This window comes from Salvelinus fontinalis, unplaced genomic scaffold (genome assembly GCF_029448725.1).
Source record: "Salvelinus fontinalis isolate EN_2023a unplaced genomic scaffold, ASM2944872v1 scaffold_0041, whole genome shotgun sequence".
NCBI lineage: Eukaryota > Metazoa > Chordata > Actinopteri > Salmoniformes > Salmonidae > Salvelinus > Salvelinus fontinalis.
Window position 1 is genome coordinate 696,370 of NW_026600250.1, and position 65,932 is coordinate 762,301.

General features: G+C 42.2%; 2 protein-coding genes across 2 annotated transcripts; both read right to left on the minus strand.

The window, feature by feature from the left end:
* Nucleotides 1-33,018: 33,018 nt before the first annotated feature.
* Nucleotides 33,019-50,717, minus strand: LOC129842443 (zinc finger protein 501-like). The gene is made up of 2 exons (XM_055911009.1): nt 50,167-50,717; nt 33,019-38,398 (listed from the first exon to the last, which is right to left on the minus strand). The coding sequence occupies exons 1-2, from the start codon at nt 50,465-50,467 to the stop codon at nt 37,326-37,328; spliced, it is 1,374 nt and encodes a 457-aa protein (XP_055766984.1). The 5' UTR covers nt 50,468-50,717; the 3' UTR covers nt 33,019-37,325.
* Nucleotides 50,718-58,572: 7,855 nt separating this feature from the next.
* Nucleotides 58,573-60,562, minus strand: LOC129842467 (zinc finger protein 135-like; the record flags this gene model as incomplete). The annotated part of the gene is made up of 1 exon (XM_055911034.1): nt 58,573-60,562. A coding segment is annotated over one exon (1,401 nt), but the record flags the coding sequence as incomplete, so codon positions are not given.
* Nucleotides 60,563-65,932: the final 5,370 nt, after the last annotated feature.

A 65,932-nucleotide genomic window follows, 5' to 3' on the forward strand; every position in this document is an offset into this window, starting at 1 on the left:
TGGGCACATTTATAGATCTACATTAGTGCTCGGTCCTACTTCTATGTGTGTATATATATATATATATATATATATATATATATATATATATATCTATCTACATTTGTGCTCAGGACAGGTAGACTTGTCCTACTTCTATATGTGTAACCAGGTAGACTAGTCCTAGTTCTATATGTGTAACCAGGTAGACTAGTCCTAGTTCTATATGTGTAACCAGGTAGACTAGTCCTACTTCTATATGTGTAACCAGGGAGACTAGTCCTACTTCTATATGTGTAACCAGGTAGACTAGTTCTACTTCTATATGTGTTGTCGGGTAGACTAGTCCTACTTCTATTTGTGTTGTCGGGTAGACTAGCCCTACTTCTACAGGGGGGAGAACAAGTATTTGATACACTGCCGATTTTGCAAGTTTTCCTACTTACAAAGCATGTAGAGGTCTGTAATTTTTTATCATAGGTACACTTCAACTGTGAGAGACGGAATCTAAAACAAAAATCCAGAAAATCACATTGTAATTTGCATTTTATTGCATGACATAAGTATTTGATACATGAGAAAAGCAGAACTTAATATTTGGTACAGAAACCTTTATTTGCAATTACAGAGATCATGTGTTTCCTGTAGTTCTTGACCAGGTTTGCACACACTGCAGCAGGGATTTTGGCCCACTCCTCCTTACAGACCTCCTCCAGATCCTTCAGTTTTCGGGGCTGTCGCTGGGCAATATGAACTTTCAGCTCCCTCCAAAGATTTTCTATTGGGTCCAGGTCTGGAGACTGGCTAGGTCACTACAGGACCTTGAGATGCTTCTTACGGAGCCACTCCTTAGTTGCCCTGGCTTTGTGTTTCGGGTCGTTGTCATGCTGGAAGACCCAGCCACGACCCATCTTCAATGCTCTTACTGAGGGAAGGAGGTTGTTGGCCAAGATCTCGCGATACATGGCCCCATCCATCCTCCCCTCAATACGGTGCAGTCGTCCTGTCCCCTTTGCAGAAAAGCATCCCCAAAGAATGATGTTTCCACCTCCATGCTTCACGGTTGGGATGGTGTTCTTGGGGTTGTACTCATCCTTCTTCTTCCTCCAAACATGGCGAGTGGAGTTTAGACCAAAAAGCTCTATTTTTGTCTCATCAGACCACATGACCTTCTCCCATTCCTCCTCTGGATCATCCAGATGGTCATTGGCAAACTTCAGACGGGCCTGGACATGCGCTGGCTTGAGCAGGGGGACCTTGCGTGCGCTGCAGGATTTTAATCCATGACGGCGTAGTGTGTTACTAATGGTTTTCTTTGAGACTGTGGTCCCAGCTCTCTTCAGGTCATTGACCAGGTCCTGCCGTGTAGTTCTGAGCTGATCCCTCACCTTCCTCATGATCATTGATGCCCCACGAGGTGAGATCTTGCATGGAGCCCCAGACAGAGGGTGATTGACCATCATCTTGAACTTCTTCCATTTTCTAATAATTGCGCCAACAGTTGTTGCCTTCTCACCAAGCTGCTTGCCTATTGTCCTGTAGCCCATCCCAGCCTTGTGCAGGTCTACAATTTTATCACTGATGTCCTTACACAGCTCTCTGGTCCTGGCCATTGTGGAGAGGTTGGAGTCTGTTTGATTGAGTGTGTGGACAGGTGTCTTTTTGTACAGGTAACGAGTTCAAACAGGTGCAGTTAATACAGGTAATGAGTGGAGAACAGGAGGGCTTCTTAAAGAAAAACTAACAGGTCTGTGAGAGACAGAATTCTTACTGGTTGGTAGGTGATCAAATACTTATGTCATGCAATAAAATGCAAATTAATTACTTAATCATACAACGTGATTTTCTGGATTTTTGTTTTAGATTCCTTCACTCACAGTTGAAGTGTACCTATGATAAAAATTACAGACCTCTACATGCTTTGTAAGTAGGAAAACCTGCAATATCGGCAGTGTATCAAATACTTGTTCTCCCCACTGTATATATTTTTTTTTAAATGTTGCTGACACCCCTCCCCAGAGGTGTCTCATTATTGGGATTCATTGCTGATTCCTACCTGTAGCTCACTATGAGGTGTCTAGTGATTAAGGTTAAGGCAAGGCTTTCGACTCTGTCAATCACCACATTCTTATCGGCAGACTCAACAACCTTGGTTTCTCAAATGACTGCCTCCCCAGCTTCACCAACTACTTTTCAGAAAGAGTTCAGTGTGTCAAATCGGAGGGCCTGTTGTCCAGACCTCTGGCAGTCTCTATGGGGTACCACAGGGTTCAATTCTCTGGCCGACTCTTTTCTCTGTATATATCAATGATGTCGCTCTTGCTGCGGGTGATTCTCTGATCCACCTCTACGCAGACGACACCATTCTGTATACATCTGGCCCTTCTTTGGACACTGTGTTAACAAACCTCCAAATGAGCTTCAATGTCATACAACTCTCCTTCCTTGGCCTCCAACTGCTCTTAAACGCTAGTAAAACTAAATGCTCTTCAACCGATCGCTGCCCTCATCCGCCCGACTAGCATCACTACTCTGGACGGTTCTGACTTAGAATATGTGGACAACTACAATTACCTAGGTGTCTGGTTAGACTGTAAACTCCTTCCAGACTCACATTAAACATCTCCAATCCCAAATTAAATCTAGAATCTGCTTCCTATTTCGCAACAAAGACTCCTAAACTCACGCTGCCAAACATACCCTCGTAAAACTGACTATCCTGCCGATACTTTACTTCAGTGATGTCATTTACAAAATAGCCTCCAACACTCTACTCAGCAAACTGGATGTAGTCTATCACAGTGCCATCCGTTTTGTCACCAAAACCTCGTTGGCTGGTCCTCGCTACATATTCATCGCTAAACCCACTGGCTCCAGGTCATCTATAAGTCTTTGCTAGGTAACGCTCCGCCTTAACTCAGCTCACTGGTCACCATAGCAACACCCACCCATAGCATGGCCTGTTTATTGCCTTACCTCCTTACTCCATCACACTGTATATAGATTTTTCTATTGTGTTATTGACTGTACTTTTGTTTATCCCATGTGTAACTCTGTGTTGTTTTTTTGTTGCACTGCTTTGATTTTTCTTGGCCAGGTCGCAGTTGTGAATGAGAACTTGTTCTCAACTGGCCACCTGGTTAAATAAAGGTGGGGGAAAAATGTAATTAAAAATACATTTTAAAAAATCATAACTTTATTGACTATGAAAAGCCAATTGACATTTATTCCTGATTATTATTTTACCATGCTTGTCACTTATGAACATTTTGAACATCTTGGCCATGTTCTGTTATAATCTCCACCCTGCACAGCCAGAAGAGGACTGGCCACCCCTCATAGCCTGGTTCCTCTCTAGGTTTCTTCCTAGGTTTTGGCCTTTCTAGGGAGTTTTTCCTAGCCACCGTGCTTCTACACCTGCATTGCTTGCTGTTTGGGGTTTTAGGCTGGGTTTCTGTACAGCACTTCGAGACATTAGCTGATGTACGAAGGGCTATATAAAATAAACTTGATTGATTGATTGACAACACCCAAATAGATACTGTCATTAACGCGATTCTTCAATAATTAAACATATTTCTTAATACTGTAGCAAACATTATATTACACAGGACATTCAAACGAGCCTTACAATTATAATCCAAAGTAGTGTGAAATGCACTCCCCTGAGTTTTCCCCCATTCACATTCAGAATACACTGTGAAAAACTAAAATCTTTGCTCACCATTTAAGATATACTACATCCATAACTAGTGGTTTCCTCATTAGCAGGGAGGAGTTTCTACAACCAAATTGCATGTGCATCGCCCTCGTGCTGCAATTGTATTAAACACAGAAAGGGGCCTATATTAGAGACCAAAAGTCGTCTGGCACACTGCTTAGAGTTTCAACAACATGAATAACTTATTTCTACTCTACAATCATCGATGTTACTACTAAAATATGACTATTCTTGCTCATTTTAAGACAATTGTCAAATAATTTTAACATTCATTACAGATGTCAATTGTTGTACAACATCATGGCTATGCTGTTGGCATCACCTTTTACGGTGGATTTCCACTGTTGTGGGCCTTTAATCATCTGACTTTGTTGTTTGCACAGGAGAGAGACGGGACAGTCGTGGATCCTCTGGGGAGCCTCAACAACCTCATGATGCTGACGAGGCAGAGAAGAGTCTCTCCAGATCAGAACGCCTCAATAAACACCTGCAGAGATCCACAGGGAAGAGAACTCACTGCTGCTCTGACTGTGGGAAGAGATTCACCTCATCAGGCATTACAATTCATCAGAGAATCCACACAGGAGAGAAACCTTATAGCTGTGTTCAATGTGGGAAGAGTTTTAGTACATCTAGCCCTCTGAGAGTGCACCAGAGAAGACACACAGGAGATAAACCTTATAGCTGTGATCAATGTGGGAAGAGTTTTACTACATCTGTCTCTCTGACTTTACACCAAAGAACACACACAGGAGAGAAACCTTATAGCTGTGATCAATGTGGGAAGAGTTTTACTAGATCTGGCCATCTGACATTACACCAGAGAACACACACAGGAGAGAAATCTTATGGCTGTGATCAATGTGGGAAGAGTTTTACTAGATCTAGCTATCTAACTATACACCAGAGAATACACACAGGAGAGAAACCTTATAGTTGTGATCAATGTGGGAAGAGTTTTACTAGCTCTAGCTATCTAACTATACACCAGAGAATACACACAGGAGATAAACCTTATGGCTGTGATCAATGTGGGAAGAGTTTTACTAGATCTGGCCATCTGACATTACACCAGAGAACACACACAGGAGAGAAATCTTATAGCTGTGATCAATGTGGGGAAAGTTTTGTTCAAGCTGGCCATCTGACTCAACACCAGAGAACACACACAGGAGAGAAATCTTTTAGCTGTGATAAATGTGGGAAGAGTTTTACTATATCTGGCAATCTGACTCAACACCAAATAACACACACAGGAGAGAAACCTTATAGCTGTGCTCAATGTGGGAGGGGTTTTACTACATCTAGCTATCTGACAGTTCACCAGAGAATACACACAGGAGAAAAATCTTATAGCTGTGATCAATGTGGGAAGAGTTTTGTTCAAGCGAGCCATCTGACTCAACACCAGAGCACACACACAGAAGAGAAATCATATCTGTGGTAAATGTGGGAAAAGTTTTGCTCAATCTGGCCAGCTGACTCAACACCAGAGAACACACATAGGAGAGAAATCTCATAGCTGTGACCAGAGATAATCTGATAAAAGGTCTCTGATCAAATATTAGAAAATACATACATGAAGGAGTTGTTTCATGATATCAATGAAATAATGTCACAATGTAGAATGTTTTAACATTGTAGAAGGAGTATTTTAATGATGTCACAATGTAGAACCCTAAATGTTTGTCCCCTGTTCTATTGATTTCAACATGATATGGATATTAGCCTCAGGGGGAAAATCCAGGCTCTGAATTGAAAGAGTACTATTTATGTGATTTAACAAAAAGTGACTAACACAAAAAGAGCTGTGTTACACTTACCATGTTGGTGACCCACTTGAATCAAAATGGAACACCTCAAAATGTAGCGAGCTGTTTTCTACAAGTTGTCCTCTAACCAGTGATGTACACATTACTCCCAGATTCCGTGTGGTTTTTCAGCTGTTAGTTTTAACAGGAAGTGCAACCTCATCTCCCTCCTGTCGCACAATTGATTTCAACATGATATCGTTGAGGGATGACAAATAAGTGTTGCGTTCCTTTGTTTTGCAACCCATAAATTTAAATGCATCACTCTAAAATGTAGCTGACTGTCTTCTGCAGGTTGTCCTCTAACCAGTGAGGTGAAAGATATCTCCCATTTCCATGTGTTTTTTAGTTGTGTTAGTTTCAACAGCACGTACAACCTGATGTCCCCCCTAATCGATATCAGTGATTTATTGCTACTTGTCAAAACAACAGCGTTTTTGGTGCTTGTGCAGTTTATAAGGAGCTTGTTTAAGTAATATGATTTTTGTGGCAGATGTTTGTATATATAGTACATTTTTGTTTATGTTTTCAATTTATCACAAAGTGTTTCTGCATTTGGACACGTTTAAACTGTGACATTGGGGCTATGCCACCTCGTAAAATGTTCTTGAAAATAAGACTATGCCCAACTTACAATATAAGTTTGGTTTTAGTTGAAAGTGAAAGTTGGGGGAAAAAACATTGAATTTCAACATACTTGCAGCCTATACACATTAACGCAGTATAATAAATCGGTCTATAATCAATTTTATTAACAATCCTAATAAATTGAGTCATAAATGTAGGATATATTTGTTGTCTTAAGGGGGAAGTGTTACAGTCTTTGGTTTTCCATTTATGTTTGGAGGTTAGCAAGTATGTCTCGTTAGCATGTAGGACGCACTGATTGGTGTCACCTCGTTAGTCAGTATGTGTTACACCTGTGCTGGCTTGTCCATCTCGTTAGTGGGAAGGTGTTTCACCTGAGCTGGTCCAGGTTCTATTTAAGAGTGTCTGGCCCAGTGCTCCAGTTGTCTTGATAGATGTGTAGAGTCAACACCTTTAGTTGCTCCACCTTTTTGGTTTGCTTCCTGTCTTTAAGTTTGGTGTGGGTTTTTCTTTTGTTTGCCTCTTCTTGGGCAGATTTAGTGGGTCTCATGGTGGGTGTCTTTTATGTCCCAGTTGTTGTTACTAATCAACTTTCAGTGGACACCCCCATAGTGTCTTTCAGAGCCCCTCCTAAAAAACAAGCTTATATTTTGGGTTGGATATTTTAACATTTTAATCAATGGCATTTCCTTAGGATGCTCATTAGTCTTTAAGTTGTGATTATAATTTTTTTAATCCTCTTATGTTTGTGTACTAAATATTTCAGTTTTTTTCCTGAGAAGTCATTGTGTTGCATCCATGTCTGAAATGTGCTGTAAAATAAAGCTTGATTTGATTTGAACATATTGCAAAACAAGATTAACCCATTGACTGACCAATCAACAAACTGATCGTCCATCTTAGTATGAAAAACAGTATCAATCTCACATTTCAAGCCTGCTGACTGAGTGGTAAACACCACCATCACTCCAAGCCGCATTAGGTTCAGATCTACCAGGATGGGCCTTTGACATAATCTGGAAGCAGCCAAGCCACTAAAATACATAAGCAATGTCAAAAGATGAGTGGGGAAAAGTACATTTTACACAAGTGACCTTCATAATAAATCAAATGTTATTTGTCACATACAGATGTTATTGCGGGTGTAGCGAAATGCTTCAGTGCAGTAATATCTAACACACACAAATCTAAGTAATGGAATAAGAATATATAAATATATGGAAGAGTGATGTCAGAGCGGCATAGACTGATACAATAGTATAGGATAGAATACAGTATATATATATATGAGATGAGTAATACATAGACTAAGATACAGTAGAATAGGGTAGAATACAGTATATATATATGAGATGAGTAATACATAGACTAAGATACAGTAGAATAGGATAGAATACAGTATATACATATGAGATGAGTAATACATAGACTAAGATACAGTAGAATAGGATAGAATACAGTATATACATATGAGATGAGTAATACATAGACTAAGATACAGTAGAATAGGATAGAATACAGTATATACATATGAGATGAGTAATACATAGACAGATACAGTAGAATAGGATAGAATACAGTATATACATATGAGATGAGTAATACATAGACTAAGATACAGTAAAATAGGATAGAATACAGTATTTACATATGAGATGAGTAATGCATAGACTAAGATACAGTAGAACAGGATAGAATACAGTATATACATATGAGATGAGTAATGGCAGATATGTGAACATTATTAAAGTGACTAGTGTTCCATTCCTTAAAGTGGCCAATGATTTAAAGTCTGTGTATGTAGGCAGCAGCCTCTCTGTGTTAGTGATGGAAAAACAGCTTCTGTCTCTCGGTCCCAGCTTTGATGCACCTGTACTGACCTCGCCTTCTGGATGATAGCAGACTGAACAGGCAGTGGCTCAGGTAATAACAAAGAACAAATGTGTGAGCCTGAGGGGAAATTCACTTACATATGGCCAAAATGGGTGAGAAATTACACCAATATCAGTGGACAATTTGCACTAATGTAAATAAACATAGATGGAACATATTCCATTTTTCTGACGTGATTAACCGCTAATGGGACACAAATATTTACCATCTAAACCACGTGTGACCTCTCACCTCTCTGTAGAAGTGTTCTTCCTAACCAGTCCCTCAACAGCTCTCTGACTGAGCTCCACCCTCACTGGGTCTTCAGAGGAGAGGAAGGCTGAGGAGGGATGGAAGGATGAATGGATCAGTCAGTCAATAAAGTGTAGAGCTGCTGTCTATGCTGTCTGACAAAATCACAATTTTAGTAGTTCATTAAAGTAAATAAGGCTTTATGACTGCTGAATACCAACTATCAATCACTTAGATCATGTATTTTCAGGTAGAGATACATCCTTGGGACGTCCCTAGCACGTTGAAGTTGACATTTAAAATGGTTAAGGTTAGGGTTTAGGGTAGGGATGTCCCAAGGATCCCAGATAGCATTGACCATTGTGCATTCTTCTGTCTCTTTTACATAGCAAGTGATGGGTTCTGACTTCTGAACTTTTAAATATGAAATATCCTTATTATGTGAAATTGAATGAAACAATAATGTATGTTGATGCTAATATGATGTACAATATTCCATCATGTATCTATATGATAACAATAGAGTAATATATTTAATATGATGTACAATATTCCATGATGTTTCTATATGATAACAATAGAGTAATATATTTAATATGATGTACAATATTCCATGATGTTTCTATATGATAACAATAGAGCAATATATTTAATATGATGTACAATATTCCATGATGTTTCTATATGATAACAATAGAGTAATATATTTAATATGTACAATATTCCATAATGTTTCTATATGATAACAATAGAATAATATATTTAATATGCCATATAGTATTTTTTAACAGTTTCACTAATTAACTTATTCATTATGATTCAACGTCAGTTCACCGTCTCACCTCATACTGTATTGGAGCAGCAGCAGCTGACTGCCCGGTTCAACGTCAGTTCACCGTCTCACTTCATACTGTATTGGAGCAGCAGCAGCTGACTGCCCGGTTCAACGTCAGTTCACCGTCTCACTTCATACTGTATTGGAGCAGCAGCAGCTGACTGCCCAGTTCAACGTCAGTTCACCGTCTCACCTCATACTGTATTGGAGCGGCAGCAGCTGACTGCCCGGTTCAACATCAGTTCACCGTCACCTCATACTGTATTGGAGCAGCAGCAGCTGACTGCCCGGTTCAACGTCAGTTCACTGTCTCACCTCATATTGTATTGGAGCAGCAGCAGCTGACTGCTCAGTTCAACGTCAGTTCACCGTCTCACCTCATACTGTATTGGAGCAGCAGCAGCTGACTGCCCGGTTCAACATCAGTTCACTGTCTCACCTCATACTGTATTGGAGCAGCAGCAGCTGACTGCCCGGTTCAACATCAGTTCACCGTCTCACCTCATACTGTATTGGAGCAGCAGCAGCTGACTGCCCGGTTCAACATCAGTTCAACGTCTCACCTCATACTGTATTGGAGCAGCAGCAGCTGACTTGATTGTTGATGCTAACCAGCATGTTTTGAATCTGAGAGTAAATAGAGCTGACTACAACTCTAAAAATGAAGGGTTCAACTGGAGTTGTTCTCAGATCCCCTAAGAACCGTAGGGTTCTTGGTCAATGAAAAACAGCCCCAAAAGGTTCTTCAAAGAACTTGTTAGAAGGTGGGTTCATCGAGGAACCTCCGTTGTTGCTGGACTTCTTCCGGGAACTTCGCAATTACAACTGAAAACGATGGTGACAAGTTTGGATGCGACAACAAGTTTAAAAAGGTTAAGTTGGGTTGATGTTTGGCTCTGAATATGTCTCGAAATAATTTATATATAATAATATTACATACTAATAATGAATAACGAAGACAATGATGGTTTTCTGTGAATACCTTCCATAACGTTACTATAGCTAATTACCGTAAATATTAGAAAGCCGGGTTTGACCGTCGGCGTTGTATGAGCTACAGTACAGTACCGTTATCTAGCTAGCTAACGTTATGTCCTAACTAGGCACAACTAGGTTTGGATTATTTCCCTCAACTACATTCTTTCACATATATTGTATATCGTTTCCATAAAGCTAACATGGCTTTACACTCATTAACATAAGTTTACAATCTAGAGCAGTTCTCACTTTTGTGATAATGAACTAGATAACGTTAACTAACTAACTAAGGACGGTGACCTGTCCAGACGAGATGTTACAACGAACTGAATCGTCAATGGAGGTCTTCCTCTTTATATAGCCTGCTACAGCATGCAATACTATTAACTCACAAGGGGGCATAACGTTACAATACTATCCCATTTTGGAAACGTTACAAGGACAATAAGATCCCATTTTGGAAACGTTACATGGACAATACTATCCCATTTTGGTAACGTTACATGGACAATACTATCCCATTTTGGAAACGTTACAAGGACAATACTATCCCATTTTGGAAACGTTACATGTACAATACTATCCCATTTTGGAAACGTTACATGTACAATACTATCCCATTTTGGAAACGTTACATGTACAATACTATCCCATTTTGGAAACGTTACATGGACAATACTATCCCATTTTGGAAACGTTACATGTCCGCCCCCTTGTGGAGGGAAATTAATATCTTAGATGGTAGCTGTAGATGGGATTCAAATGCATAATGGTATTAATACAGTGTCTAGACTACCTCTTTTGTATAAATGCCCTTCAGAATCCAAACACAGTATTGCCACGCAGCAAAATGTTGTGTATAATCTTTCAAGTCAGCCTGATAAAATATTGAACAATTTGTGTACAAAGATATCTTGAAATGTGATATTAGGCCTGTATGGCAGTACTTTTACTGTATGGCAGTACTGTATTGGCTAGTGCTTTCTCCAATATGTTCTTCTATTTTGCATTACATTGTATGTCGATGCCATTTATCTTTCAATATTTATTTAATATATATATATTTTAATGCTTGTAAGACTATTCTTTGACACATTTTCTCTTCCTTTGAAATTCTTATAGGACAGAACATGGACACAATGCAATTGGGATCAAGAAGAAGGTACAGATCTGTTGTAGGACAGCTGCATTTGAAGTGTACATTTAACCTACATAGCAGTCAATACAAACTGAAATCTATTAGCATACAAATGTGTGCAAATTATCTTTCAGATCTTCTCAGAAATGAATCAAGTCCATGGAATGGATATAGACAAAAAGATAATTCAAGGACTATCAGAGGTAGAGAGGCGAGGCAGGGGTGAGGACATCATCCTGCTATTTTGACAGTCCCTGAAGGACAATACAGAAGAGGGATTTGCTCTTATTCCTTCCCTTTCTCTAATGTATTTTGTAATAAAATGATCAAGTGTAGTAAGATCATTGCTTTACTTTACTAGGACCGGAGACCACAGCAGTGATTCTGCTCTTGCCCTACCTCTTCAATGAGGACCCGAGTGGCCTTTATGTCCGTGACAAGGTATGCCTATGCACCAATCATCTGTTTCTTCATAAACATTGGTGTGCATGCGATATAAAACTACAGCTGAACATTTACGTTCAAGTACGTTGAAATTAAATATTTTTATTTTCAACTAAAACCAAACTTATATTGTACGTCAGGCATAGTCTTATTTTCAACGACATTTTGCTAGGTGGGATATCCCCAATGTCACAGTTTAAACGTGTCCAAATCAATAGTCCAAATGCAGAAACAGTTTGTGATAAATTGAAAACCTAAATGTAAAATGTGCTATATACACAAACATCTGCCACAATAATCATATTACTTAAACAAACACCTTATAAACTGCACAAGCACCAGAAACGCTGTTCTTTTAACAAGTAGCAATAAATCACTGATATCGATTAGGGGGGACATCAGGTTGTACGTGCTGTTGAAACTAACACAACTAAAAAAACACATGGAAATGGGAGATATATTTTACCTCACTGGTTAGAGACAGTCAGCTACATATTGGAGTGATGCATTTAAATGTAGGGGTTGCTAAACAAAGGAACACAACCCTTATTTGTCATAACTCATCGATATTATGTTGAAATCAGTTGATTCTGGGAATAATGTGTACATAACTGGTTAGAGGACAACTCTTTTTTTGTTAGTCACTTTGTGTTAAATCACATAAATAGTACTCTTTCAATTCAGAGCCTGGATTTCCCCCAATGAGCCTAATGTCCATATCATGTTGAAATCAATTCGCAAACGTTTAGGGTTCTACATTGTGACATTCTGACTGACTTACTGCAGAGTATATTAATATACTATATATTAAAACATTCTACATTGAGACATTAAAATACTCTTACTACAATGTTAAAACATTCTACATTGTGACATTAATTCATTGATATCATGAAACAACTCCTTCATATATAAATGTTCTGATATTTGATCAGAGATCTTTTATCAGATTATCTCTGGTCACAGCTAAGACGTTTCTCTCCTGTGTGTGTTCTCTGGTGCACTGTCAGATGGCCAGATCGAACAAAACTCTTCCCACATTGATCACAGCTAAACGGTTTCTCTCCTGTGTGTGTTCTCTGGTGCAGTGTCAGATCTCCAGATTGACTAAAACTCTTCCCACATTGATCACAGCTATAAGGTTTCTCTCCTGTGTGTGTTCTATGGTGTTTAGTTAGACAGCTAGAAGAAGAAAAACTCTTCCCACATTGACCACAGCTATAAGATTTCTCTCCTGTGTGTGTTCTCTGGTGTGATACCAGATGGCAAGATTGACCAAAACTCTTCCCACATTGACCACAGCTAAACGGTTTCTCTCCTGTGTGTGTTCTCTGGTGCACTGTCAGAGAACCAGATTGACTAAAACTCATCGCACATTGATCACAGCTATAAGGTTTCTCTCCTGTGTGTGTTCTATGGTGTTTAGTTAGACTGCTAGAAGAAGAAAAACTCTTCCCACATTGATCACAGATGTAAGGTTTCTCTCCTGTGTGTATTCTCTGGTGTACAGTCAGATGGCCAGATGTAGAACATCTCTTCCCACATTGACCACAGCTATAAGGTTTCTCTCCTGTGTGTGTTCTCTGGTGCAGAGTCAGAGAGCCAGATGTTGAAAAACTCTTTCCACATTGACCACAGCTAAAAGGTTTCTCTCCTGTGTGGATTCTCTGATGAATTTTAATGCCTGATGAGGTGAATCTCTTCCCACAGTCAGAGCAGCGGTGAGATTTCTTCCCTGTGGGTCTCCACTGGTGTTTCTTGAGGTGTTCTGATGTGGAGAGACTCTTCTCTGCCTCTTCAGCATCATGTTGTTGATGAGGCTCCCCAGAGGATCCACGATAGTCCCGTATCTCTCCTGTGTGAACAACAAAGTCAGACGGTTAAAGGCCCACAACAGCATAAATCCACTGTTTATTTGAGGTAAAAGGTGATGCCCAGAGGTCTGTTAAATTACTTTACAATTGTCTTAAGACAGTCAAAACCTAAGCCGTGTGGCAGACGACCTTTGATCTCCAAAAAAGGCCCCTTTCTGTATTTGCTAAAATTGCAGCACGAGGGCGATGCGCACACAATTTGATTGCAGAAACACCTCCCTGCTAATGAGGAAACCGCTAGTTATGGATGTAGTATATCTGGTAATGAGGAAACCACTAGTTTTGGATGTAGTATATCTGGTAATGAGGAAACCACTAGTTATGGATGTAGTATATCTGGTAATGAGGAAACCACTAGTTATGGATGTAGTATATCTGGTAATGAGGAAACCACTAGTTATGGATGTAGTATATCTGGTAATGAGGAAACCACTAGATATGGATGTAGTATATCTGGTAATGAGGAAACCACTAGTTATGGATGTAGTATATCTGTCTGGAACAAAAATGGTGAACAAAGATTTTAGTTTTCCACAATGTATTCTGAATATTACAGCGCAAGATCAGGAGTGCTACTGAAGGAAACTCACATTAAGCTCTGTGTCTATTCACTAATTCACCACTGTGGGGGAAAACACAGGGGAGTTCTCATAAGCTGACAGCAAAAATAGCCGGATAGCAGGTTGCTTATGAGTGCATTTCACATTACTATTGGATTACAACTGTTACGCTCGTTTGAATCTCCTGCTTAATATGTTTGTGTTATTGTCGCAAATCAACTGCTTTATACTTATAAAACATTTCAACCAGTAAAATGCTCTTTAGCTAGCTTTGCCATCAGCGTGAAACTGAGGGTTTGTACATTAAGTGTTTAACAAATTGGCCCACAACTTCACCTAACAACAACATAGACCTACTGTAGGACCCATAACGTCACCTAACAATAACATAGACCTACTGTAGGACCCATAACTTCACCTAACAACAACATAGACCTACTGTAGGACCCATAACTTCACCTAACAATAACATAGACCTACTGTAGGACCCATAACTTCACCTAACAACAACATAGACCTACTGTAGGACCCATAACAACAACATAGACCTACTGTAGGACCCATAACAACAACATAGACCTACTGTAGGACCCAAAACAATAACATAGACCTACTGTAGGACCCAAAACTTCACCTAACAACAACATAGACCTACTGTAGGACCCATAACAACAACATAGACCTACTGTAGGACCCATAACTTCACCTAACAACAACATAGACCTACTGTAGAACCCATAACTTCACCTAACAACAACATAGACCTACTGTAGGACCCATAACAACAATATAGACCTACTTTAGGACCCATAACTTCACCTAACAACAACATAGACCTACTGTAGGACCCATAACTTCACCTAACAACAACATAGACCTACTGTAGGACCCATAACTTCACCTAACAACAGCATAGACCTACTGTAGGACCCATAACAATAACATAGACCTACTGTAGGACCCATAACTTCACCTAACAACAACATAGACCTACTCTAGGACCCATAACAACAACATAGACCTACTGTAGGACCCATAACAACAACATAGACCTACTGTAGGACCCATAACAATAACATAGACCTACTGTAGGACCCATAACAACAACATAGACCTACTGTAGGACCCATAACAACAACATAGACCTACTGTAGGACCCATAACAATAACATAGACCTACTGTAGGACCCATAACTTCACCTAACAATAACATAGACCTACTGTAGGACCCATAACTTCACCTAACAACAACACAGACCTACTGTAGGACCCATAACAACAACATAGACCTACTGTAGGACCCATAACTTCACCTAACAATAACATAGACCTACTGTAGGACCCATAACTTCACCTAACAATAACATAGACCTACTGTAGGACCCATAACTTCACCTAACAATAACATAGACCTACTGTAGGACCCATAACTTCACCTAACAACAACATAGACCTACTGTAGGACCCATAACTTCCCCTAACAACAACATAGACCTACTGTAGGACCCATAACTAACTAACCTAACAACAACACTTAAAAAAAACACTTACGTAAAAAAAAAAGCTTTTAACATATAACTATTTCTCTCAATACCATTTGTATTTAATTAACATTTTTATTTAATATATTTTTGTATCTTTATTTTACTAGGCAAGTCAGTTAAGAACAAATTCGTATTTTCAATGACAGCCTAGGAACAGTGGGTTAACTGCCTGTTTAGGGGTAGAACGACAGATTTGTACCTTATCAGCTTGGGGATTTGAACTTGCAACCTTTCGGTTACTCGTCCAACGCTCGAACCACTAGGCTACCCTGCCACCCCGAATGTTCTCATAGGCACTATAGTATTGCCAGCCTAATCTTGGGAGTTGATAGGCTTGAAGTCATGAACAGAACTGTGCTTCAAGAATTGCGAAGAGCTGCTGGCAAACGCATGAAAGTGCTGTTTGAATGAATGCTTACGAGCCTGCTGCTGCCTACCACCGCTCAGTCAGACTGCTCTATCAAATATCAAATCATAGACTTAATTATAATAAACACAGAAATACGAGCCTTAGGTCATATTCAATTTAATACCGCTCTTCACCGACCCAGGAAGGGGCGGGGACAAACAGGTGTTGTACCTCGTTTCCCTCCTTCAGGGAACAGTAATTATAGTCATAAAGGTACACTCCCTTTCAGTTGATTTCGGTACAACATACTATGGGGAAATACAATCATTCCCCATGCCGACCAAAACGGATACTAAATGAAACGGCCCCTGGCAGACCACCCAGACCTGACCCTGCAAGATGCGTCAGTTTTGTAAATTTATTCATTGTCTTTTGTTTGAAACACTCCTGTCAATGTTGAGTAAGGATGCACACCTGATTACCCATATAGTAGTAGGACTAGTCTACCTGGTTACACATATAGAAGTAGGACTAGTCTACCTGGTTACACATATAGAAGGACTAGTCTACCTTGTTACACATATAGAAGTAGGACTAGTCTACCTGGTTACACATATAGAAGTAGGACTAGTCTACCTGGTTACACATATAGAAGTAGGACTAGTCTACCTGGTTACACATATAGAAGTAGGACTAGTCTACCTGGTTACACATATAGAGGTAGGACTAATCTACCTGATTACACATATAGAAGTAGGACTAGTCTACCTGATTACACATATAGAGGTAGGACTAATCTACCTGATTACACATATAGAAGTAGGACTAGTCTACCCAACAACACATATAGAAGTAGGACTAGTCTACCTGATTACACATATAGAAGTAGGACTAGTCTACCTGGTTACACATATAGAAGTAGGACTAGTCTACCTGGTTACACATATAGAAGTAGGACTAGTCTACCTGATTACTCATATAGTAGTAGGACTAGTCTACCTGGTTACACATATAGAAGTAGGACTAGTCTACCTGGCTACACATATAGAAGTAGGACTAGTCTACCTGGTTACACATATAGAAGTAGGACTAGTCTACCTGGTTACACATATAGAAGTAGGACTAGTCTACCTGGTTACACATATAGAGGTAGGACTAGTCTACCTAGTTACACATAGAGAAGTAGGACTAGTCTACCTGTCCTGCGCGCAAATGTAGGCGCCGGAAGAACTTCCTTCATTGACTTCCGGCGCCGACCAAGATGGCCGCCTCGCTTCGCGTTCCTTGGAAAATATGCAGTATTTTGTTTTTTTATGTGTTATTCCTTACATTGGTACCCCAGGTAATCTTAGGTTTCATTACATACAGTCGGGAGGAATTACTGAATATAAGAGCAACGTCAACTCACCATCGTTCCAACCAGGAATATGACTTTCCCGAAACGGATCCAGTGTTTTGCCTTCCACCCAATACAATGGATCTGATCCCAGCCGGCGACCCTATGCGACGCCGTAAAAGGGGCAAACGTAGCGGTCTCCTGGTCAGGCTTCGGAGACGGGCACATCGCGCTCCACTCCCTAGCATACTACTCGCCAATGTCCAGTCTCTTGACAATAAGGTTGATAAAATCCGAGCAAGGGTTACATTCCAGAGAGACATCAGGGATTGTAACGTTCTCTGCTTCACGGAAACATGGCTAACTCAAGAGACGATAACGGAGTCGGTGCAGCCAGCTGGTTTCTTCACGCATCGCGCCGACAGAAACAAACATCTTTCTGGTAAGAAGAGGGGCGGGAGTGTATGCCTTATGATCAACGAGACGTGGTGTGATCATAACAACATACAGGAACTCAAGTCATTCTGTTCACCGGATCTAGAATTCCTCACAATCAAATGTCGACCGCATTATCTACCAAGGGAATTCTCTTCGATTATAATCACAGCAGTATATATTCCCCCCCAAGCAGACACATCGATGGCCCTGAACGAACTTTATCTCTTTGTAAACTGGAAACCACACACCCTGAGGCTGCATTCATCGTAGCTGGGGATTTTAACAAGGCTAATCTGAAAACAAAACTCCCTAAATTCTATCAGCATATCGATTGTGCTACCAGGGCTGGTAAAACCCTGGATCATTGTTACACTAACTTCCAGCGACGCATATAAGGCCCTCCCCCGCCCTCCTTTCGGAAAAGCTGACCACGACTCCATTTTGTTGCTTCCAGCCTACAAACAGAAGCTAAAACAACAAGCTCCCGCGCTCAGGTCTGTTCAACACTGGTCCGACCAATCTGATTCCACGCTTCAAGACTGCTTCGATCACGCGGATTGGAATATGTTCCGCATTGCGTCCAACAACAACATTGACGAATATGCTGATTCGGTGAGCGAGTTCATTAGAAAGTGCATTGACGATGTCGTACCCACAGCAACGATTAAAACATTCCCAAACCAGAAACCGTGGATTGACGGCAGCATTCGCGTGAAACTGAAAGCGCGAACAACTGCTTTTAACAGGGCAAGGTGACCGGAAACATGACCGAATACAAACAGTGTAGCTATTCTCTCCGCAAGGCAATCAAACAAGCTAAGTCCCAGTATAGAGACAAAGTAGAGTCGCAATTCAACAGCTCAGACACAAGAGGTATGTGGCAGGGTCTACAGTCAATCACGGATTACAAAAAGAAAACCAGCCCCGTCGCGGACCAGGATGTCTTGCTCCCAGACAGGCTAAATATGTTTTTTGCTCGCTTTGAGGACAATACAGTGCCACTGACACGGCCCGGTACCAAAACCTGCGGGCTCTCCTTCACTGCAGCCGAGGTGGGTAAAACATTTAACCGTGTTAACCCTCGCAAGGCTGCAGGCCCAGACGGCATTCCCAGCCGCGTCCTCAGAGCATGCGCAGACCAGCTGGCTGGTGTATTTACGGACATATTCAATCAAACCTTATCCCAGTCTGCTGTTCCCACATGCTTCAAGAGGGCCACCATTGTTCCTGTTCCCAAGAAAGCTAAGGTAACTGAGCTAAACGACTACCGCCCCGTAGCACTCACTTCCGTCATCATGAAGTGCTTTGAGAGACTAGTCAAGGACCATATCACCTCCACCCTACCGGACACCCTAGACCCAATCCAATTTGCTTACCGACCCAATAGGTCCACAGACGACGCAATCGCAACCACACTGCACACTGCCCTAACCCATCTGGATAAGAGGAATACCTATGTGAGAATGCTGTTCATCGACTACAGCTCAGCATTTAACACCATAGTACCCTCCAAACTCGTCATCAAGCTCGAGACCCTGGGTCTCGACCCCGCCCTGTGCAACTGGGTCCTGGACTTCCTGACGGGCCGCCCCCAGGTGGTGAGGGTAGGTAACAACATCTCCACCCCGCTGATCCTCAACACTGGGGCCCCACAAGGGTGCGTTCTGAGCCCTCTCCTGTACTCCCTGTTCACCCACGACTGCGTGGCCATGCACACCTCCAACTCAATCATCAAGTTTGCGGATGACACTACAGTGGTAGGCTTGATTACCAACAACGACGAGACGGCCTACAGGGAGGAGGTGAGGGCCCTCGGAGTGTGGTGTCAGGATAATAACCTCACACTCAATGTCAACAAAACAAAGGAGATAATTGTGGACTTCAGGAAACAGCAGAGGGAGCACCCCCCTATCCACATCGACGGGACAGTAGTGGAGAAGGTGGAAAGTTTTAAGTTCCTCGGTGTACACATCACGGACAAACTGAATTGGTCCACCCACACAGACAGCGTTGTGAAGAAGGCGCAGCAGCGCCTCTTCAACCTCAGGAGGCTGAAGAAATTCGGCTTGTCACCAAAAGCACTCACAAACTTCTACAGATGCACAATCGAGAGCATCCTGTCGGGCTGTATCACCGCCTGGTACGGCAACTGCTCCGCCCACAACCGTAAGGCTCTCCAGAGGGTAGTGAGGTCTGCACAACGTATCACCGGGGGCAAACTACCTGCCCTCCAGGACACCTACACCACCCGATGTCACAGGAAGGCCATAAAGATCATCAAGGACAACAACCACCCAAGCCACTGCCTGTTCACCCCGCTACCATCCAGAAGGCGAGGTCAGTACAGGTGCATCAAATCAGGGACCGAGAGACTGAAAAACAGCTTCTATCTCAAGGCCATCAGACTGTTAAACAGCCACCACTAACATTTAGCGGCCGCTGCCAACATACTGACTCAACTCCAGCCACTTTAATATGGGAATTGATGGAATTATGTAAAAATGTACCACTAGCCACTTTAAACAATGCCACTTAATATAATGTTTACATACCCTACATTACCCATCTCATATGTATATACTGTACTCTATATCATCTACTGCATCTTGCCATCTTTATGTAATACATGTATCACTAGCCACTTTAAACTATGCCACTTTATGTTTACATACCCTACATTACTCATCTCATATGTATATACTGTACTCTATACCATCTACTGCATCCTGCCTATGCCGTTCTGTACCATCACTCATTCATATATCTTTATGTACATATTCTTTATTACATTTACATTTAAGTCATTTAGCAGACGCTCTTATCCAGAGCGACTTACAAATTGGTGCATTCACCTTATGACATCCAGTGGAACAGCCACTTTACAATAGTGCATCTAGATCTTTTAAGGGGGGGGGGGGGGGGGGGGCAGAAGGATTGCTTTATCCTAGGTATTCCTTGAAGAGGTGGGGTTTCAGGTGTCTCCGGAAGGTGGTGATTGACTCCGCTGTCCTGGCGTCGTGAGGGAGTTTGTTCCACCATTGGGGTGCCAGAGCAGCGAACAGTTTTGACTGGGCTGAGCGGGAACTGTACTTCCTCAGTGGTAGGGAGGCGAGCAGGCCAGAGGTGGATGAACGCAGTGCCCTTGTTTGGGTGTAGGGCCTGATCAGAGCCTGAAGGTACTGAGGTGCCGTTCCCCTCACAGCTCCGTAGGCAAGCACCATGGTCTTGTAGCGGATGCGAGCTTCAACTGGAAGCCAGTGGAGAGAGCGGAGGAGCGGGGTGACGTGAGAGAACTTGGGAAGGTTGAACACCAGCCGGGCTGCGGCGTTCTGGATGAGTTGTAGGGGTTTAATGGCACAGGCAGGGAGCCCAGCCAACAGCGAGTTGCAGTAATCCAGACGGGAGATGACAAGTGCCTGGATTAGGACCTGCGCCGCTTCCTGTGTGAGGCAGGGTCGTACTCTGCGGATGTTGTAGAGCATGAACCTACAGGAACGGGCCACCGCCTTGATGTTGGTGGAGAACGACAGGGTGTTGTCCAGGATCACGCCAAGGTTCTTAGCGCTCTGGGAGGAGGACACAATGGAGTTGTCAACCGTGATGGCGAGATCATGGAACGGACAGTCCTTCCCCGGGAGGAAGAGCAGCTCCGTCTTGCCGAGGTTCAGCTTGAGGTGGTGATCCGTCATCCACACTGATATGTCTGCCAGACATGCAGAGATGCGATTCGCCACCTGGTCATCAGAAGGGGGAAAGGAGAAGATTAATTGTGTGTCGTCTGCATAGCAATGATAGGAGAGACCATGTGAGGTTATGACAGAGCCAAGTGACTTGGTGTATAGCGAGAATAGGAGAGGGCCTAGAACAGAGCCCTGGGGGACACCAGTGGTGAGAGCGCGTGGTGAGGAGACAGATTCTCGCCACGCCACCTGGTAGGAGCGACCTGTCAGGTAGGACGCAATCCAAGCGTGGGCCGCGCCGGAGATGCCCAACTCGGAGAGGGTGGAGAGGAGGATCTGATGGTTCACAGTATCGAAGGCAGCCGATAGGTCTAGAAGGATGAGAGCAGAGGAGAGAGAGTTAGCTTTAGCAGTGCGGAGCGCCTCCGTGATACAGAGAAGAGCAGTCTCAGTTGAGTGACTAGTCTTGAAACCTGACTGATTTGGATCAAGAAGGTCATTCTGAGAGAGATAGCAGGAGAGCTGGCCAAGGACGGCACGTTCAAGAGTTTTGGAGAGAAAAGAAAGAAGGGATACTGGTCTGTAGTTGTTGACATCGGAGGGATCGAGTGTAGGTTTTTTCAGAAGGGGTGCAACTCTCGCTCTCTTGAAGACGGAAGGGACGTAGCCAGCGGTCAAGGATGAGTTGATGAGCGAGGTGAGGTAAGGTAGAAGGTCTCCGGAAATGGTCTGGAGGAGAGAGGAGGGGATAGGGTCAAGCGGGCAGGTTGTTGGGCGGCCGGCCGTCACAAGACGCGAGATTTCATCTGGAGAGAGAGGGGAGAAAGAGGTCAAAGCACAGGGTTGGGCAGTGTGAGCAGAACCAGCGGTGTCGTTTGACTTAGCAAACGAGGATCGGATGTCGTCGACCTTCTTTTCAAAATGGTTGACGAAGTCGTCTGCAGAGAGGGAGGAGGGGGGGGGAGGGGGAGGAGGATTCAGGAGGGAGGAGAAGGTGGCAAAGAGCTTCCTAGGGTTAGAGGCAGATGCTTGGAATTTAGAGTGGTAGAAAGTGGCTTTAGCAGCAGAGACAGAAGAGGAAAATGTAGAGAGGAGGGAGTGAAAGGATGCCAGGTCCGCAGGGAGGCGAGTTTTCCTCCATTTCCGCTCGGCTGCCCGGAGCCCTGTTCTGTGAGCTCGCAATGAGTCGTCGAGCCACGGAGCGGGAGGGGAGGACCGAGCCGGCCTGGAGGATAGGGGACATAGAGAGTCAAAGGATGCAGAAAGGGAGGAGAGGAGGGTTGAGGAGGCAGAATCAGGAGATAGGTTGGAGAAGGTTTGGGCAGAGGGAAGAGATGATAGGATGGAAGAGGAGAGAGTAGCGGGGGAGAGAGAGCGGAGGTTGGGACGGCGCGATACCATCCGAGTAGGGGCAGTGTGGGAAGTGTTGGATGAGAGCGAGAGGGAAAAGGATACAAGGTAGTGGTCGGAGACTTGGAGGGGAGTTGCAATGAGGTTAGTGGAAGAACAGCATCTAGTAAAGATGAGGTCAAGCGTATTGCCAGCCTTGTGAGTAGGGGGGGAAGGTGAGAGGGTGAGGTCAAAAGAGGAGAGGAGTGGGAAGAAGGAGGCAGAGAGGAATGAGTCAAAGGTAGACATGGGGAGGTTAAAGTCACCCAGAACTGTGAGAGGTGAGCCGTCCTCAGGAAAGGAGCTTATCAAGGCATCAAGCTCATTGATGAACTCTCCAAGGGAACCTGGAGGGCGATAAATGATAAGGATGTTAAGCTTGAAAGGGCTGGTAACTGTGACAGCATGGAATTCAAAGGAGGCGATAGACAGATGGGTAAGGGGAGAAAGAGAGAATGACCACTTGGGAGAGATGAGGATCCCGGTGCCACCACCCCGCTGACCAGAAGGTCTCGGGGTGTGCGAGAACACATGGGCAGACGAAGAGAGAGCAGTAGGAGTAGCAGTGTTATCTGTGGTGAGCCATGTTTCCGTCAGTGCCAGGAAGTCGAGGGACTGGAGGGACGCATAGGCTGAGATGAGCTCTGCCTTGTTGGCCGCAGATCGGCAGTTCCAGAGGCCACCGGAGACCTGGAACTCCACGTGGGTCGTGCGGGCTGGGACCACCAGGTTAGGGTGGGCGCGGCCACGCGGTGTGAAGCGTTTGTATGGTCTGTGCAGAGAGGAGAGAACAGGGATAGACAGACACATGGTTGACAGGCTACAGAAGAGGCTACGCTAATGCAATGGAGATTAGAATGACAAGTGGGCTACACGTCTCGAATGTTCAGAAAGTTAAGCTTACGTTGCAAAAAAATAAAAATAAAATACAAGATCTTATTGACTAAAATGATATAGTACTGCTGGCTGGTGAAGTAGCCTGGCTAGCAGTGGCTACGTTGTTGAAAGTGAAGCTGGCTAGGTAACCTCGACAATTTCACTAAATTTCTCTAAACTACACAATTATCATGGATACAAGGACAGCAAAGACAACTAGCTAACACTACGCTAATCAAGTCGTCCCGTTGTAGTGTAAGTTTCTACAGTGCTGCTATTCGGTAGAAGTTGGCTAGGTAGGAGGACGGCAGCGCGGCAGGCGAAAAATAGCTGGCTAGCTAACCGATAATTACTCAAAGCTACACAATTATCTTAGATAAAAAGATAGCAAAGAAAACTATGTAGCTAGCTAACACTACACAAGTCAAGTCGTTCCGTTGTAATGTAATCGTTTCTACCGTGCTGCTAATCGGTGGCTAGCTGGCTAGTTAGCAGGGTTGACTACGTTACGTTACGTTACGTTAGGGCGAGAATACCTGGCTAGCGAACCTCAGCGAACCTTGATAACTACACAAGTATCACCGATACAAAGACGGCTATGGAGCCAGCTAAGTAGCTAGCTAAGATCGAACAAATACAAATCAAAGATAGCAAAGACAACTGTGTAGTCAGCCAACACTACACTGATCAAGTCGTTCCGTTGTAATGCACTCGTTTCTACAATGCTGCTATTCGGTGGCAAGCTGGCTAGCTAGCAGTGTTGGCTACGTTGCGTTACGTTAGGGCGAAAATAGCTGGCTGGCGAACCTCAATAACTACACAATTATGTTTGATGCAAAGACGGCTATGTAGCTAGCTAAGATCAAACAAATCAAACCGTTGTACTGTAGTGAAAATGAAAATCAGACCGTTGTACTATATGTACTACTATTATCCCTTTACACTTGTATGTATAAGGTAGTAGTTGTGGAATTGTTAGGTTAGATTACTTGTTGGTTATTACTGCATTGTCGGAACTAGAAGCACAAGCATTTCGCTACACTCGCATTAACATATGCTAACCATGTGTATGTGACAAATAAAATTTGATTTGATTTGATTTGACAACTGTGCCCATTTGGGGATGTCTGATGGTATTACATCATATAGAAGTAGGACAAGTCTACCTGGTTACATATATAGAAGTAGGACTAGTCTACCTGGTTACACATATAGAAGTAGAACTAGTCTACCTGGTTACACATATAGAAGTAGGACAAGTCTACCTGGTTACATATATAGAAGTAGGACTAGTCTACCTGGTTACACATATAGAAGTAGAACTAGTCTACCTGGTTACACATATAGAAGTAGGACTAGTCTACCTGGTTACACATATAGAAGTAGGACTAGTCTACCTGGTTACACATATAGAAGTAGGACTAGTCTACCTGTCCTGCGCGCAAATGTAGGCCTATAAATGTACCCATTTGGGGATGTCTGATAGTATTTCTGATTGTCTTAACGCACCACCACTAATGAGTTGTGGAGCTTTTCAAAGTAATGTTTTATTCACCTCAAACAGAAAATAAACAAAGTCTAATCAAAATCAATTGCAAATGACAATAGTTCCTCAAAGTATTTGAAAAATATTTCCAGCTCTCACCCTTTCAATAACCACTCGGCATGAAAAGGAAAAATGTAATGCTCTGATCCAGTGGAAATGTCATAAAATACCCAATTACTTCTTATCCTTTGCACAAATAGCCAACAGCTGTGTCTGTCCCGAACTCACTGGCGTGGGAAACTAACAGCCCAGAATATGTTATACAATGTTGCAAGCTCGCTATCTCGAGTTTTGGGCCGACCCAGGTGATAGTTGATACAATGTTTCAAGATCGTTGTAGACAGGCCATTTGCAGCAAATGTGATTTTTGGATATTTTCTACCTGCAGGCTGCAATGTTTTTATTTGTTGGCTTTATGTAGGCTATTTTTACATAGTTGGCAATGGCAGTGAAAGTCACTTTTAGATTTGTATAATTTTAATTTAGATTAAATGTAGATTAACCACAGACAATGATTTTGAGATACTACTATAAATGAAATGAAACTGTTCCACGAAAATGTTTATATGAAAATCATAACTGGCACGCGGATTGGTAGAAATGGTCAGATAACTTGGCACTCCAAATGGAAAAGGTTGCCGACCGCTGGCGTAGCCCATTACAGGAAACTTCAGGAGCATAACGGCAGAATTTCTCTCTCTTCTGGTTAGGTTAACTTGATCTCTGGCTCCCTCGAGGCATTTGTGTGTCTTAATTATTTAATCAAACAGCGTGCTTAAAGCATCAGACCAGTTCAGTACATATAGTTGATTTAATTAAAACACATGGGGTGTGTCTATATATGGAAAAATACATGTTATAACATTTCAACCAATCGTTTGGTAGAAAGAACAGACGACTCTTGGTTGACCAAGATGTACTTTAGGTGGGGACACAAGAACATGATTTTGGGGGCAACGCAGGAGTGGCTTCGGTAGAAGTCTCTGAATGTCCTTGAGTGACCCAGCCAGAGCCCGGACTTGAGCCCGATCTAACATCTCTGGAGAGAACTGAAAATAGCTGTGCAGTAATGTTCCCCATCCAACCTGACAGAGCTAGAGAGGATCTGGAGAGAAGGATGGGAGAAACTCCCCAAATGCAGGTGTGCCAAATAAATTAGCTAAATGAAAGAGGGAAAAAAAATAATTTGATCAATTTTAGAATAAGGCTTTAAAGTAACAAAACATGGAAAAAAGTCAAGGGGTCTGAATACTTTCCCGAATGCACTGTATACAGCACCACCTCCCCCATAAGCATTCCTGTCTTTTCTGTAGATGTTATATCCCTGTGTTGCTACTGCTGGATCAAAGGAATTATCTCAGTGAGTTTCAGAGATGAACAGTACAGTGCATTCCAAATTCAATAGGCAAGTAAACAAAAACGTTTTCAAATAAAAACTATTCCAGAAAATGTCAAAGCGTATATAACGCCCGTCCAAGAGACTGTCGACCAATCGCCTTCACGTTGTCATGCTGTGACACGCAGTTCTTAAGCTAATTCTCACGAAATCCCTTTTTAAAGTCAGGGTATGAGTCGAGAAACATGCCTATTGTCCTTGAAAGTACATAATGTCACGATTGCAAAGCTTTTCGATATTACAGAGAACAAGTAATTCATGCCAATGTTCTTTTCTTTTAGCTGTTAACCTCTAACGCCTCACAAACCCGGATCTGGGATCCCCCCCATCACAAAAGCTGACTAGCATAGCCTAGCCTAAAGTTACAGGGATATCATAAAATAAAATGTTCATGAAATCACAAGTCCAAGACACCAAATTAAAGATACACATCTTGTGATTCAAGCCATCATCTCTGATTTTTAAAATGTTTTACAGGGAAGACACAATATGTAAATCTATTAGCTAACCACGTTAGCAAAAGACAACACTTTTCTTACTCCACCATTTTCTTACTGCATCAGTAGCTATCACAAATTAGACCAAATAAAGATATAAATAGCCACTAACCAAGAAACAACCTCATCAGATGACAGTCTGATAACATATTTATTGTATAGCATAGGTTTTGTTAGAAAAATGTGCATATTTCAGGTATAAATCATAGTTTACAATTGCAGCCCCCATCACAACTCTCCCCAAAGCAACTAGAATAACTACAGAGACCATCGTGTATTAGCTAATTACTCATCATAAAACATTTCTTAAAAATACACAGTGTACAGCAGATGAAAGACACAGATCTTGTGAATATAGCCAATATTTCAGATTTTCTAAGTGTTTTACAGCGAAAACACAATATAGCGTTATCTTAGCTTACTACAATAGTCAGTCACACAGCAGCATTGATTCAAGGCAAAAATAGCAATAACGTTATAAACCACCAAACGCTATTAATTTTTTCACTAACCTTCTCAGAATTCTTCAGATGACAGTCCTGTAACATCATATTACACAATTCATATAGAGTTGGTTCGAAAATGTGCATATTTAGCCGCACAATTCGTGGTTACACAACGTGATTTGTGGGCAAAAAATCAAGCAATCTGTCCTGCGCCATCTTGGAAAGGCACCTATTCTTATCGAAAGCTATTCATAAACTTGACTAAAAAAATACAGGTTGGACAGCAATTGAAAGACAAATTAGTTCTTAATGCAATCGCTGAGTTAGATTTTTAAAATTAACGTTAGACATACAGTGTGCGTTACAGCCAGACTAGTGCCGCAATAATGGCGTCACTAGTCGCCATTGTTGAGTTTACATTTTTCCACATAAAAACGGAATAACATCATAAATAGCTCTTACTTTTCGACGAGCTTCCATCAGAATCTTGGCCAAGTGGTCCTTTGTCCAAAAGAATTGTTGCTTGGTTGTAAAACGTCGTGTTCAACTTCGGAAATAGCAGCTAACAAGTAGCTATGAGGCCACAGCATGCCCAAATCTTCAAACTCAATACTAAGGAAATTCCGAAAATAGCAATATACTCGCATAAACTGATATAACTCGGTTTAAAATAACTTCGTTATGATGTTTCTAACACCTATAACGAATTAAATTACAGACGGATATATTTAAGGTCGATAACTGAGCGTTTGAAAATGGCATCCTGAGGTCTTGCTTTGCATCATGGCGAGCGTTGAAAAGAGAGGTCCTCTCGCTCCTTGGCCTTTTATAACCTTTGGGAACTACGCAGAAAGTCCATTCCACTTCTCATTGGTTACTGACATCCAGGGGAAGGCGGGTGCAGTTCATGTCGACCCATAGGATACAAACAGAGCTTTAAACTGATCTGAGAGCAGAGCCTAGTTTTCAGACCTTCGCAGTTCCTGTCATGGATTTCGCTGTAGAAAGAGTTCTGTTTCACCCACAGACATAATTCGAACGGTTTTAGAAACTAGAGAGTGTTTTCTATCCAATAGTAAGAATAATATGCATATTGTACGAGCAAGAATTGAGTACGAGGCCGTTTAAATTGGGTACGCTTTTGTGCTATGTCGAAATGGCACCCCCCTAGTGGCAAGAAGTTTTAATACGAATCGAAAGGAGTTTCCAATATCCTCATTTCTTAAAGTATTTCTGGTGAAAGCAAGTGATAGTGATACACAATCTAGGTCTATTTGAAACATTGCCATCCCATGGCAGCATTTACCAGCCACCAGGTTCAGAAGCTTTAAAACCACAAAAATATTTAAAACCCAATTCTATTTTTGCCCAAAATCAAGATGTAAATTATTCAAACTGAACATAATATTATTATTTAATATAATATTATTTTAGGCTATTTTAGTTTGAGTCAAAGATAGTTTTGGAATAGTTGTAATTTTTCAAACAGGTTTGCTGTTTTATTTCAGTTTACTAAATAGTTTTCCCCTAATTACTTGTTCTATAATAAGCATGGAGGTTTCCCCTATCAACCAGTCATAGGTACTGGTGACAAAGCGCCTCGTAACCTAGCTGGGAATGGGACAGACGGAACCCTTCTGTGGTAACAGACAGGGGCGATTTGTAATCAAATCTAATTCCCAGGAATGGGGTTCATATGAACCACAGAGACTGTGTGTGGGATAATAACATGGCCCTGTCCAACCCTGCTTGTTCCCTTGACTCCGCTACCAACCACCAATCTCCAACAGGACCCTTAACCTGTATCACTAGACACCTCATAGTGAGCTACAGGTAGGAATCAGCAATGAATCCCAAAAATGAGACACATCTGGGGAGGGGTGTCAGCAACATTTAAAAAAATATATATATAGTGTTTTATGACAAACCGTTTTTTACAAATCCGTCAAGACACCAACTTAAGACTTTACAGTGAAATGCTTTACTTACAAGCCCTTAACCAACAGTGCAGTTCAAGAAGAAGAAAACGTTTACCAAGTAGACTAAAATAAAAAGTAATAATAAAAAGTAACACAATGAGAATAACAATAACAAGGCAATATACAGGGGGCACCAGTACTGAGTCAGTGTGGAGGCTATATACAGGGGGCACCGGTACTGAGTCAGTGTGGAGGCTATATACAGGGGGCACCAGTACTGAGTCAGTGTGGAGGCTATATACAGGGGGCACCGGTACCGAGTCAGTGTGGAGGCTATATACAGGGGGCACTGGTACCGAGTCAGTGTGGAGGCTATATACAGGGGGCACCGGTACCGAGTCAGTGTGGAGGTTATATACAGGGGGCACCGGTACCGAGTCAGTGTGGAGGTTATATACAGGGGGAACCGGTACTGAGTCAGTGTGGAGGCTATATACAAGGGGGCACCGGTACCGAGTCAGTGTGGAGGTTATATACAGGGGGAACCGGTACTGAGTCAGTGTGGAGGCTATATACAGGGGGCACCGGTACCGAGTCAGTGTGGAGGCTATATACAGGGGGCACCGGTACTGAGTCAGTGTGGAGGCTATATACAGGGGGTACCGGTACAGAGTCAATGTGGAGGCTATATACAGGGGGCACCGGTACAGAGTCAGTGTGGAGGCTATATACAGGGGGCACTGGTACCGAGTCAGTGTGGAGGTTATATACAGGGGGCACCGGTACTGAGTCAGTGTGGAGGCTATATACAGGGGGCACCGGTACCGAGTCAGTGTGGAGGTTATATACAGGGGGCACCGGTACTGAGTCAGTGTGGAGGCTATATACAGGGGGCACCGGTACCGAGTCAGTGTGGAGGCTATATACAGGGGGCACCGGTACTGAGTCAGTGTGGAGGCTATATACAGGGGGCACCGGTACCGAGTCAGTGTGGAGGCTATATACAGGGGGCACCGGTACTGAGTCAGTGTGGAGGCTATATACAGGGGGCACCGGTACTGAGTCAGTGTGGAGGCTATATACAGGGGGTACCGGTACAGAGTCAGTGTGGAGGCTATATACAGGGGGCACCGGTACTGAGTCAGTGTGGAGGCTATATACAGGGGGCACCGGTACTGAGTCAGTGTGGAGGCTATATACAGGGGGTACCGGTACAGAGTCAGTGTGGAGGCTATATACAGGGGGCACCGGTACCGAGTCAGTGTGGAGGCTATATACAGGGGGCACCGGTACTGAGTCAGTGTGGAGGCTATATACAGGGGGTACCGGTACAGAGTCAGTGTGGAGGCTATATACAGGGGGCACCGGTACCGAGTCAGTGTGGAGGTTATATACAGGGGGCACCGGTACTGAGTCAGTGTGGAGGCTATATACAGGGGGCACCGGTACTGAGTCAGTGTGGAGGCTATATACAGGGGGCACCGGTACCGAGTCAGTGTGGAGGTTATATACAGGGGGCACCGGTACTGAGTCAGTGTGGAGGCTATATACAGGGGGCACCGGTGCTGAGTCAGTGTGGAGGCTATATACAGGGGGGCACCGGTACCGAGTCAGTGTGGAGGCTATATACAGGGGGCACCGGTGCTGAGTCAGTGTGGAGGCTATATACAGGGGGCACCGGTACTGAGTCAGTGTGCGGGGTTACAGGCTAGTTGAGGTAATCTGTACATGAAGGTAGGGGAGTGTTGTGACTATGCATAGGTAACAAACAACCAGTGAGTAGCAGCAGTGCACAAAAGGGGGGGGGTCAATGTAAATTGTCCGGTGGTGATTTCATGAATTGTTCAGCAGTCTTATGGCTTGGGGGTGGAAGCTGTTGAGGCTTTTGGTTCTAGACTTGGCGCTGCGGTACCACTTGCCGTGCGGTAGCAGAGAAAACAGTCTATAACTTGGGTGACTGGAGTCTCTGACAATTTTGTGGGCTTTCCTCTGACACCGCCTATTATATAGGTCCTGGATGGCAGGAAGCTTGGCCACAGTGATGTACTGGGCCGTTCGCACTACCCTCTGTAGCGCCTTACGGTCAGATGCCGAGCAGTTGCCATACCAGGTGGTGATGCAACCGGTCATTATTTGACTATTTTACCTGCCAGAGCCAGTCTACCTCTGAAAATAACATACAGTCCTTGGACCTTGAGGAGTAACGGGGGCAGCAATCAGCAGTAGACACAATAACAAAGCGTACTCCCTGCCCGTTTCGGTAAAAAGCATATTGGGCCCAAAATGGATGTAACAACTGCTGATTGCCCCTTTAAGACTACATATTGGGCTAATCTAATAGCAGATATTGAGGACTACAGTATTTCAGGTATTGTCATTGGATGCATTTGATCAATTGTTAACGTTTTGTTGATGGTCCACTCTTGATGTTCTACACGTTACAGTGTAGCTTCAGCCATTCCTACAGAACAACATTAAAGTGTAGAACCCCTTTACTGCATATTGGTTCAACGACTGCAGAGACGGTACTTACTGGGGTTAAACAGATCTCCAACCTCCTCTTCTTCCTTCTCCTCTTTCAATGTGACAGTAATCTCCTCCTCCTCCTCCTTTTTCACTCCAAAAACTGCATCCTCCTCCTCTTTCACTCTGAACGTGTCTTCCTCTTCTTTCACTGTAACGTCTTTCTCTTCTTCTTTCACTGTAACGTCTTTCTCTTCTTCTTTCACAGTAACAGCCTCACCCTCTACTTGTATTTGTATTGTAACATCCTTCTCTTCCTCCTCCTCTTTGACGAAAGCTACTTTCTCCGTCCAGCAGACCTCCTCATCTTTATCAGGAGGAGAGTAACTTAGTGAACTCATGGTCGGAGATGTTAGCTAGCTAGCATTAGCGACTAGCCTAGTTCAAAGCTAACTTAGCAAACCAGCTAGCTGACAAACAACGTAAATATATAATTAAATGGGCCAACAAGTACATACGACAGAAGTGTGTTTCAAACACATCGACTAATATACACCAAAACAGTGTAAAGCGGGTGAATGTTGTAGCTATGTTTGCTAGAAAGCTACCGAGGTGTCTGACTAGCTGTTGTTGTTGAAGGAGCGTCCCGTCCACTAGATTATACGTCACACTGGCAGCGTCGCCTGAACCTAAAAGACGCACATCGCCATCTGCTGACTGGAGTGGGAAACGCAGTTGATGAACCAAAATTTATTTTTCATTTATTTCATAAAAGTTTAATATTATATAAAGTCGTTCAAAGAGAAGCATGTGTTGATTGATTCGTGTTTAATGAGTGATAATTTAAAACAAACTTTACACCCACTACATATTTGCATTGATCCATACTTCTGACATGGAGCATTTTGACCCCAGAGGCATATCTTTTATCATAGCCAAAATGTGGTTTATTCAATTGTTCCAATTTTTCATGACTTTGTCAATCAACTTGTTCTTAATAAATCTAAATCATGGTTTAGTGTTTCTGTATCAAATGGACTTTTAACAAATTCAAATCCTTTGGAGTCATTTTGACCCCAGCCAAAAGCACCTTTGATAAATAGGACGTTTATTTCAAATCAAATAACATTTTATTGGTCACATACACGTGTTTAGCAGATATTATTGTGGGTGTAGTGAAATGCTTGTGGTTCTAGCTCCGACAGTGCAGTAATATCTAACAAGTAATATCTAACAATTTCACAACCCAATACACACAAATCTAAGTATTTGAATCTAGGTGTCTCTGTAGACATGATCCATCCCACCAGAGGGTGGAGGGGCACCTGTATCAGTGGTTTTGACCAGATAGACACCTGCAGACACACAGTATAGTGCCTCCCATGTACTCTCCTATGATTGGACATTTCTATACCACGTATCACGTGACTGTGTACAAAACTGCCAATGGTAGAAAACTCTGCCAGCTGTATACAGTGCATTCGTTAAGTATTCAGACCCCTTCACTTTTTCCACATTCAGTTACTTTACAGCCTTATTCTAAAATGGAATATTTTTCCCCTCATCAATCTACACACAATACCCCATAATGACATCACAATACCCCATAATGACATCACAATACCCCATAATGACATCACAATACCACATCATGACAAACCAAAAACAGGTTTGTAAACATTCTGGCAAATGTATTTACTTAAGTATTCAGACCCTTTGCTATGAGACTCGAAATTGAGCTCAGATGCATCCTGATTCCATTGATCATCCTTGAGATGTTTCTCCAGCTTGATTGGAGTCCACTTGTGGTAAATTCAATTGATTAGACATGATTTGGAGAGGCACACACCTGTCTATATAAAGTCCCACAGTTTACAGTGCATGTCAGAGCAAAAACCAAGCCATGAGGTCAAAGGAATTGTCCGTAGAGCTCTGAGACAAGAATGTGTTGAGGCACAGATCTGGAGAAAAGGTACCAAAAAATGTATGCAGCATTGAAGGTCCCCAAGAACACAGTGTCCGCCCTCATTCTTAAATGAAATAAGTTAGGAACCACCATTACTCTTCCTAGAGCTGGCTGCCCGGGCCAAACGGAGAAATCGGGGGAGAAGGGCCTTGGTCAAGGAGGTGACCAAAAACTCGATGGTCACTCTGACAGAGCTCCAGAGTTCCTCTGTGGAGATGGGAAAACCTTCCAGAAGGACAATTATCTCTGCAGCACTCCAACAAATCCGGCCTTTATGGTAGAGACCAGACGGAAGCTACTCCTCAGTAAAAGGCACATGACAGCCCGCTTGGAGTTTGCCAAAAGGCACCTAAAGGACTCTAACCATGAGAAACAAGATTCTCTGGTCTGATTAAACCAACTCTTTGGCCTGAATGTCATGTGTCATGTCTGGAGAAAATCGGTACCATCCCGGTGAAGCGGTGGTCATGGCAACATCATGCTGTGATGTTTTTCAGCAGCAGTGCAAATTGTCCACTGGTTTTGGTGTAATTTCTCACCCATTTTGGCAGTAGGAAAGTTAATTTCCCCTCAGGCACACACATTAGTTGATTGTTATTATGAAGGTCATTTGTATAGAATGTACTTTTCCCCACTCATTCACCCCATCTCTTTACATTGCTTATTTTTATGTGGTGACCTGACTGCGTCCAGACTGTCAAAGGCCCATCCTGGTAGATCTGAACCTAATTCAGCTTGGAGTGATCAGATGACAGAAGTCACATTTAGGTGCCAGGTGTAACTGAGGCCATAGATGCTCCATATCCATTACTTTGAGTGTTTTATGACTAAATGTGTTTCTTTCTGTGTTGCAGGGGCAGTCAAGAAAAGGAACGGCAAGGCCACAGAACATGACATAAGCAGAGCTGTGGGAGACCACCTCAAGCCCCTGGTAGAGCCGGGGGTGGTGTTTACCACTCCACCAGCAGAGCTGTGGGAGACCACCTCAAGCCCCTGGTAGAGCCGGGGGTGGTGTTTACCACTCCACCAGCAGAGCTGTGGGAGACCACCTAGAGCCCCTGGTAGAGCCGGGGGTGGTGTTTACCACTCCACCACGCCTTCAGCAGGCTGGAAAAGTGGGATTGATACTGTTTTTCATGCTAAGATGGACCAAGAGTCTGTTGATTGGTCAGTCATTGAGTTCATTTTTTGAAATCAAATCAACCTTTATTTATACAGCACATTTCAGACATGGATGCAACACAATGGCTTCACAGGAGAAAACAATGAAAATAAACAGAAATACTTGGTAAACAAAAATAACAGGATAAAAAAAACAGAAGATTAACAACTGAAAGACCAATGAGCATTCTAAGGAAATGCCATTGATTAAAACACTAATTGGATGCAATATCCAACCCAAAATATAAGCTTGTTTTTTAGGAGGGGTTCTGAAAGACACTATGGGGTGTCCATTGAAAGTTGACTAGTAACAACAACTGGGACCTAAAAGACACCCACCATGAGACTCACTAAATCTGCCCAAGAAGAGGCAAACAAAAGAAAAACCTACAACAAACTTAAAGACAGGAAGCAAACCAAAAAGGTAGCGCAACTAAAGGTGTTGACTCTCCACATCTATCAAGACAACTGGAGCACTGGGCCAGACACTTTTAAATATAACCTGGACCAGCTCAGGTGAAACACCTTCCCACTAACGAGATGGACAAGCCATCACAGGTGTAACACATACTGACTAACGAGGTGACACCAATCAGTGCGTCCTACGTGCTAACGAGCTATACGTGCTAAAGTCCAACCTCAAATCATAAATGGAAAAACCAAAGACTAACACCTTAAAAGAATGTGCACCACCAACAGAAAACAACTTCCATTTCACATTATAATCAACTACAATTCTTCACCAATATAAACATGGTGTCTACTGGCTATCAACAATTAAAAACAAGAAAAAGTGTATTTTTCCCCCACTAGCTTCTAGGACTCTCCTCCCCTTGGAACGATAACACTGACAGGAGATTTGCAATGTATTTTGGGTGATAAAACCTGAAGAGACCGCATTCCAGAGCATGAGTTAATGTTTCTGTTCTATATGGTACCAGGGAGAGATGACCCCAGGGCCAGACCCTGGTCTCTACACAAAGAGTACTGTTTTTACAGCAGATACTGTCTGCTGTAAAAGATACATCAGATACATCCTACGTCCCCTTGAAAACAACTTCCATTTCACATTATAATCAACTACAATGCTTCACCTTCACATATAAAAACATGAACAATAAAGTGTATTTTTCTCTTCCTAAAACTCACTAGCTTCTAGGAACTCTCGTCCCCTTGGAATGAGCCCAAACATAACTTATCTCTAATACGGAAACTCAAAATAATTTGTGATCCAGGGAACGCACTGGCTAAACACAAAACACAAATCTTTTTGACTGGCCAAACTTGAGACAATCAGAAACCAAGTTGTCCTCACAATGGACACAAGCACCAAAAACCCTGTTGTTTTGACAAGTAGCAATAAAACACTGATATCGATTAGGGGGGAAATCAGGTTGTTCATGCTGTTGAAACTAACACAACTAAAAAAACACATGGAAATGGGAGATATATTTTATACATAACAATCATTATGAATTGGAAATATGAAATATCAAAACCAAACGTCTGTTCATATGTATTGTATGTATAATATAGAACATAAAGTAATATGTATAAATCACTGATATCGATTAGGGGGGAAATCAGGATGTACGTGATGTTGACACAACTAAAAAAACACACGGAAATGGGAGATATATTTCACCTCACTGGTTAGAGGACAACCTGCAGAAGACAGTCAGCTACATATTGGAGTAATGAATTTAAATGTAGGGGACGCTGAACAAAGGAACGCAACACTTATTTGTCATCACTCATCGCTATTATGTTGAAATCAGTTGTGCGAGAGTAGGGAGATGAGGTTGCACGTCCTGTTAAAACTAACAGCTCAAAAACCACACAGAATCTGGGAGTAATGTGTACATCCCTGATTAGAGGACAATTTGTAGAAAACAGCTCGCTACATTTTGAGGTGTTGCATTTTGATTCAAGTGGGTCACCAAAGTGGTAAGTGTAACACAGCTCTTTTTGTGTTAGTCACTTTTTGTTAAATCACATAAATAGTACTCTTCCAATTCAGAGCCTGGATTTTCCCCCTGAGGCTAATATCCATATCATGTTGAAATCAATAGAACAGGGGACAAACATTTAGGGTTCTACATTGTGACATCATTAAAACACTCCTACTACAATGTTAAAACATTCTACATTGTGACATCATTAAAATACTCCTACTACAATGTTAAAACATTCTACATTGTGACATCATTAAAATACTCCTACTACAATGTTAAAACATTCTACATTGTGACATTATTTCATTGATATCATGAAACAACTCCTTCATGTATTTTCTGATGTTTGATCAGACACCTTTTATTAGAGTATCTCTTGTCACATTGATTACAGCTATACGATTTCTCTCCTGTGTGTATTCTCTGGTGTACTTTTAGATTGCCAGATTGAACAAAACCCTTCCCACATTGATCACAGCTATAACGTTTCTCTCTTGTGTGTGTTATCTGGTGTGAAGTCAGCTGGCCAGATGTAGCAAAACTCTTCCCACATTGATCACAGCTAAACGGTTTCTCTCCTGTGTGTGTTCTCTGGTGTCTAGTCAGAATGCTGGATGTATTAAAACTCTTCCCACATTGAGTACAGCTATAAAGTTTCTCTCCTGTGTGTGTTCTCTGGTGTGACATCAGGCTGCTTAGGCTAATAAAACTCATCTCACATTCATGACAGCTATAAGGTTTATCTATTGTGTGTGTTCTCTGGTGTGATATCAGGTTGCTTAGCTGAGTAAAACTCATCCCACATTGAGTACAGCTAAAAGGTTTCTCTCCTGTGTGTGTTCTCTGGTGCCTCTTCAGATTGCTAGATGTAAAAAAACTCTTCCCACACTGAGTACAACTATACGGTTTCTCTCCTGTGTGTGTTCTTTGGTGTACAATAAGATGGCAAGATGTATAAAAACTCTTCCCACATTCATCACAGCTATACGGTTTCTCTCGTTTCTCTCCTGTGTGTGTTCTCTGGTGTGACATCAGGCTGCTTAGCCGAGTAAAACGCTTCCCACATATACCACAGCTACAGATATAAGATTTCTCTCCTGTGTGTGTTCTCTGGTGTGATATCAGGCTGGTTGAATGAGTAAAACTCTTCCCACATTGAGTACAGCTATAAGGTTTCTCTACTGTGTGGATTCTCTGATGAATTTTAATGCCTGCTGGGGAGGTGAATCTCTTCCCACCATCAGAGCAGCAGTGAGGTTTCTTCCCTGTGGATCTCTGCAGGTGTTTCTTGAGGTGTTCTGATGTGGAGAGACTCTTCTCTGCCTTGTCAGCATCATGAGGTTGTTGAGGCTCCCCAGAGGACCCACGGTAGTCCCGTCTCTCTCCTGTGTGAAAAACAAAGTCAGACAGATGGTTAAAGGCCCACAACAGCGGAAATCCACTGTAAAAAGTGATGCCAACAGCGTAACCATGAAGTTGTACAACAATTGACGTCTGTAATGAATGTAATGATTATTTGACATTTGTCTTAAAATGAGCAAGAACTGTCATATTTTGTCTTGTTTCACATTAGTAGTAACATCTAAGCTTGTAGACTTGAAATAAGTTATTCATGTTGTTGAAACTGTAAGGAGTGTGCCAGACGACTTTTGGTCTCCGATATAGGCCCCTTTCTGTGTTTAATACAATTGCGGCACGAGGGCGATGCAAATGCAATTTGGTTGTAGAAACTCCTCCCAGCTTATGAGGAAACCGCTAGTTATGGATGTAGTATATCTGGTAATGAGGAAACCACTAGTTATGGATGTAGTATATCTGCTAATGAGGAAACCACTAGTTATGGATGTAGTATATCTGGTAATGAGGAAACCACTAGTAATGGATGTAGTATATCTGGTAATGAGGAAACCACTAGTTATGGATGTAGTATATCTGGTAATGAGGAAACCACTAGTTATGGATGTAGTGTATCTGGTAATGAGGAAACCACTAGTTATGGATGTAGTATATCTAGTAATGAGGAAACCACTAGTTATGGATGTAGTATATCTGCCTGGAGCAAAAATGGTGAACAAAGATTTTAGTTTTTCACAATGTATTCTGAATGTGAATGGGGAAAAACTCATGGGAGTAGCCTCCATTTCCAGGTTGCTTATGAGTACATTTCACACTACTTTGGATTATAATTGTAAGGCTCGTTTGAATGTCCTGCTTAATATAATGTTTGTGTCATCATCGCAAATCAACCGCTTTGTATTTAAAATACACTTCAACCAGTAAAATGCTCTTTGGCTAGCTTTTCCATCAACCTGACAATGAGGGTTTGTACACTGTTTGCCAAATTGGCCCATAACTTCACCTAACAACAAATATACCTGTAATGAACGAAGAAGAACGTTGGTTGTTATTGCATGACATACATAGTGTACTCTAGGACCCATAACAACAACATAGACCTACTGTAGGACCCATAACAACAACATAGACCTACTGTAGGACCCATAACTTCACCTAACAACAAATCAAGGAAAATAGCTCTGTGTGTTATACAACAGCCTATCCATCAAGGAACAGTTCTCTACACATTATGAGTAAAGTATCTCTGTGTGCAAACAGACAAACGAGACACTACTGTAAATCAAGCAGACATTAACACATTATAAACATCAATTTGTTAGGGATGTTGGATCCAACATGGAGCACGGCATAACTGTCTTCACCAGAGTAATAGTTATATAGTTATATGTATAGTTATAACTGTAGTATCCTGTATAACTGTAGTATCCTGTATAACTGTGTATAGTTATAACTGTAGTATCCTGTATAACTTTAGTATCCTGTATAACTATGTATAGTTATAACTGTAGTATCCTGTATAACTGTAGTATCCTGTATAACTATGTATAGTTATAACTGTAGTATCCTGTATAACTATGTATAGTTATAACTGTACTATCCTGTATAACTGTAGTATCCTGTATAACTATGTATAGTTATAACTGTAGTATCCTGTATAACGATGTATAGTTATAACTGTAGTATCCTGTATAACTGTAGTATCCTGTATAACGATGTATAGTTATAACTGTAGTATCCTGTATAACTGTAGTATCCTGTATAACTATGTATAGTTATATCTGTAGTATCCTGTATAACTGTAGTATCCTGTATAACTGTAGTATCCTGTATAACTATGTATAGTTATAACTGTAGTATCCTGTATAACTGTAGTATCCTGTATAACTATGTATAGTTATAACTGTAGTATCCTGTATAACTGTAGTATTCTGTATAACTATGTATAGTTATAACTGTAGTATCCTGTATAACTATGTATAGTTATAACTGTAGTATCCTGTATAACTGTAGTATCCTGTATAACTATGTATAGTTATAACTGTAGTATCCTGTATAACTATATATAGTTATAGCTGTAGTATCCTGTATAACTATGTATAGTTATAACTGTACTATCCCGTATAACTGTAGTATCCTGTATAACTGTAGTATCCTGTATAACTATGTATAGTTATAACTGTAGTATCCTGTATAACGTAGTATCCTGTATAACTGTACTATCCTGTATAACTGTAGTATCCTGTATAACTGTAGTATCCTGTATAACTATGTATAGTTATAACTGTAGTATCCTGTATAACTGTAGTATCCTGTATAACTATGTATAGTTATAACTGTAGTATCCTGTATAACTATGTATAGTTATAACTGTACTATCCCGTATAACTGTAGTATCCTGTATAACTATGTATAGTTATAACTCTAGTATCCTGTATAACTGTAGTATCCTGTATAACTATGTATAGTTATAACTGTAGTATCCAGTATAACTGTAGTATCCTGTATAACTATGTATAGTTATAACTGTAGTATCCTGTATAACTATGTATAGTTATAACTGTAGTATCCAGTATAACTGTAGTATCCTGTATAACTATGTATAGTTATAACTGTAGTATCCTGTATAACTGTAGTATCCTGTATAACTATGTATAGTTATAACTGTAGTATCCTGTATAACTGTAGTATTCTGTTTAACTATGTATAGTTATAACTGTAGTATCCTGTATAACTGTAGTATCCAGTATAACTGTAGTACCCAGTATAACTGTAGTATCCAGTATAACTGTAGTATCCTGTATAACGATGTAGTTATAACTGTAGTATCCTGTATAACTGTAGTACCCAGTATAACTGTAGTACCCAGTATAACTGTAGTATCCAGTATAACTGTAGTATCCTGTATAACTATGTATAGTTATAACTGTAGTATCCTGTATAACTGTAGTATCCTGTATAACTATGTATAGTTATAACTGTAGTATCCAGTATAGTCTGGGAGGAGGTGAAACCACTCAGGCTTATTTGATGTGATCTAATGTTTTGATCATCTGGTTTCTTACAAGCATTCAGTCACCAAAGGGGGTTCGGTCATTCCTTTGTTTATATACTGTCTCATTGACAAAAATATTTTGGATTATTTGTTTACATCATTCCTTTGTCTCGACATATACAGTAAACGTGCCGAGGTTCTAATGTTGCCAAGGAGACACATTTTATTATTTATTTACAGTTTGGAGGGTTGGGGGTCTGACATTCAGGCGACACATTTGATTATTTATTTACAGTTTGGAGGGTTGGGGGTCTGACATCAAGGCGACACATTTTATTATTTATTTACAGTTTGGAGGGTTGGGGGTCTGACATCCAGGAGACACATTTTATTATTTATTTACAGTTTGGAGGGTTGGGAGTCTGACATCCAGGATTCACATTTGATTATTTATTTACAGTTTGGAGGGTTGGGGGTCTGACATCAAGGCGACACATTTTATTATTTATTTACAGTTTGGAGGGTTGGGGGTCTGACATCCAGGAGACACATTTTATTATTTATTTACAGTTTGGAGGGTTGGGGGTCTGACATCCAGGAGACACATTTTATTATTTATTTACAGTTTGGAGGGTTGGGGGTCTGACATTCAGGAGACACATTTTATTATTTATTTACAGTTTGGAGGGTTGGGGGTCTGACATCCAGGAGACACATTTTATTATTTATTTACAGTTTGGAGGGTTGGGGGTCTGACATCCAGGAGACACATTTTATTATTTATTTACAGTTTGGAAGGTTGGGGGTCTGACATCCAGGAGACACATTTCATTATTTATTTACAGTTTGGAGGGTTGGGGGTCTGACATCCAGGAGACACATTTTATTATTTATTTACAGTTTGGAGGGTTGGGGGTCTGACATCCAGGATACACATTTTATTATTTATTTACAGTTTGGAGGGTTGGGGGTCTGACATCCAGGATACACATTTTATTATTTATTTACAGTTTGGAGGGTTGGGGGTCTGACATCCAGGATACACATTTTATTATTTATTTACAGTTTGGAGGGTTTGGGGTCTGACATCCAGGCGACACATTTTAGTTCTAATGGTGCCGTTCTGTTATTCTTTTCAGCTTCTTTTTCCAGCATCCTACATTACTCTGAGACTAGTTATCCTGGGATCTTACATCACTCTGAGACGAGTTATCCTGGGATCTTACATTACTCTGAGACTAGTTATCCTGGGATCTTACATCACTCTGAGACTAGTTATCCTGGGTTCTTACATTACTCTTGAGACTAGTTATCCTGGGATCTAACATTACTCTGAGACTAGTTATCCTGGGATCTAACATTACTCTGAGACTAGTTATCCTGGGATCTTACATTACTCTGAGACGAGTTATCCTGGGATCTAACATTACTCTGAGACTAGTTATCCTGGGATCTAACATTACTCTGAGACTAGTTATCCTGGGATCTAACATTAGTCTGAGACGAGTTATCCTGGGATCTTACATTACTCTGAGACGAGTTATCCTGGCATCTTACATTACTCTGAGACGAGTTATCCTGGGATCTAACATTACTCTGAGACTAGTTATCCTGGGATCTAACATTACTCTGAGACTAGTTATCCTGGGATCTTACATTACTCTGAGACGAGTTATCCTGGGATCTTACATTACTCTGAGACTAGTTATCCTGGGATCTTACATGACTCTGAGACGAGTTATCCTGGGATCTTACATTACTCTGAGACTAGTTATCCTGGGATCTTACATGACTCTGAGACTAGTTATCCTGGGATCTTACATTACTCTGAGACTAGTTATCCTGGGATCTTACATTACTCTGAGACTAGTTATCCTGGGATCTTACATTACTCTGAGACTAGTTATCCTGGGATCTTACATTACTCTGAGACTAGTTATCCTGGGATCTAACATTACTCTGAGACTAGTTATCCTGGGATCTTACATTACTCTAAGACTAGTTATGCTGGGATCTTACATTACTCTGAGACTAGTTATCCTGGGATCTAACATTACTCTGATGCTAGTTATCCTGGCATCTTACTTTACTCTGAGACTAGTTATCCTGGGTTCTTACATGACTCTGAGACTAGTTATCCTGGGATCTTACATTACTCTGAGACTAGTTATGCTGGGATCTTACATTACTCTGAGACTAGTTATCCTGGGATCTTACATTACTCTGAGACTAGTTATCCTGGGATCTTACATTACTCTGAGACTAGTTATCCTGGGTTCTTACATTACTCTGAGACTAGTTATCCTGGGATCTTACATTACTCTGAGACTAGTTATCCTGGGGAATAGTTTCAATATATTTGCAAAAAATCTAAACCTGTTTTTGCTTTGGCATAATGGGGTATTGTGATACATTTTAGAAGAAAACACACAGACTAAGGAGACCAGGGATGGTAGGGCCACAGACTAAGGAGACCAGGGATGGTAGTGGAGCACAGACTAAGGAGACCAGGGATGGTAGTGGAGCACAGACTAAGGAGACCAGGGATGGTAGTGGAGCACAGACTAAGGAGAGCGGGGATGGTAGTGGAGCGCAGACTAAGGAGACCAGGGATGGTAGTGGAGCACAGACTAAGGAGACCAGGGATGGTAGTGGAGCACAGACTAAGGAGACCAGGGATGGTAGTGGAGCACAGACTAAGGAGACCAGGGATGATAGTGGAGCACAGACTAAGGAGACCAGGGATGGTAGTGGAGCACAGACTAAGGAGACCAGGGATGGTAGTGGAGCACAGACTAAGGAGACCAGGGATGGTAGTGGAGCACAGACTAAGGAGACTAGGGATGGTAGTGGAGCACAGACTAAGGAGACTAGGGATGGTAGTGGAGCACAGACTAAGGAGACCAGGGATGGTAGGGCCACAGACTAAGGAGACCAGGGATGGTAGGGCCACAGACTAAGGAGACTGGGGATGGTAGTGGAGCACAGACTAAGGAGACCAGGGATGGTAGTGGAGCACAGACTAAGGAGACCAGGGATGGTAGTGGAGCACAGACTAAGGAGACCAGGGATGATAGTGGAGCACAGACTAAGGAGACCAGGGATGGTAGTGGAGCACAGACTAAGGAGACCAGGGATGGTAGGGCCACAGACTAAGGAGACTGGGGATGGTAGTGGAGCACAGACTAAGGAGACCAGGGATGGTAGTGGAGCACAGACTAAGGAGACCAGGGATGGTAGTGGAGCACAGACTAAGGAGACCAGGGATGGTAGTGGAGCACAGACTAAGGAGACCAGGGGTGGTAGTGGAGCACAGACTAAGGAGACCAGGGATGGTAGTGGAGCACAGACTAAGGAGACCAGGGATGGTAGTGGAGCACAGACTAAGGAGACCAGGGATGGTAGTGGAGCACAGACTAAGGAGACCAGGGATGGTAGTGGAGCACAGACTAAGGAGACCAGGGATGGTAGGGGCACAGACTAAGGAGACCAGGGATGGTAGTGGAGCACAGACTAAGGAGACCAGGGATGGTAGTGGAGCACAGACTAAGGAGACCAGGGATGGTAGGGGCACAGACTAAGGAGACCAGGGATGGTAGTGGAGCACAGACTAAGGAGACCAGGGATGGTAGTGGAGCACAGACTAAGGAGACCAGGGATGGTAGTGGAGCACAGACTAAGGAGACCAGGGGTGGTAGTGGAGCACAGACTAAGGAGACCAGGGATGGTAGTGGAGCACAGACTAAGGAGACCAGGGGTGGTAGTGGAGCACAGACTAAGGAGACCAGGGATGGTAGTGGAGCACAGACTAAGGAGACCAGGGATGGTAGTGGAGCACAGACTAAGGAGAGCAGGGATGGTAGGGCCACAGACTAAGGAGACTGGGGATGGTAGTGGAGCACAGACTAAGGAGACTGGGGATGGTAGTGGAGCACAGACTAAGGAGACCAGGGATGGTAGTGGAGCACAGACTAAGGAGACCAGGGATGGTAGTGGAGCACAGACTAAGGAGACCAGGGATGGTAGAGGAGCACAGACTAAGGAGACCAGGGATGGTAGTGGAGCACAGACTAAGGAGACCAGGGATGGTAGGGGCACAGACTAAGGAGACCAGGGGTGGTAGTGGAGCACAGACTAAGGAGACCAGGGATGGTAGTGGAGCACAGACTAAGGAGACCAGGGGTGGTAGTGGAGCACAGACTAAGGAGACCAGGGATGGTAGTGGAGCACAGACTAAGGAGACCAGGGGTGGTAGTGGAGCACAGACTAAGGAGACCAGGGATGGTAGTGGAGCACAGACTAAGGAGACCAGGGATGGTAGTGGAGCACAGACTAAGGAGACCAGGGATGGTAGTGGAGCACAGACTAAGGAGAGCGGGGATGGTAGTGGAGCGCAGACTAAGGAGACCAGGGATGGTAGGGGCACAGACTAAGGAGACCAGGGATGGTAGTGGAGCACAGACTAAGGAGACCAGGGATGGTAGTGGAGCACAGACTAAGGAGACCAGGGATGGTAGTGGAGCACAGACTAAGGAGACCAGGGATGGTAGGGGCACAGACTAAGGAGACCAGGGATGGTAGTGGAGCACAGACTAAGGAGACCAGGGATGGTAGTGGAGCACAGACTAAGGAGACCAGGGATGGTAGTGGAGCACAGACTAAGGAGACCAGGGATGGTAGTGGAGCACAGACTAAGGAGACCAGGGATGGTAGTGGAGCACAGACTAAGGAGACCAGGGATGGTAGTGGAGCACAGACTAAGGAGACCAGGGATGGTAGTGGAGCACAGACTAAGGAGACCAGGGATGATAGTGGAGCACAGACTAAGGAGACCAGGGATGGTAGTGGAGCACAGACTAAGGAGACTGGGGATGGTAGTGGAGCACAGACTAAGGAGACCAGGGGTGGTAGTGGAGCACAGACTAAGGAGACCAGGGATGGTAGTGGAGCACAGACTAAGGAGACCAGGGATGGTAGTGGAGCACAGACTAAGGAGACCAGGGATGGTAGTGGAGCACAGACTAAGGAGACCAGGGATGGTAGTGGAGCACAGACTAAGGAGACCAGGGATGGTAGTGGAGCACAGACTAAGGAGACCAGGGATGGTAGTGGAGCACAGACTAAGGAGACCAGGGATGGGAGACCAGGGATGGTAGTGAAGCACAGACTAAGGAGACCAGGGATGGTAGTGGAGCACAGACTAAGGAGACCAGGGATGGTAGTGGAGCACAGACTAAGGAGACCAGGGATGGTAGTGGAGCACAGACTAAGGAGACCAGGGATGGTAGTGGAGCACAGACTAAGGAGACCAGGGATGGTAGTGGAGCACAGACTAAGGAGACCAGGGATGGTAGTGGAGCACAGACTAAGGAGACCAGGGATGGTAGTGGAGCACAGACTAAGGAGACCAGGGATGGTAGTGGAGCACAGACTAAGGAGACCAGGGATGGTAGGGGCACAGACTAAGGAGACCAGGGATGGTAGTGGAGCACAGACTAAGGAGACCAGGGATGGTAGTGGAGCACAGACTAAGGAGACCAGGGATGGTAGTGGAGCACAGACTAAGGAGACCAGGGATGGTAGTGGAGCACAGACTAAGGAGACCAGGGATGGTAGTGGAGCACAGACTAAGGAGACCAGGGATGGTAGTGGAGCACAGACTAAGGAGACCAGGGATGGTAGTGGAGCACAGACTAAGGAGACCAGGGATGGTAGTGGAGCACAGACTAAGGAGACCAGGGATGGTAGTGGAGCACAGACTAAGGAGACCAGGGATGGTAGTGGAGCACAGACTAAGGAGACCAGGGATGGTAGTGGAGCACAGACTAAGGAGACCAGGGATGGTAGTGGAGCACAGACTAAGGAGACTAGGGATGGTAGTGGAGCACAGACTAAGGAGACCAGGGATGGTAGTGGAGCACAAACTAAGGAGACCAGGGATGGTAGTGGAGCACAGACTAAGGAGACCAGGGATGGTAGTGGAGCACAGACTAAGGAGACCAGGGATGGTAGTGGAGCACAGACTAAGGAGACCAGGGATGGTAGTGGAGCACAGACTAAGGAGACCAGGGATGGTAGGGCCACAGACTAAGGAGACCAGGGATGGTAGTGGGGCACAGACTAAGGAGACCAGGGATGGTAGTGGAGCACAGACTAAGGAGACCAGGGATGGGAGACCAGGGATGATAGTGGAGCACAGACTAAGGGGACCAGGGATGGTAGTGGAGCACAGACTAAGGAGACCAGGGATGGTAGGGGCACAGACTAAGGAGACCAGGGATGGTAGTGGAGCACAGACTAAGGAGACCAGGGATGGTAGTGGAGCACAGACTAAGGAGACCAGGGATGGTAGTGGGGCACAGACTAAGGAGACCAGGGATGGTGTTTGACATGAGTTCTTTTCCCTAAAGGAACACACCGGTCCTTCCTCCTCTATGAATGTTCCTAGGCCGTCATTGTCTGAAATATATATATATTTATTTTTTAATGTAAAAACCCAAAAGGTTGTGAATATTAGCAGTCCAGTAGTAATGGAGGACAAGGGTCCCCTTCTCCTTTCTGTCTCTCCAAAAACACTTCACACAACCGTGGGACCTTTTTATTCCAAATTTAAGTAGATAGATAGTAGCTGTCTATTAAAAAATATATACTGGTTGTTGGATTCCTAATGTCTACTCAAAAGGTAGGAAGAAGTTTGGTCCAAATTGGATGTTGGACACTATATTTATAGAATATTATGTGAATCCTTATAAATCAAAAGGGCTAATCAATTAGCTTCATTTCCTCAGAGATCAGTTGCTGAAATGACATGGAATGCCTCAGCTGTTTTTCCTACGTCTGTAGCAGCAGTTGGAATTTCCAGTTATCCATCCCTGTGATTGGGTAGGGTAACTCCTACTCTTACAGGTTAGTAAAGAGGTCAGGTAATATGGGAGTTGGACTGTGCCTAAGAACAGCCCTTAGCCGTGGTATATTGGCCATATACCACAAACCCCCGGGGTGCCTTATTGCTATTACAAACAGGTTACCAAGGTAATTAGAGCAGTAAAAATAAATGTTTTGACATACCTGTGGTATACGGGCCTAATTGCTTAAATAAACGATATATACTCCCCTACGTATTTATTCAGACAGGGAAGATAACAGTTTAATGTGACTCTATACTCCAGAATTTTAGATATGAGATCAAATGCTTCATATGAGACAGCACAGAACGTCACCTTTTATTTGAGGGTATTTTCAGGGTATCTGTTCTACCATTTAGAAATAAAATGACTTCATGTATCTAGTCTCTCACATTTGAATGCGTCATAAGTATTTGGCCAAAATTCACTTCTATGTGTACTGAAGTAGTCATAAGTGTAGTATTTGGTCTCACATTCCTACAACATAATAACTACATCAAGCTTGTGACTCTACAAACATGTTGGATGCATTTGCAGTTTGTTTTGGTTGCGTTTCAGATGATGTTGTACCCAACAGAAATGAACGGTAAATAATGTATCGTGTCACACAAGAATAGAATATGTTTCTGAACACTTGTATATTAATGTGGATGCTAACACGATTAGGGATAATCATGAATGGATCATGGATAATAATGAGTGAGAAAGGTAGAGCCATACCCCTCATCTAAAAAATGTGAACCTCCCCTGTTATTGGTCATTAAACGCTTCAGTGTCCTAATAAAAAGATAGGGGAGTGTAGCCGAGGGGAGAGGAGAAGGCGGAAACTTTTCAGTTCCTCGGCGTACACATCACAGACAAACTGAAATGGTCAGACAGTGTAGTGAAGAAGGTGCAACAGCGTCTCTTCAACCTCAGGAGGCCGAAGAAATAAAATGTAATTTCATTAACGTCTGCTAACCATGTGTATGTGACCAATAACACTTGATTTGGTACTTAAACGTTTTATATCTCCACTGTCCTCATGAACAGATAGGGGAGAGTAGCGGAGGGCTTGAAGGAATGGAATAACTCTAATTCAGTCTCCACTGTCCTCATGAACAGATAGGGGAGAGTAGCGGAGGGCTTGAAGGAATGGAACAACTCTAATTCAGTCTTCACTGTCCTAATGAACAGATAGGGGAGAGTAGCGGAGGGCTTGAAGGAATGGAACAACTCTAATTCAGTCTCCACTGTCCTAATGAACAGATAGGGGAGAGTAGCGGAGGGTTTGAAGGAATGGAACAACTCTAATTCAGTCTCCACTGTCCTAATGAACAGATAGGGGAGAGTAGCGGAGGGCTTGAAGGAATGGAACAACTCTAATTCAGTCTCCACTGTCCTAATGAACAGATAGGGGAGAGTAGCGGAGGGCTTGAAGGAATGGAACAACTCTAATTCAGTCTCCACTGTCCTAATGAACAGATAGGGGAGAGTAGCGGAGGGCTTGAAGGAATGGAACAACTCTAATTCAGTCTCCACTGTCCTAATGAACAGATAGGGGAGAGTAGTGGAGGGCTTGAAGGAATGAAACAACTCTAATTCAGTCTCCACTGTCCTAATGAACAGATAGGGGAGAGTAGCGGAGGGTTTGAAGGAATGGAACAACTCTAATTCATAGACAGAGCTGTGGATGCAAGGACCGACCATGAGATCAAAATGATCGTTTTAAATACGTTTTGAGTCAAATACAGTGATTGTTTAAATTTGCATTGTTTACACACAACGGAGCTTTACAAGCTTATATTTGGGGTTCTGGTGAGGAGCACATTTCAGTGCAAAGCCCATTTGGCTTTAAAACCACACATTAGTTCAACAACTGCAGAGTTTCTGGCTGTGTTTTTAAGACAGTACTCACTGGTGTTAATCAGATCTTCAGTCTCCTCTTCCTCTCCCTCTTCGTCTCTCCAAACGTCTTCCTCCTCCTCTTTTATTGAGATAGCCTCCTCTCCCACTCCAAAAGGTTCTCCCTCTTCTTTAAACGTGATACTGATAGCCTCCTCTTCCTCCTCTTTCATTCTGAAAGCATCTTCCTCTCCTTTTACGGAAACTTCCTCCTCTTCCCCCTCTTCTTTCACGACAACGTTCAGCCACAGACCCTCTTTCTCCGTCCAGCAGACCTCTTCTTTAGCAGGAGGAGAGTAGCTTGGAGAGCTCATGGTGGGCTAGCTAGCATTGACGATTAGCTTAGGTTCAGTATAATCAACAAATGTGTAAATTGAGCAAACAAGTTACGCCTAAGTTAAATAGTAGATACGTAAAGAGGATTGTGTTAAAAACACCGAGATCAAAAATGGTCCAAAGAGCTTCAATGTTTTCGGTTGTTTGTTGGCTACCAGGCTACGGAGGTGGTTGAATGAGTCAGCATCCGTGTTGTTGAAACAGCTTCCGGTGTCGTGTGGTCCACTAGATATGACGTCACCATCTGAAGACGCATATCGCCGTCAGTTGACTGGAATGAGTAACGCAGTTTAGAAAAAATATTCACTACATTGTTTATTAATTTAAAAATGAGCAAATATGTTTTGTCTGACTTCTTACAGCCAATACTTTCGTCTATGCAGACCTGTAGCTACATGTGAATATGTACATTATGAATATATAATGGTAGAATAGTTCTGTGTCGCACAGTTGGTAAAGCATGGCGCACGCAACGCCAGGGTTGTTGGTTTGATGAGTCTGCTTAATTAATAACATTTTAATAAATTAATACCTAGTTAAGGATTTAACTACAATCCTGACAATATAATGTCAGTTGTCAGTTGTGGCTGCTTTGCCTGATGTATTGTTGTCTCTACCTTCTTCCTCTTTGTGCTGTTGTCTGTGGCCAATAATGTTTGTACAATGCTTTGTTCTGCTACCATGTTGTCATGTTGTGCTGCTACCATGTTGTTGTCATGTTGTGCTGCTACCATGTTGTTGCCATGTTGTTGTCATGTTGTGCTGCTACCATGTTGTTGTCATGTTGTGCTACTACCATGTTGTTGCCATGTTGTTGTCATGTTGTGCTGCTACCATGTTGTTGTCATGTTGTGCTGCTACCATGTTGTTGTCATGTTGTTGTCATGTTGTTGTCATGTTGTGCTGCTACCATGTTGTTGTCATGTTGTTGTCATGTTGTGCTGCTACCATGTTGTTGTCATGTTGTTGTCATGTTGTGCTGCTACCATGTTGTTGTCATGTTGTTGTCATGTTGTTGTCATGTTGTGCTGCTACCATGTTGTTGTCATGTTGTGTTGCTACCATGTTGTTGTCATGTTGTGCTGCTACCATGTTGTTGTCATGTTGTTGTCATGTTGTGCTGCTACCATGTTGTTGTCATGTTGTTGTCATGTTGTGCTGCTACCATGTTGTTGTCATGTTGTTGTCATGTTGTGCTGCTACCATGTTGTTGTCATGTTGTTGTCATATTGTGCTGCTACCATGTTGTTGTCATGTTGTGCTGCTACCATGTTGTTGTCATGTTGTGCTGCTACCATGTTGTTGTCATGTTGTTGTCATGTTGTGCTGCTACCATGTTGCTGTCATGTTGTTGTCATGTTGTGCTGCTACCATGTTGTTGTCATGTTGTGCTGCTACCATGTTGTTGTCATGTTGTGCTGCTACCATGTTGTTGTCATGTTGTGCTGCTACCATGTTGTTGTCATGTTGTGTTGCTACCATGTTGTTGTCATGTTGTTGTCATGTTGTGCTGCTACCATGTTGTTGTCATGTTGTTCTGCTACCATGTTGTTGCCATGTTGTTGTCATGTTGTGCTGCTACCATGTTGTTGTCATGTTGTGCTGCTACCATGTTGTGCTGCTACCATGTTGTTGTCATGTTGTGCTGCTACCATGTTGTTGTCATGTTGTTGTCATGTTGTGCTGCTACCATGTTGTTGTCATGTTGTGTTGCTACCATGTTGTTGTCATGTTGTTGTCATGTTGTGCTGCTACCATGTTGTTGTCATGTTGTTGTCATGTTGTGCTGCTACCATGTTGTTGTCATGTTGTTGTCATATTGTGCTGCTACCATGTTGTTGTCATGTTGTGTTGCTACCATGTTGTTGTCATGTTGTTGTCATGTTGTGTTGCTACCATGTTGTTGTCATGTTGTTGTCATGTTGTGTTGCTACCATGTTGTTGTCATGTTGTTGTCATGTTGTCATGTTGTGCTGCTACCATGTTGTTGTCATGTTGTGCTGCTACCATGTTGTTGTCATGTTGTGCTGCTACCATGTTGTTGTCATGTTGTGCTGCTACCATGTTGTTGTCATGTTGTGCTGCTACCATGTTGTTGTCATGTTGTGCTGCTACCATGTTGTTGTCATGTTGTTGTCATGTTGTGCTGCTACCATGTTGTTGTCATGTTGTGCTGCTACCATGTTGTTGTCATGTTGTGCTGCTACCATGTTGTTGTCATGTTGTGCTGCTACCATGTTGTTGTCATGTTGTGCTGCTACCATGTTGTTGTCATGTTGTTGTCATGTTGTGCTGCTACCATGTTGTTGTCATGTTGTGCTGCTACCATGTTGTTGTCATGTTGTGCTGCTACCATGTTGTTGTCATGTTGTGCTGCTACCATGTTGTTGTCATGTTGTTGTCATGTTGTGCTGCTACCATGTTGTTGTCATGTTGTTGTCATGTTGTGCTGCTACCATGTTGTTGTCATGTTGTGCTGCTACCATGTTGTTGTCATGTTGTTGTCATGTTGTGCTGCTACCATGTTGTTGTCATGTTGTTGTCATGTTGTGCTGCTACCATGTTGTTGTCATGTTGTTGTCATGTTGTGCTGCTACCATGTTGTTGTCATGTTGTGCTGCTACCATGTTGTTGTCATGTTGTGCTGCTACCATGTTGTTGTCATGTTGTTGTCATGTTGTGCTGCTACCATGTTGTTGTCATGTTGTTGTCATGTTGTGCTGCTACCATGTTGTTGTCATGTTGTGCTGCTACCATGTTGTTGTCATGTTGTTGTCATGTTGTGCTGCTACCATGTTGTTGTCATGTTGTGCTGCTACCATGTTGTTGTCATGTTGTGTTGTTACTATGTTGTTGTCATGTTGTTGTCATGTTGTGTTGCTACCATGTTGTTGTCATGTTGTGTTGCTACCATGTTGTTGCCATGTTGCTGTCATGTTGTGTTGCTACCATGTTGTTGTCATGTTGTTGTCATGTTGTGCTGCTACCATGTTGTTGTCATGTTGTTGTCATGTTGTGCTGCTACCATGTTGTTGTCATGTTGTTGTCATGTTGTCATGTTGTGCTGCTACCATGTTGTTGTCATGTTGTGCTGCTACCATGTTGTTGTCATGTTGTGCTGCTACCATGTTGTTGTCATGTTGTGCTGCTACCATGTTGTTGTCATGTTGTGCTGCTACCATGTTGTTGTCATGTTGTGCTGCTACCATGTTGTTGTCATGTTGTTGTCATGTTGTGCTGCTACCATGTTGTTGTCATGTTGTTGTCATGTTGTGCTGCTACCATGTTGTTGTCATGTTGTGCTGCTACCATGTTGTTGTCATGTTGTGCTGCTACCATGTTGTTGTCATGTTGTGCTGCTACCATGTTGTTGTCATGTTGTTGTCATGTTGTGCTGCTACCATGTTGTTGTCATGTTGTGCTGCTACCATGTTGTTGTCATGTTGTTGTCATGTTGTGCTGCTACCATGTTGTTGTTATGTTGTGCTGCTACCATGTTGTCATGTTGTGTTGCTACCATGTTGTTGTCATGTTGTTGTCATGTTGTTGTCATGTTGTGCTGCACATTAAAAACACCATCATGTTGGATATAAAACACCATCATGTTGGATATAAAACACCATCATGTTGGATATAAAACACCATCATGTTGGATATTAAACACCATCATGTTGGATATTAAACACCATCATGTTGGATATAAAACACCATCATGTTGGATATTAAACACCATCATGTTGGATATAAAACACCATCATGTTGGATATAAAACACCATCATGTTGGATATTAAACACCATCATGTTGGATATTAAACACCATCATGTTGGATATAAAACACCATCATGTTGGATATTAAACACCATCATGTTGGATATAAAACACCATCATGTTGGATATAAAACACCATCATGTTGGATATTAAACACCATCATGTTGGATATAAAACACCATCATGTTGGATATAAAACACCATCATGTTGGATATTAAACACCATCATGTTGGACATCTATAAGTACCTAGGTGTCTGGCTAGACTGCAAACTCTCCTTCCAGACTCATATCAAACATCTCCAATCCAAAATCAAATTTAGAGTCGGCTTTCTATTCCGGAACAAAGCCTCCTTCACTCACGCCGCCAAATTTACCCTCGTAAAACTGACTATCCTACCGATCCTCGACTTCGGCGATGTCATCTACAAAATAGCCTCCAATACTCTACTCAGCAAACTGGATGCAGTTTATCACAGTGCCATCCGTTTTGTTACTAAAGCACCTTATACGACCCACCACTGCGACCTGTATGCCCTAGTCGGCTGGCCCTCCCTACATGTTCGTCGTCAGACCCACTGGCTCCAGGTCATCTACAAGGCTATGCTAGGCAAAGTGCCGCATTATCTCAGTTCACTGGTCACGATGGCTACACCCACCCGTAGCACGCGCTCCAGCAGGTGTATCTCACTGATCATCCCTAAAGCCAAAACCTCATTTGGACGCCTTTCCTTCCAGTTCTCTGCTGCCTGCGACTGGAACGAATTGCAAAAATCTCTGAAGTTGGAGACTTTTATCTCCCTCAACAACTTTAAAAATCTGCTATCCGAGCAGCTAACCGATCGCTGCAGCTGTACATAGTCCATCTGTAAACTACCCACCCAATTTACCTACCTCACCCCCATACTGCTTTTATTTATTTACTTTTCTGCTCTTTTGCACACCAGTATCTCTTCTTGCACATGATCATCTGATGATTTATCACTCCAGTGTTAATCTGCTAAATTGTAATTATTCGATTTATTGCCTACCTCATGCCTTTTGCACACATTGTATATAGATTCTCTTTTTTTTCTACCATGTTATTGACTTGTTTATTGTTTACTCCATGTGTAACTCTGTGTTGTTGTCTGTTCACACTGCTATGCTTTATCTTGGCCAGGTCGCAGTTGCAAATGAGAACTTGTTCTCAACTAGCCTTCCTGGTTAAATAAAGGTGAAATAAAAAAATAAAAAATTAAAAAAAAAAAAAATCTATTTGAATCCCATCTACAGCTACCATCTAAGATATTAATTTCCCTCCACAAGGGGGCGGACATGTAACGTTTCCAAAACGGGATAGTATTGTCCATGTAACGTTTCCAAAATGGGATAGTATTGTCCAGGTAACGTTTCCAAAATGGGATAGTATTGTACATGTAACGTTATGCCCCCTTGTGAGTTAATAGTATTGCATGCTGTAGCAGGCTATATAAAGAGGAAGACCTCCGTTGACGATTCAGTTCGTTGTAACATCTCGTCTGGACAGGTCACCGTCCTTAGTTAGTTAGTTAGTTAACGTTAGCTAGTTCATTCTCACAAAAGTGAGAACTGCTCTAGATTGGAAACTTACGTTAATGAGTGTAAAGCCATGTTGGCTTTATGGAAACGATATACAATATATGGGAAATAATATAGTTGAGGGAAATAATCCAAACCTAGTTGTGCCTAGTTAGGACATAACGTTAGCTAGCTAGATAACGGTACTGTACTGTAGCTCATACAACGCCGACGGTCAAACCCGGAAGAACCAATACAGTATGAGGTGAAACGGTGAACTGACGTTGAATCATAATTAAGTTAATAAAAATGTATTAGTGAAACTTAAAAAACAGTATATGGCAAATTAAATATATTATGCGGAATACATTACGGAATATTGTACATCATATTAAATATATTACTCTATTGTTATCATATAGAAACATCATGGAATATTGTACATCATAGTAAATATATTACGGTATTGTTATCATATAGCAACATCATGGAATATCGTACATCATATTAAATATATTACTCTATTGTTATCATATAGAAACATCATGGAATATTGTACATCATATTAGCATCAACATACATTATTGTTTCATTCAATTTCACATAAGGATATTTCATATTTAAAAGTACAGAAGTCAGAACCCATCACCTGCTATGTAAAAGAGACAGAAGAATGCACAATGGTCAATGCTATCTGGGATCCTTGGGACATCCCTACCCTAAACCCTAACCTTAACCATTTTAAATGTCAACTTCAACAGGCTAGGGACGTCCCAAGGATGTATCTCTATCTGAAAATACATGATTTAAGTGATTGATAGTTGGTATTCAGCAGTCATAAAGCCTTATTTACTTTAATGAACTACTAAAATAGTGATTTTGTCAAACAGCATAGACAGCAACTCTACACTTTATTGACTGACTGATCCATTCATCCTTCCATCCCTCCTCAGCCTTCCTCTCCTCTAAAGACCCAGTGAGGGTGGAGCTCAGTCAGAGAGCTGTTGAGGGACTGGTTAGGAAGAACAATTCTACAGCCAGAGAGGTGAGAGGTCACACATGGTTTAGATGGTAAATATTTATGTCCCCTTAGTGGTTCATCACGTCAGCAAAAGGGAATATGTTCCATCATCTATGTTTATTTACATTAGTGCAAATTGTCCACTCATATTGGTGTAATTTCTCACCCCATTTGGCTGTATGAAAGTTAATTTCCCCTCAGGCACACACATTTGTTCTTTGCTATTATGAAGGTCATTTGTGTAGAATGTACTTTTCCCCACTCATTCACCCCACCTCTTTAAGTTGCTTATTTATATTCAGTGGCCTGACTGCGTCCAGACTGTCAAAGGCCCATCCTGTTAGATCTGAACCTAATGGAGCTTGGAGTGATCTGATGACAGAAGTTACATTTAGGTGCCAGGTGTAACTGAGGCCATAGATGCTCCACATCCATTACTTTGAGTGTTTTATATAATATGACTAAATATGTTTCTTTCTGTGTTGCAAGGGCAGTCAAGAAATGGAACTGCAAGGCCACAGAACATGACATAAGCAGAGCTGTGGGAGACCACCTCAAGCCCCTGGTAGAGCCGGGGGTGGTGTTTACCACTCCACCACGCCTTCAGCAGGCTGGAAAAGTGGGATTGACACTGATTTTCATACTAAGATGGACCAAGAGTCTGTTGATATTTTTAAATCAAGCTTTATTTATAAAGCACATATCAGACATGGATGCAACACAATGGCTTCACAGAAAAAAACTAAGAAAATAAACAGAAATATTTAGAAACACAAACATAAGAGGATAAAAAACAATAATACCAACTTAAAGACTAATGAGCATCCTAAGGAAATGCCATTGATTAAAATATTAAAATATCCAATCCAAAAATATAAGCTTGTTTTTTAGGAGGGGCTCTGAAAGACACTATGGGGGTGTCCAATGAAAGTTGACTAGTAACAACAACTGGGACCTAAAAGACACTCACCATAAGACCCACTAAATCTGCCAAAGAAGAGGAAAACAAAAGAAAAACCCACAATAAACTTAAAGACAGGAAGAAAACCAAAAAGGTGGAGCAACTAAAGGTGTTGACTCTCCACATCTATCAAGACAACTGGAGCACTGGGCCAGACACTCTTAAATAGAACCTGGACCAGCTCAGGTGAAACACCTTCCCACTAACGAGATGGACAAGCCAGCACAGGTGTAACACATACTGACTAACGAAGTGACACTTATCAGTGCATCCTACGTGCTAACGAGCTATACGTGCTAAAGTCCAACCTCGAAACATAAATGGAAAAACCAAAGACTAACTAACACCTTAAGAGTTTGCTCACCAACAACAGAAAACAACTTCCATTTCACATTATAATCAACTACAATGCTTCACCTTCACCAATATAAACATGGTGTCTGTCTAACAACAATTAAAAACAATATTTATTTTTCCCACAAAGAAACCTAAAACTAACTAGCTTCTAGAACTCTCTTTCCCTTGAAACGAGCCCAAACAAAACCCATCTCCAATAGGGAAAAACGTGCAGTCAAAATAGTGACCCATGGCAACGCACTGGCTAAACGCAAAACTTGCTGACTGCCCACCCTTGAGACAATCAGTAACCAACTCCTGCAATATCCGTAGTAACTTTCCACCTTACTTCTCTCTCTCTTTTCAGGGTTCACTCGATAGGCATGTTGTTGGATCGGGCCCCAATGTCTAGCATTTGGGTTAGCACATCTAAGAATGAACGATTGTTAATAAAAATTGATTATAGAACAATTTATTATACTGCTTTCATGTGTGTATATACACAAACATCTGCAACAATTATCATATTACATGTATTTTTTTAAAACAAGCAGCTTTTTCAACTTGTAGAAAACAGCTAGCTACATTTTGAAGTGCTGCATTTTGATTAAAGTGGGTCACCAACACAGTAAGTGTAACACAGCTCTTTTTTTGTTAGTCACTTTTTGTTAAATAATACTCTTTCAATTCAGAGCCTGGATTTTCCCCTGAAGCTAATATCCATATCATGCTGCAATCAATTGAACAGGGTAAACGATAAGGATAAGGTAGAACATCATTAAAATACTCCTTCTACAATGTTAAAACATTCTATATTGTGACATCATTAAAATACTCCTACTACAATGTTAAAACATTCTACATTGTGACATCATTAAAATACTCCTACTACAATGTTAAAACATTCTACATTGTGACATCATTAAAATACTCCTTCTACAATGTTAAAACATTCTACATTGTGACATCATTAAAATACTCCTACTACAATGTTAAAACATTCTACATTGTGACATTAATTCATTGATATCATGAAACAACTTCTTCATGTATGCATTTTCTGATGTTTGATCAAACACCTTTTATTAGAGTATCTCTTGTCACATTGATCACAGCTATGAGGTTTCTCTCCTGTGTGTGTTCTCTGGTGTCGAATCAGATGACTTGATGTAGTAAAACTCATCCCACATTGATCACAGCTATAAGGTTTCTCTCCTGTATGTGTTCTCTGGTGTGAAGTCAGCTGGCTAGATGTAGGAAAACTCTTCTCACAATGATTACAACTATAAGATTTCTCTCCTGTGTGTGTTCTCTGGTGTATAGTCAGAGAGCTTGATGTAGAAAAACTCATCCCACATTGATCACAGCTAAAAGGTTTCTCTCCTGTGTGTGTTCTCTGGTGTGGAGTCAGATGGCTAGATGTAGTAAAACTCTTCCCACATTGATTACAGCTATAAGGTTTCTCTCCTGTGTGTGTTCTCTGGTGCACTGTCAGAGAGCCAGATGTAGTAAAACTCTTCCCACATTGATCACAGCTATAAGATTTCTCTCCTGTGTGTGTTCTCTGGTGTTTAGTCACAGAGCTAGATGTAGTAAAACTCTTCCCACATTGGTCACAGATATAAGGCTTCTCTCCTGTGTGTGTTCTCTGGTGTACATTCAGAGTGCCAGATGTCTTAAAACTCTTCCCACAATGATTACAACTATAAGGTTTCTCTCCTGTGTGTGTTCTCTGGTGCACTGTCAGAGAGCCAGATGTAGTAAAACTCTTCCCACATTGATCACAGCTATAAGATTTCTCTCCTGTGTGTGTTCTCTGGTGTATAGTCAGAGAGCTTGATGTAGTAAAACTCATCCCACATTGATCACAGCTAAAAGGTTTCTCTCCTGTGTGTGTTCTCTGGTGCACTGTCAGATAGCCGGATTTAGTAAAACTCTTCCCACATTGATCACAGCTGTAAGGTTTCTCTCCTGTGTGTGTTCTCTGGTGCACTGTCAGATAGCCAGATGTAGTAAAACTCTTCCCACATTGATCACAGCTATAAGGTTTCTCTCCTGTGTGTGTTCTCTGGTGTTGAGTCAGATGGCGAGATTGACCAAAACTCTTCCCACATTGACCACAGCTATAAGGTTTCTCTCCTGTGTGTGTTCTCTGGTGTTGAGTCAGATGGCAAGATTGACCAAAACTCTTCCCACATTGATCACAGCTATAAGGTTTCTCTCCTGTGTGGATTCGCTGATGAATTTTAATGCCTGATGAGGTGAATCTCTTCCCACAGTCAGAGCAGCAGTGAGTTCTCTTCCCTGTGGATCTCTGCTGGTGTTTATTGAGGCGTTCTGATCTGGAGAGACTCTTCTCTGCCTCGTCAGCATCATGAGGTTGTTGAGGCTCCCCAGAAGATCCACGATAGTCCCGTATCTCTCCTGTGCGAAGAACAAAGTCAGATGATTAAAGGCCCACAACAATGGAAATCCACTGTAAAAGGTGATGCCAACAGCGTAGCCATGATGTTGTACAACAATTGACGTCTGTAATGAATGTTAAAATTATTTGACAATTGTCTTAAAATGAGCAAGAATAGTCTTATTTTAGTAGTAACATCAATGATTGTAGACTAGAAATAAGTTATTCATGTTGTTGAAACTCTAAGCAGTGTGCCAGACGACTTTTGGTCTCCAATATAGGCCCCTTTCTGTGTTTAATAAAATTGCGGCACAAGGGCGATGCGCACACAATTTGATTGCAGAAACACCTCCCCGCTAATGAGGAAACCGATAGTAATGGATGTAGTATATCTGCTAATGAGGAAACCACAAGTTATGGATGTAGTATATCTGCCTGGAGCAAAAATGGTGAGCAAAGCTTTTAGTTTTTCACAATGTATTCTGAATGTGAATGGGGGAAAACTCAGGGGAGTAACCTCTATTTCCAGGTTGATTATGAGTACATTTCACACTACTTTGGATTATAATTGTAAGGCTCGTTTGAATGTCCTGCTTAATATAAATGTTTGCTACAGTATTAAAAATTATGTGTAATTATTGAAGAACCGCGTTAATGACAGTATACATTTGGGTGTTGCTAATAAAGTTAAGATTTCTTTGTATTTCACCTTTATTTAACCAGGTAGGCCAGTCGAGAACAAGTTCTCATTTACAACTGCGACCTGGCCAAGATAAAGCAAAGCGACAAAAAAACAACAGAGTTACATACACTTGGGATAAACAAACGTAGAGTCAATAACACAATAGAAAGTCTATATACAGTGTGTGCAAATTGAGTAAGGAGGTAAGGCAATAAATAGGCCTTAGTAGCGAAGTAATTACAAATTAACACTGGAGTGATAGATGTGCAGATGATGATGTGCAAGTAGAAATACTGGTGTGCAAAAGAGCAAAAAAAGTTAATAAAACATGGGGATGAGGTAGGCAGTTGTATGAGCTATTTACAGATGGGCTGTGTACAGCTGCAGCGATCGGTAAGCTGCTCAGATAGCTGATGCTTAAAGTTAGTGAGGGAGATATGTCTCCTACTTCAGCGATTTTTGCAATTCGTTCCAGTTATTGGCAGCAGAGAACTGGAAGGAAAGGCGGCCAAAGGATGTGTTGGTTTTGTGGATGACCAGTGAGATATACTTCCTGGAGCGCGTTCTATGGGTGGGTGTTGCTATGGTGACCAGTATTCTGAGTTAAGGCGGCCTAGCAAAGACTTATAGATGACCTGGAGACAGTGGGTTTGGCGACGAATATGTAGCAAGGGCCAGCCGACGAGAGCAGTGGTATATGGGGCTTTGGTGACAAAACGGGTGGCACTGTGATAGACTGTATCCAGTTTGCTGTGTAGAGTGTTGGAGGCTATTTTGAAAATGAAATCGCCGAAGTCAAGGATCGGTAGGATAGTCAGTTTTACGAGGGTATGTTTGGCAGTGTGAGTGAAGGAGGCTTTGTTGCGAAATAGGAAGCCAATTCTAGATTTAATTTTGGATTGGAAATGCTTATTATTAGTCTGGAAGGAGAGTTTACAGTCTAGCCAGACACCTAGATATTTATAGTTGTCCACATATTCTAAGTCAGAACCGTCCAGAGTAGTGATGCTAGTCGGACGGGTGTGGGCAGCGATCGGTTGTTGATTGATCGGTTGTTCTTATCGGCTGTTGAGTCTGCTGATAAGAATATGGTGATTGACAGAGTCAAAAGCCTTGGCCAGGTCGATGAAGACGGCTGCACAGTACTGTCTTTTATCGATGGCGGTTATGATATCGTTTAGTACCTTGAGCGTGGCTGACGTGCACCCATGACCAGCTCTGAAACCAGATTGCATAGCGGAGAAGGTACGGTGGGATTTGAAATGGTCGGTAATCTGTTTGTTAACTTGGCTTTCGAAGACCTTAGAAAGGCAGGGTAGGCTAGATATAGGTCTGTAACAGTTTGGGTCTAGAGTGTCACACCCTTTGGAGAGGGGGATGACCACGGCAGCTTTACAATCTTTAGGAATCTCGGACGACACGAAAGAGAGGTTGAACAGACTATATATATGTATATACACTGCTCAAAAAAATAAAGGGAACACTAAAATAACAAATCCTAGATCTGAATGAAATATTCTTATTAAATACTTTTTTCTTTACATAGTTGAATGTGCTGACAACAAAATCACACAAAAATAATCAATGGAAATCAAATTTAGCAATCCATGGAGGTCTGGATTTGGAGTCACACTCAAAATTAAAGTGGAAAACCACACTACAGGCTGATCCAACTTTGATGTAATGTCCTTAAAACAAGTCAAGATGAGGCTCAGTAGTGTGTGTGGCCTGTATGACCTCCCTACAACGCCTGGGCATGCTCCTGATGAGGTGGCGGATGGTCTCCTGAGGCATCTCCTCCCAGACCTGGACTAAAGCATCCTCCAACTCCTGGACAGTCTGTGGTGCAACGTGGCGTTGGTGTATGGAGCGAGACATGATGTCCCAGATGTGCTCAATTGGATTCAGGTCTGGGGAACGGGCGGGCCAGTCCATAGCATCAATGCCTTCCTCTTGCAGGAACTGCTGACACACTCCAGCCACATGAGGTCTAGCATTGTCTTGTATTAGGAGGAACCCAGGGCCATCCGCACCAGCATATGGTCTCACAAGGGGTCTGAGGATCTCATCTCGGTACCTAATGGCAGTCAGGCTACCTCTGGCGAGCACATGGAGGGCTGTGCGGCCCCCAAAGAAATGCCACCCCACACCATGACTGACCCACCACCAAACCGGTCATGCTGGACCAGGATGTTGCAGGCAGTAGAACGTTCTCCACGGCGTCTCCAGACTCTTGTCACGTCTGTCACATGCTCAGTGTGAACCTGCTTTCATCTGTGAAGCATTGGAAAGGCTTTTCTCCTCTGTATCCTCTCATGAGCTATTCGTGAAAATCTATTTTTGGGAGCAGAAAATGCTTTTCTCCTGTGTGTATTCTCTCATGCCTTTTCAGGTTAGTTAACATGGTAAACTCTTTCTACACTGGGAGCATTGGAAAGGCTTTTCTCCTGTGTGTATCCTCTCATGAGCTTTCAAGTGCCCTATCTTAGTAAAACTCTTTCCACACTGGGAACATTGGAAAGGCTTTTCTCCGGCGTGTGTCCTCTCATGCAGTTTTAGGTTCCCTAACCAGCAAAAACTATTTTCACAGTGGGAGCAGTGGTGTTGTCTCACTGGTTTGGGCGTCTCTGGGTCTGGTTCCCCTGAAGGATTCTTCCCGCTGTCAGAGTGAGAGTCTGGTTCCTCTCCTTGCAAAGACACACAGAGTATGTCGTTAAACAGAGACCTAAATGAAACCTCCACATGATAAAACTGTCTTCCTATGAGGTTTAATCTAGACTAGATCCCTCAATAAAAGAGCAGAACTGGTCATCACAGAGTGGCTGTAGTGCTTTGCATGCTGGGTAAATCCATTTTAATTCAATACATTTTTGACAGCATCCCTTTTGATTTAAAACAATCTTTCCTTACATGTTTGACTATGGAAGAAGTGGTAAGAAAGTGACTTAATGTAACTGAATGTAAAAACATTCATGAGATTTACATTACCAGTCAAAAGTTTGGACACACCTACTCATTCAAGGGTTATAATTATTTGTTTTACCATTTTATCTACATTGTAGAATAATCGTGAAGAAATCAAAACTATGAAATAACACATATGGAATCATGTAGTAACCAAAAAAAGTGGTAAACAATTCTAAATATATTTTAGATTTTTCAAAGTAGCAACCCTTTGCCTTGATGACAGCTTTGCACACTCTTGGCATTCTCTTAACCAGCTTCACCTGGAATGCTTTTCCAACAGTCTTGAAGGAGTTCCCACATATGCTGAGCACTTGTTGGCTGCTTTTCCTTCACTCTGTGGTCCAACTCATCCCAAACCATCTCAATTGGGTTGAGGTCAGGTGATTGTGAAGGCCAGGTTATCTGATGCAGCACTCATCACTCTCCTTTTTGGTAAAATAGCCCTTACACAGCCTGGAGGTGTGTTGGTTCATTGTCCTGTTGAAAAACAAATGATAGTCCCACTAAGCGCAAACCAGATGGGATGGCGTATCGCTTCAAAATGCTGTGGTAGCCAGACAGGTGTGTGCCTTTCCAAATCATAACCAATCAATTTAATTTACCACAGGTGGACTCCAAACAAGTTGTAGAAACATCTCAACGATGATCATTGGAAACAGGATGCACCTGAGGTCAATTTCAATTCTCACAGCAAAGGGTCTGAATACTTATGTAAATAAGGTATTTCTGTTTTTTATTTTTAATAAATGTTGAAAAAATTCTCCAAACCTATTTTCTCTTTGTCATTATGGGGTATTGTGTGTAGACTGATGAGGATTTTTATTTATTTAATCCATTGTAGAATAAGGCTGTAACGTAACAAAATGTGGAAAGACTTAAGTGACAAAAAAAGGGGGTTAAAGACTTAAAGACATGTAAAAAAATAGATATAATTTTTTACATCTCTTAGATATAAGACAGACACTTCAGAACAAACTTCCTTTAGATGTTCTGGGGGAAACAATACTACTATGGTTACTGTTGTTCCATGTTGTGAATGTTATCCAATGTGTTACTATGGTTACTGTTGTTCCATGTTGTGAATGTTATCCAATGTGTTACTATGGTTACTGTTGTTCCATGTTGTGAATGCTATCCAATGTGTTACTATGGTTACTGTTGTTCCATGTTGTGAATGCTATCCAATGTGTTACTATGGTTACTGTTGTTCCATGTAGTGAATGCTATCCAATGTGTTACTATGGTTACTGGTGTTCTATGGGTTACAGCAGTATGGACAAATATTTTTTGTTGATACTTCCATGGGTCTTACAGTTCAAAATCAAATAGCAAAATGATCCTTGGTATAACCTTCTTAAAACAGTACAATACAGGGGAAGCCCTTCATGTTGTTTAAATCTTCTTAAAACAATTCCATATAGCTTAGAAGAACCTCCCCCTCAGACAGGGCTTAGACAGTTTTAACCCATTACAATCTGAGACTTACATTACTCTGAAACTAGTTATCCTGGGATCTAACATTACTCAGACTAGTTATCCTGGGGAATAGTTTTAATACATTTGCAAAAAATCTAAACCTGTTTTTGATTTGGCATTAATGGGTATTGTGATGGCATTATGGGCTATTGTGATGGCATTATGGGGTATTGTGTGTAGATTGATGAGGATTTAAAAAATAATAATCAATTTTAGAATAATGGGATGCCCAAAAAACGATACCGATAAATTTTAGCGGCCTTTTAACATTCTAGTACAGTTAAAAA

Bases quoted from the DNA above. Each gene is read 5' to 3' on its own strand.
- LOC129842443 (XM_055911009.1), bottom strand. From the start codon at position 50,467: ATGAGCTCTCCAAGCTACTCTCCTCCTGCTAAAGAAGAGGTCTGCTGG. The intron at 38,399-50,166 runs GTGAGTACTGTC...TTTTTCACACAG, and splicing joins TGAAGATCTGATTAACACCA to GAGAGAGACGGGACTACCGT.